General features: G+C 54.2%; 2 protein-coding genes across 5 annotated transcripts; both read right to left on the minus strand.

Moving 5' to 3' along the window:
* Positions 1-12070: 12070 nt before the first annotated feature.
* On the minus strand, positions 12071-44795 carry JUP (junction plakoglobin). Of its 4 annotated transcripts, none has more exons than XM_009190620.3 (15): positions 44234-44795; positions 29871-30086; positions 27630-27889; positions 27185-27423; positions 25587-25788; positions 22316-22460; positions 22106-22209; positions 20372-20710; positions 16457-16612; positions 16170-16289; positions 15414-15564; positions 15198-15319; positions 13638-13677; positions 13192-13357; positions 12071-12893 (listed from the first exon to the last, which is right to left on the minus strand). In XM_009190620.3, the coding sequence occupies exons 2-14, from the start codon at positions 30076-30078 to the stop codon at positions 13206-13208; spliced, it is 2238 nt and encodes a 745-aa protein (XP_009188884.1). In that variant the 5' UTR covers positions 30079-30086; positions 44234-44795; the 3' UTR covers positions 12071-12893; positions 13192-13205. The 4 variants fall into 4 exon arrangements, with proteins under 4 accessions (XP_009188884.1, XP_003913034.1, XP_009188885.1 ...); XM_003912985.5 differs by having other exon boundaries at positions 44214-44795; XM_009190621.3 differs by having other exon boundaries at positions 44150-44795.
* A 15280-nt stretch (positions 44796-60075) lies between these two features.
* P3H4 (prolyl 3-hydroxylase family member 4 (inactive)) lies at positions 60076-68840 on the minus strand. Its single transcript, XM_003913035.4, has 8 exons — positions 68152-68840; positions 67830-67982; positions 67560-67731; positions 66404-66532; positions 64564-64709; positions 63525-63608; positions 61445-61589; positions 60076-61137 (listed from the first exon to the last, which is right to left on the minus strand). Exons 1-8 carry the CDS (start codon positions 68611-68613, stop codon positions 61115-61117), a joined length of 1314 nt encoding a protein of 437 aa, XP_003913084.1. The 5' UTR covers positions 68614-68840; the 3' UTR covers positions 60076-61114.
* Between the last annotated feature and the right edge of the window lie 187 nt (positions 68841-69027).

The following is a 69027-nucleotide window of genomic DNA, read 5'->3' on the forward strand; positions in this document are numbered from 1 at the left end:
TGCAGTGAGCCGAGATTTCGCCATTGCATTCCAGCCTGGGCAACAAGAGCGAAACTCTGTCTCAAAAAAAAAAAAAAAAAATTTGCTGGGCATGGTGGTGCATACCTGTACTACTTAAGGGGCTGAGGTGGGAGGATCACCTGAGCACAGTTCGAGGCTGCACTCCAGCCTGGGTGACAGAGCAAGACCCTGTCAGAAGGAAGGAAGGAAGGGAGGGAGGGAGGGAGTATAGAAAACTGTATTGAAGAAATCTGCAAGAAAGGAGGGCTGGAAGAGGGCACAGGAGCTGAAGGAGGATGTGAACGCTGGGGAGTGTGTTTTGAAGATGGGAGAGAGGACAGTATGTTTACATGCTGATGGAAATGTTCCCTCAGGACCAGATATCCTGAGTATCTATGTTTCTTTCTTTTTCTTTTTTTCTTTTCGAGACGGAGTTTCACTCTTGTTGTCCGGCTGGAGTCCAATGGCACAATCTCACTCAATCCGATCCCTCCACCTCCGGGTTCAGCCATTCTCCTGCCTCAGCTCTTCCCAGTAGCTGGGATTACAGGCATGCACCACCACACCCAGCTAATTTTGTATTTTTAGTAGAGACGGGGTTTCTCCATGTTGGTCAGGCTGGTCTCGAACTCCCGACTTCAGGTGATCCGCCCCACCTTGGTCTCCCAAAGTGCTGGGATTACAGGCGTGAGCCACCGCGCCCAGCCCAAAGTCTGCATGTTTTCTGTGGTTGCTTTGTCAGCAGAAAGCTTGAAGGAGACACAACCCCAGGGTTTGCTGCGACAGTGAGGTTGAAGAACATGAGGAGGTGGCATCAGCACAGCCCAGGCTTCTGTGAGACTGCAGCTCCGTAGGCTCTGCCGAGTGGTCCTCCCACAGCCCAGCTTCCTGGCCTGTCTCTCTGTGCCTTGGACATCTCTGCAGCCCCAACCACCAAGCACAGAACAGGGCATACAGAAGAAGTCTATTACACTCCTGCTGAATCAAATTGTTTCTGATCCATGAGAAAGAAGCCCTGGGAACCCCCTGGAGAGTTTGAGGGGGAAGAAGGCAGTGGGATGGAGAAGACAGAGATGAAATTGGGAGACCCTGAAAGCTCCCCCAGTTGACCACACCCCCTAGGTCAGTGCACTGGCAGCCAGCAACTCTGGCTACGGCCACCAGAGGGCAGTGCCAGCCCGCATACCTCCCCACGTGGCTTCCACACCTACAGGCTCAGTCGCCCCACAGCAGGTGGAGTAGGGATGGTGACTCCATTTTACAGATGGAGAAACCAGGGCTCAGGGCCCCGTCATTCTGGAAGTAAGCATTTTGGCCTAGCTACCCTTTGCACGGCCTAGGGCTGTCCAGGAGACCTGGGGCAGTCTCTGATCCAGGCCTCTCAAGTGGTTTTCCTCTGTCCACTGCCCCCTCCCTTTCCTGCTTCTGGTCTGGGGGAGAAATCAGACACAGCAGAGACCCTCAGCCTCCTGCCCTCCCTCCCAGTGTGCACCCACGGACCCTCCTGGACCCAAAAGAGGATGGGAGGGTGCAGAAGACTTGGCAGGCTGCAAAGCCAGACCACCCACCATCTAATTGGGCACATCCCCCTGAACTTGGGCACATTCACTCCAGTGCCCAGCCCTGGGCAGCATACAGGTGGTTCAGGCCCCTCTTCCTGACCCCTCCCCTGGCCTGACCCTGGAAAAAAAACACCTGGAACAGGGTAGGTCATAGAAAGAGCCCCTAAAGTTCGGTGCCAGGGACCTGGGTGGGGGCAGGCACCAGGGTTACTTTTTGCAGGGGAGCAGGGTGGACAGGCACCCTGAACTAGGGACAGAGGAGACCTCCTCACCCCTGCCGCAGTCCTGCTGTCTCCTACAGGCCTTGTGGGGGCCCTCCCCGATCTCCTGCAGTGGTCTCTGATCCAGGCCTTCCCCTCCAGAACCAGGCAATGGCTGCCATAGCCCTCACCCCCCCGCAGCACCCAGGCACAGTCCCTCCTCACATCAGCAGAGAATGAGGGGCTTGAGGGCCCAAGCCCCTCCACATCCCCAGGGGTTCCCCTTTAACTGTTCTTTTTGTTTTTTTGAGAGGGAGTCTCACTCTGTCGCCCAGGCTGGAGTTCAGTGGCATGATCTCGGCTCACTGCAGCCTCCACCTCCTAGGTTCAAGCGATTCTCCTGCTTCAGCCTCCCAAGTAGCTGGGACTACAGGCGCCCGCCACCACGCCCATCTAATTTTTGTATTTTTAGTAGAGACGTGGTTTCACCATGTTGGCCAGAATGGTCTCAATCTCTTGACCTCATGATCCACCCGCCTTGGCCTCCCAAAGTGCTGGGATTACAGGCGTGAGCCACCGCGCCTGGCCAGTTTTTTTGTATTTTTAGTAGAGACAGGGTTTCACCATTTTGCTCAGGCTGGTCTCAAACTCCTGACCTCAAGTGATCTACCTAGTCTCGGCCTCCCAAAGTGCTGGGATTACAGGTGTGAGCCAGCATGCCTGACTCCCTTTAACTTTTCTCCTCTTCTTAAAGAGCGCAGCCCAATTCCTGGGCCACTGAGCCCCTCTGGCCTGGAACAAAGAGGTAACAAGGTGCTGAGGGCAGCTGGGGCCCTGAGCCCTCTGCCTGCTGTCTTTCATGGCCCCGCTGCTGGCCAGGACCAAAAGGGAGAGAGGCAAGGAGAGAGAGGACAGAGAGCAAGTGCCGGGGGCGAGGGCAAGGGGCTGAGGTGGCTGGGACCTCAGGTGGAGAGTACTGACCCCCACTCCGAAGTTCTTCCCCATCTGGGGGCTCCCATCCTGGAGGAGAGCTCCACCTCCCACACAGGCTCACTCTTGCTCTTGGTTCTGATGTCTGACTCCTCCTCCGAGAAGCCCTCCCTGGTGGGGCTCACCTGTGTTAGGTCCCCTGTGCCAGATGGGGCCTCTCTGTGTCCTCCCCTCCCCTGGCATTCTCTCCAAACTCTGCCCATTCACAGGGTAAGATGATGTCATTGACAAGATGATCTATTTAGTAACAATGAGAGCAGTATCTGGCTCACTTTTGTATTCTCAGGACTCTAATGAGGCATCCAATAAATACTTGTTGAATGAACACATCAGTGGATTCTCTGGGTATGGACAACGGGAGTGGTAATCGCCCTGGGGAAGTGACTTCTGGTCAGGGTGAGATCCTAGGACTCTGGACTCCCAAACCAGGGCTCCACATCCCCTGGCGCAGGTGAGCCCCACCAGGAACCCTCAAGGGGCACCTGTGGGAGAGGGTGGAGCCTGGCCAGGACGTGAGCCACAGATCCTCAGGGAGTGGCCCTCGGCACAGCCAGGTGCCCACTTCTTCCCTAGAGCCCTCAGCCCAGCCCCGCTCCTTTCCCCAGGGACCAGAGCAGGCGGCCTGGGCTGGCCTGATAGGGAGCTGGATCCAGCAGGTCAGCAGTACCCTGAGCTGGGAGGCTCCGCGGGAACCACTGCGGAGGGACCACAGCACCCACTGTGAGGAGGGCAGGGCCATCAGCCGCGCCCAGCCTGCTGGACAGGCAATGCCAGGTGGTGGTGAGCCTAGAAGGATGTTCTCTGGCCCTTTGACCTCCCTGAGCTACCTCCAGGCTCAGGGATAACACCAAGGAGCCCTTCGCTCCCTGACCTCTGTCCCCAGAGTCAACAACTCCCTGTCATCCCTGTGTCCATGTCCAGGCTCTGAGCCCTTCCAGGGACAATTTGTGGGGTTGTGGACAGAGACAGAGGAATAAATACACATTCACTGAGACCTGACTAGGTGCCATATTTTGGATATATTTCATTTTATCATCACTGGAAGGAAAAAAATATTACTATGTTATAGATGAAAAACAGAAGCCCAGAGAGGTCAAGCAACTTATCCAAGGCCACACAGCCAGGAAGTATCGGGGAGGGAAGATCACAAAGGCTTGTCTTACCAGCAGGCCATGTGCTGTCCATGGCCTCCCAGTTCAGAGAAAGAGCTGGGCGACTCTCCCTCTCCCATACCCTGGGGCTGCCTATGGTTACTGGATTTGCTTCCACATAATAGTACTTATGAGCCCACTGTTAGGTCTTATAATTTAGTGTATTAACAAAGACCCTCATGGCCGGGTGCGGTGGTTCACGCCTGTAATCCCAGCACTTTGGGAGGCCAAGGCAGGCAGATCATGAGGTCAGGAGATTGAGACCATCCTGACTAACACAGTGAAACCCCATCTCTACTAAAAATAAAAAAAAAAAAAATTAGCCGGGCGTGGTGGCGGGAACCTGTAGTCCCAGCTACTTGGGAGGCTGAGGCAGGAGAATGGGGTGAACCCAGGAGTCGGAGTTTGCAGTGAGCCAAGATCGTGCCACTGCACTCCAGCCTGGGTGACAGAGCGAGACTCCGTCTCAAAAAAAAAGACCCTCATATATTACTATATCACACATTTTTAATTGCTTTGATAACTACATTTCAATAAATATATTTTCTTTTCAATATTATGTATTTTATGTTAGGTATCTAAAAACACTATTCTGGCTGGGCACGGTGGCTCATGCCTGTAATTCCAGCACTTTGGAAGTCAGAGGCAGGCAGATCACTTGAGGTCGAGCATTCAAGACCAGCCTGGCCAACATGGTGAAACCCTGTCTCTACTAAAAATACAAAAATTAGCCAGGGGTGGTGGCACTAGAACTTGGGAGGCGGAGGTTGCAGTGAGCTGAAATCCTACCACTGCACTCTGGCCCCGGCAATAGAGCAAGACCCTGTCTCAAAAAATAATAATAATAAAATAAAATAAACTTTTAAAAGAAAACTTCTGGCCAGGCGCAGTGGCTCACACCTGTAATCCCAGAACTTTGGGAGGCCGAGGCGGGCGGATCATGAGGTCAGGAATTTGAGACCAGCCTGGCCATGGCAAAACCCCGTCTCTACTAAAAAATACAAAAATTAGCCAGGCAGGCCGGGTGTGGTGGCTCACGCCTGTAATCCCAGCACTTTGGGAGGCCGAGACGGCAGACACAGGTCACTGGAGACCATCCTAAGCAACACAGTGAAACTCCGCTCTACTAAAAATACAAAAATCTCAGCCGTATGCAGGGCGAAGCTTATAGTCCCAGCTACCGGGAGGCTGAGGGGCGTGGGAGAATGGCGTGAACCCGAGGCGGAGCCTTGCAGTGAGCCGAGATTGGGCGCCCCACTGCACTCCAGCCTGGGCGACAGAGCCAGACCTGTCTCTGGGAAAAGGTCGGGCGCCGTGGCTCAAGCCTGTAATCCAGCACTTTGGGAGGCCGGTGACGCTGGATCACGAGGTCAGGGAGATCACCATCCTGGCTGACACACGGTGAAACCCCGCCTCTACTAAAAAATACCTAAAACTTAGTCAAGCGAGGATGGCTTCAGGTCCCAGCTACTCGGGAGGCTGAGGCAGGAGACGATGAACCCCGGGAGTTTGCAGTGAGCTGATCCGTCACTGCACTCCAGCCTGGATGACAGAAACAGACCCGCCTCCCAAAAAAAAAAAAAAAAAAAAAAAAAAAATATTAGCCAGGCAGTGTGGCACGCCTGTAGACTGGAGTGCAGGAGAATCAAGAACCCGGGAGGCAGAGGTTGTGGTGAGCCAAGATCACACCCACACTGCACTCCAGCCTGGCAAGAGAGTGAGTATTCTTGAAATTGAAAAAAAAAAAAAAAAAAAAAAAAAAAAGACTTCTGAGCTTTTGTGAAAGATGTAAGGAAGCACTTGTGGGTAAAGTGATACAATGCCTGGTGTTTGCTTAAAAAACACTCCACAAAATGAGCGTGGTAGATGAAGCAACAACTGCAGAACACAATAACTCTGTAAGTGGAGTGGACAGGCACATTGAAATTCATCGTTCTTTTTTCTTTCTTTTTTTCTTTTTTGAGACAGGTCCTGCTCTGTTGTCTAGGTTAGGAGGCAGTGGCAATTCATCTCAGCTCATTGCAACCTTGACTCCTGGGTTCAGATCGTCCTCCACCTCAGCCTCCTAAGTAGCTGTGGACCACAGGCATGCAGGCCAATCATGCCTAATGAATTTTCTTTTTCTTTCTTTTTTTTCTTTCTTTTTTCTTTTTTTTTTTTTTTTTTTTTTTTTAAATAGAGATGGGTTTTCATGTTGTCTAGACTGGTCTCAAACTCAAGCAATCCACCTGTCAGTAGCTTTCTCCTCCCAGAGTGCTGGATTACAAGTGAGACAATCATGCCCAGCCTATATTCTCTCTACTTTTTGGTTTTTGTTTTTTACTATTTGAGCCTGTTTCGTTTTTATTTTGTTTTGAGACAGAGTTTCTGGCCTACAGGCTAGAGTGCAGGCATGATCTCGCTCACTGCAACCTCCGGCCCCAGGTTCAAGCTATTCTCCTGCCTCAGCCTCCCAAGTAGCTGAGACAGGCATGTATCACCACGCCTGGCTAATTTTGTATTTTTAGTGGAGACGGGTTTCCATGTTGGTCAGGCTGGTCTTGATCTCCTCACCTCAGGTGATCCCACTTCTGCCTTGCCTCCCAAAGTGCTAGGAGGCCTCCCAGCTGAGCCACCGATCCAGTTTTTGTTTGTTTGTTTGTTTGTTTTTGACATGAGTCTGTTTCTGCTTCAGGCTGGAGTGCAGGTGATCTCAGCTCACTGCAACTTCCACCTCTGGGTTTAAGTGATTCTCTTTGTTTTTGTTTTTTTTTTCAGACGAGTCTCGCTTCTGTCGCTTCAGGCTGGGATGCAGTGGCCGGATCTCAGCTCACTACAAGCCTCGGCCCCGGTTCACGCCATTCTCCTGCCTCAGCCTCCCCGAGTAGCTGGGACTACAGGCGCCCACCACCTCACACCCCGCTAGTTTTTGTATTTTATAGTAGAGACGGGTTTCACCGTGTTAGCCAGGATGGTCTCGATCTTCCCTGACTGATCCAATCTGCCTCGGGCCTCCCAAAGTGCTGGGATTACAGGCTTGAGCCACCCGCCCGCCCAGTGATTCTCTCTGCCTCAGCCTCCCGAGTAGCTGATTACAGCGCAGCCACCACCGCTAATTTTGTATTTTAGTGGAGACGGGTTTCTCCATGTTAGTCAGGCTGGTCTCAACTCCCAAACTCAGGTGATCCCTCCCACCGGGCTTCCCAAAGTGCTGGATTGCAGGTGTGAGACACCAAGGCCCGGTCTCTACTTTTATGTATGTTTGAATTTTTCCTAATATGAAAGTTCCTTTAAATGTTTTGAGCATTTGTATGACAAGTAATATTTCTAACATGATAGGCAAACACATTTTTTTTGAGACGGAATTTTGCTCCTGTTGTCCAGGCTGGGGTGCAATGGTAGCGACCCTGCTCTCACTGCAACCTCTGCCTCCTGGGTTCAAGCGATTCTCCTGCCTCAGCCTCCCGAAAGCAGCTGAGGATTACAGGCATGTGCCACCACGCCCGGGCTAATTTGTATTTTTAGTGGAGATGGGGTTTCTCCATGTTGGTCAGGCTGGTCTCAACTCCCACTCAGGTGATCTGCCCGGCTCCCAGCTCCCAAAGTGCTAGGATTACAGGCGTGAGCCACCTCGCCTGACACAGCAAAAACATTCTTTGTGTGTGTGTGAGATGGAGTCTCACTCTGCTCTTCAGACTGGGAGCAAGTGGTGCACCCTCGCTCACTGCAACCTCTGCCCCTCTGGGATTATAGGCACCTGCCACTGCACCCAGCTAATTTTTTTTTTGAGACTTGAGTCTCTTTGCCTTGTCACCCAGGCTGGAGGCTGTGGTCGATCTCAGCTCTCACTGCAAGCTCCTCACCCGGTTCTCGGCCCATTCTCTGCCTCAGCCTCCCGAGTAGCTGGGACTACAGGCGCTCAGCCACCTCGGCTCAAGGTTTTTGGGCCAGTAGAGACGGGAGCCACCAGAAATAGCCAGGATGGTCTCTGATCTCCTGACCTCGTGGGATCCCACTTCCTGCCTTGGCCTCCCAAAGTGCTGGATTACAGGCTTGAGCCACCATGCCTCGCAGCAAAACATTTAAATCACTCCAACTCTGTGGTTACCCAGGGTAACCACCAGTGACTTTATAGTGCAAATGCCAAAATAAACTTTATATTTTTTTCCCATATGTGTCACTGTCTCCATGCTGATAAACAGGGATCGCTATTCTCACCTCCCAGTAAGTATGGAAATAAGAAAATAAATAAACACTAGGAGGCCAGATCTCACTATATGTCCCAGGCCGGTCTCAAATTCTTGGGCTCAAGTGATCCTCTCACCTCAGCCTTCTAAGTAGCTGGAACTATAGGGCTGTGCTGCCACACCTGGATTAACACAATTTTTAAGAGCAGTTTGAGTTTCACAGCTGATAAATTATTTTTAAGACTTGTTTTAATACTTGTCATTCAGTGTGGTACCTGCCTTTTTGATAGTTCTATCTCTGTCTCCACTGGTATTGTAGATTCTGGCATAGAAATGTTGGCCTTAGCAGATGGCAGATAGAGAGCTTTCTCCAGATGGACAGGGCTATGTCTGCTACTCCCTGGGGATGGCTGCTCCACCAAGCCCGCTCACATCACCGAAGCCTGCATTTCCCCTCTGGTCTTGCTGAAACCCAGACACCCAGAGCTCTCCTGCCACCTCCCTGACCAAGCCTACTGAAAAAGAGGCAAAGTTAGTCTGGGGAGACTTGTTCCTAGCTGTGGCAGACCCCTGTGGTGATGTACCCAATGCCTTATCCATCTTTTTCTTTCCTAGTGTCAGAACCCTGAGTTTTATGCCAGGTGCAGTGGCTCACATCTGGAATCCCAGAACCTTAGGAGGCCAAGGTGGAAGGATTGCTGGAGACCACGAGTTCAAGGCCAGACTCCATCTTTACAAATCCTTTACAAAAAAAAAATAGCCAGGCATTGTGGTGTGTACCTGTAGTCTGTAATCCCAATTACACATGAGGTTGAGGCAGGAGGATCACTTGAACCCAGGAGTTCAAGGCTGCAGTGAGCTGTGATCATGCCATTGCACTCCAGCCTGGGCAACAGAGCAAGACCCTGTGTCTTAAAAATAAAACAAACAAATAAAAACCCCTGATTCTTACCGAGGAGGTACTGTGTGCAGCTAAAATAGTCTCCATTTCACTCTCTTTGCAGCAAAGGATGGGCATGTGACATAGCTCAGGCCAAGGTCCAGATAAGTCCCCAGGGTGGATGTCCCTTCCAAACATCAAAAAGGCAAAACCTTTCCCCCCTTCTGCCTACCTGGAATCCCTGTACTTTCTCATTTCATCCTCACAGTAGGTACATGGAGAAGGCATCATCCTCATTTTACAGGTGAGGAAACTGATGTTCAGAGAAGCGAACTGACTTTCTCAAGGTTGCAAGGCTCAGTTAGCTCTTCCATGAAAACTGAAGTGGCCAACTCATTGCATTGAAATTAACTGGCCTGGCCGGGCACAGTGGCTCACGCCTGTAATCCCAGCACTTTGGCAGGCCGATCACCTGGGGTTGGGAGTTTGAGACCAGTCTGATCAACATGGAGAAACCCCGTCTCTACTAAAAATTTATTTATTTATTTATTTATTTATTTTTTTTTTTGAGACGGAGTCTCGCTCTGTCGCCCAGGCTGGAGTGCAGTGGCCGGATCTCAGCTCACTGCAAGCTCTGCCTCCCGGGTTCACGCCATTCTCCGGCCTCAGCCTCCCGAGTAGCTGGGACTACAGGCGCCCGCCACCTCGCCCGGCTAGTTTTTTGTATTTCTTAATAGAGACGGGGTTTCACCGTGTTAGCCAGGATGGTCTCGATCTCCTGACCTCGTGATCCGCCCGTCTCGGCCTCCCAAAGTGCTGGGATTACAGGCTTGAGCCACCGCGCCCGGCCTCTACTAAAAATTTAAAATTAACCAGGCATGGTGGTGCACGCCTGTAATCCTAGCTACTCAGGAGGCTGAAGCAGGAGGATCTCTTGAACCCGGGAGGCAGAGGTCGCAGTGGGCCGAGATCACGCCACTACACTCCAGCCTGGGCAACAAGAGTGAAACTCCGTCAAAAAAAAAAAAAAGGAAGAAAAGGAAGGAAGGAAGGAAGGAGGGAGGGAGAGAGGGAGGAAGGAAGGAAAGAGGGAGGGAGAGAGGGAGGAAGGAAGGAAGGAGGGAGGGAAGGAAGGAAGGGAGGGAGGGAGGGAGGGAGGAAGGAAAGGAATTAACTGGCTTTAAGTTTCCCATTTTGGCTGGGCTGCCAGGAAGCTGAGGGCTTACTGTGAAGCTCAAATCTAGCACTGCCCCTTAGCATGGGGACTTAGCTCTCTCCTTTCCCTTGTCCTCAGCACCTGTCATGAGGCTTGAGAGAGCAGTCCTTTTCTGTGGGGTGCCTCTGGCCCTCTTTTGGAAAGCTGGGTTGGGGAAAATGGTGTCCATGTGGCAGTTATCTGTCTTCATTGGCTTCTCCAGACCTCTCTACTCTGCGCTGGGCGGTGGGAGATGACAGGAATGGACGTGAATGGGCTCTGGTTTCTGCTTGGGCTGGGCCAGTAGGGAGCTCTGGTAGGAGGGAGCCCGCTCACAGCCTCCCCTTGTCAGGAAGCCTCATCCACAGGGTCTTGTCCCAGGGAGCACCCCACTCCTCCCAGTATCAGGCCAGAGGTCATATCACTATAAATAGCCCGGCGCCCTGTCCTATCCCTTGCTTTTTCCCATACATGCCTACACCTTTGTAAACTGTCCCCTTACCACAGTCTCCTCAAATCACCCAACTCGTGTTTCCTGCCAGGGTCCTGAACATGGAGCACATATAAACGGCATTGTTGGCCGGGGATGGTGGCTCACACCTGTAATCACAGTACTTTGGGAGGCTGAGACGGGTGGAGAATCTGAGGTCGGGAGTTCAAGACCAGCCTGGCCAACATGGATAAACCCCATCTCTACTAAAAATACAAAAATTAGCCGGGCGTGGTGATGCGTGCCTGTAGTCCCAGCTATTGGGGAGCCTGAGGCAGGAGAATCACTTGAACCCAAGAGGCGGAGGTTCTAGTGAGCCGCGATTGTGCCATTGCACTCCAGCCTGGGAGATAAGAGTGAAACTCAGTCTCAAAAAAAAAAAAAAAAAAAGCGCGAGGGCATCCTTAAAAGATTTTCGGATCCTCTGCAGTTCTGAAAACTCTGTCCCCTCCCTACTCCCCCGGCTCTAGTCGGCAGAGCTCAGCTGTGTCTCATTCCCTCGTGTCTGGACCTTACAGCCAGCCCCTAATTGGAAGCACCTCCCTGTCTCCAGCCCCAGCCCCATGTCCCACCAATCCTCTGTGAATGAGGCCATGGCCTCCCTCCACTGCCCTGAGCTCCAGGCGGGCATAGAAAGAAGGCATCGGGCCCTGGGCAGGTGCACAGGCGCTGCAGGTTCTCAGGTTTGCCAGGTGCATTGTAACCAGCACCCCCTCAGAAAGGAGAATTTGGGGTTGTGGGTGGGGGAACTGTCACATGAGCTGAAGGACAGACCAACGTGATGGGTGAAATGACAGTTGTGCACGGGGCATCGTGGAGCACAGCAGGAGGGGCACCTGCTCATCCCTGCTGGGGGTGGAGGTCATGGCGCAGGTGTTCCTGGAGTCAGGTCTGAGCCGATCCCAGCAGGTGAACAGTGGAGGCACCCAGACAGCGGGAACAGCATGGACAAAGAACAGGACGGGGCTGCTGGCTGTCCCGGGCATGGCTGAGGGCAGAGTAGGTGGTGGAGGGAAGACCGAGGGGAGGTGGGCAGGAGCTGGGGTGGGCCCACAGTTGACCAACAAGGGGTCTGGACTCCAGGCCATAAGCCTCAGGGAGCGTTAAGCACAGGGACATCTGCCATATTCACTTTAAGGCTGGACGGGAGGAGAGCCAGCCAGGAGCTTGCCTGTTTGAGAGAGAAACAAGGCCTGGCCTCCAGAAGTGAGGGACTCACCCCCATTCACCTCTTCCCCCGTCCTCGCCCTATAAGCACATATCGGGTAAAATCCACTCCGGCTCCTCCAACACTCCTGGCTCCCCAGCTCGCCTCTTCTAGTTCGTCCCACATGCAAGGCGGCCCTGAGAACCCGCAGGACCCAGCCAAGGAGGGCGCCAGGCCGCGAGGGAAGGCCCTCGACTTTCCCACCCCACTCCCCTAAACAGCCTCCAACGCATCTGTGTTATCTTTATTTTCTTTGCTTTGGTCTATACAAAAAAACCAATAACCAAAAACATAAAGCGGTAATAATAAAACACTCTGCTGGGACCTCCCCCAGGCCCCCACACCACGTGCGGGAGATGGGGGGGTCTGAAACAGGAAGGGGAAGAGAAAGCCCCTCACCACACACCAGAGGGGTCAGCCAAGAGCACTTCTCAGGGTCAGCTAGGGCAGCTGTGTGGGTGGGACAGGGGTGTGAGGGAGCTGTCCCCAGAGCTCCCCGGGGAGTGAGGGGTGGGCAAAGCCAACTAAGCATCCTGGAGAGAGAAGTCGGCGTCTCCTGGAGCAGGTGACTCACTCCATATCTCCTCCCCATCTCCCCTGGACGGTCCCTGAACTTTTCAAGAGAAGCTTTGGATTTCGGGGGGTTGGGTCTTGAACCTGGGCCCTGGAGACCCTGGGGGCTTAGGGCAGTTGGTCAGTGGAGTTCAGTGAGAAAATCAGACCCAGAGAAGGAACCAAAGTCCTTCCAGGCCCAGGCAGCTGGAGACAGGGAGGCTGGGGGTTTGGGGGGGTTGCTGGGGGGAAACAGAAAGGGTGCTTGAGTCTGAAGCTTTAGTGGCCAGGGCCACAGGGGCGGGGAGGGGGTGTTAGGCCCTGGACCCATGCCCAGGACAGAAAAGCAGGAGCAGAACACTATCCCAAGAAAGACCCTACGGAGGACCTCTGGAGGCACGGGGTGCAGCAGGAAGTCACGCCCCGGCTTCCCCAGCTCAGGCACTTTTCTGTCTTGCCCCATCGCCTGCACGGAGAGCCTCTCAGATGAGGAACCGCACCTGTTGGGGGAGTGGGGACAGACAAGGGTAAGGGGCTCAGTGGACCTGCATCCACAGAAACTCATGCCACTCCGTGTCACCTGCCCACCACCCCCAGAAGGGGCCAGCAGGAACAGGACTCCCCACCCCTACCAAGGACACAAGAAGGCGGCAGGCCAGGGCACACCGTGCTTGGGGAAGCTCAGCAGCAAAGGGTCCCCCCAAAAAAGAAGCACAGGTTTCAGCAGGGAGATGGGAGGGCCTCCAACAGAAGTAGGTTCTAGAGAGGAGGGAAAAGCCTGCAAAGAGGGGGCCGTACTGGGGCCAGGCCGCCTAGGCCAGCATGTGGTCTGCAGTGGGGTACGGGGGCCTGAGGCCGTCGCTGTAGGTGTCGATGGGGTAGTCTCCGTCCATGTCCATGTGCATCTCCAGCGGGTCAAGGGGCACATCGCTGGAGTACATGGGGCGGTAGGTGGCATCCATGTCTGGGGACGAAAAGTGGGTGTCGGTCCTAGGGTCTGCAAGCCACCCTTCAGGGAGCAGTCTGCACAGCCTTCAGCTGCCTCCTCTACCCATGCCCACCCCTGGTGGGCCTGACCCCCTCCCCAGACCCCACACCAGGGCATCTAGACTGGGGTACATGTGGATGCCACAGAGCAGTTGCCACTGGTCCTCTGGCCCCAGAGACATAATATTGCCCCCTCACACACACCCACACAGCCACCTAGGATCTCCAGGGTCCTGAAGAGCCTGGCACACACTTACCATCTCCGTAGGGCTCATTGATGGGAATCATGCTCTGGGCCTGAAAAAGGAGAGAGAAACATGGAGGAGAGGTTTGAAAATGCAGGCTCCGGCCGGGCGTGGTGGCTCAAGCCTGTAATCCCAGCACTTTGGGAGGCAGAGGCGGACGGATCACGAGGTCAGGAGATCGAGACCATCCTGGCTAACACGGTGAAACCCCGTCTCTACTAAAAAAAATACAAAAAACTAGCCGGGCGAGGTGGCGGGCGCCTGTAGTCCCAGCTACTCAGGAGGCTGAGGCAGGAGAATGGCGTGAACTCGGGAGACGGAGCTTGCAGTGAGCTGAGATCCGGCCACTGCACTCCAGCCTGGGCGGCAGAGCGAGACTCCGTCTCAAAAAAAAAAAAAAGAAAATGCAGGCTCCAAGCTGGATATCAGCTGGGGGGCAGGGAGAGATGCTTCTAAAAGAAGGGGCTGGGCCGGATGTGGTGGCTCACGCCTGTAATCCCAGCAATCTGGGAGGTGGAGGCAGGCGGATCACTTGAGGTCACGAGTTTCGGACCAGCCTGGCCAACGTGGTGAAACCCCGTCTCTACTAAAAATACAAAAAAATAGCTGTGCGTGGTGGTGCACACCTGTAATCCCAGCTACTTGGGAGGCTGAGGCAGGAGAATTGCTTGAATGGGGAGACAGAGGATGCAGTGAGCCGAGACTGCGCCACTGCACTCCAGCCTGGGCCACAGAGCGAGACTCCGTCTCGAAAAAAATAAAAAATAGCCCGGGTACAGTGGCTCACACCTGTAATCCCAGCACTTTGGGAGGCCAAGGTGGGCAGATTACAAGGTCAGGAGATTGAGATCATCCTAGCCAACATGGGGAAACCCCATCTCTACTAAAAATACAAAAATTAGCTGGGTGTGGTAGCATGTGCCTGTAGTTCCAGTTACTCAGGAGGCTAAGGCAGGAGAATTGCTTGAAACCAGGAGGCAGAGGTTGCAGTGAGCCAAGATCACGCCACTGCACTCCAGCCTGGCGACAGACCAAGACTCCGTCTCAAAAAAAATAAAAACAAATAAATAAATAAAAGAGGGGGCCAGAGAAAAGCAAAGAGGCCTTGGAGGAATACAGGATGATGAAATGGGGTCACCCAGTGCCCTGATGTACTCGTGTCCTCAGTACTCCCCAGGGAGAAGGGTTCCCCATTCATGGAGCAGGAACTCCTGCTGGATTAGAGCAGCTCATGGGAGGAGGGTAGGAGGCAGAGGACTCACGAATGGGTGCAGGGCACTGCTCCACCCTGGAAAAGACCACCTGTAGCCTATCCAGCACCTCCACGCAAATTAGGAAAAGCACCCCCTCCTCAAACACCGTATACTCATTTGGGCAAAATAAAAATTGGCATTGTGTGGACATATGGTTCAACCTACTACTTCCATCTGCTAGGAATTGTTATAAATGATCCAATTACAAAATAAAAATCTATAAAGTTGACAGTAATAGGAGACCCCCAAAAGTCAAGTTGCCCTTGGGCAGTGCACAACTTGTGCAACCAACTACTGCGGTCCAGCCTAGGATACTCACAGCCTCCCAGGCAGCCGGGTCATGCTTGAAGAGGGAGTTGGTGAGCTCCACGGACACACGCTTCCGGTAGTCTGGGTTCTTGTCCTCAGAGATGCGGAACAGGACAGCAGCAGCGTAGGTGGCTGAGCAGAGAGGAGAGGAAAAGCCAGGTTAAATGTCTGCCAGCCTCCATCATGGCTGGGGTGAGTGGGACCCAGCTGCCCTCTCCCAGCTCACCAGTGCCCTCGTTGCGGGAGTGCAGCAACTCCATGAGTGGGGCCGAGGCCCCCTCTGCATCAATGGCGTCAGCCGCCTCCTTGTCCTGGGCCAGCTCACACAGCACCCCGGCGGCCACGCGCTGGATGTTCTCCACCGATGAGTACAGGAGCTGGGGAGAGGGGACATGGGAAGCAGGGGAGAGGTGGGAAGGGGTGAGGCAGGCCGGACAACACACCCCACAGCCCTGCCCACCTCCACCCTGTAGCAATTCCATAGTGGAAAACGGGCCATCACTGGGGAGTAAGTGTTACTGCTTTAAACTGGGCTGAGCGTTGTTCATGAATTACCTTGAAATTACCTGTGACTCTGCCTCATCTAACCATTGGAATCTAGTGTTAAAGAAGTCACTGACATGAAAGATGTTAAACTCTTGTCTGTTATGGTACTTGCACATATTCTCCCAGTTTGCTGATTTTTTTTTTTAATGCTTTTTTAAGGTTCTTTCTGAAATAGATGGTTTTCATGTTTATGTGGTTGAATCTCAAGTTTTTTTTTTTGTTTTTTCCAGTTGTGATCTCTTTCCTTGCTTTGAAGCTTAGAAAGCCATGCCTGTGCAGGGGGTTGCTAAGTAGTCAATCTGGTGTGGCCACTTTCCTCCAAACTCCTCCAAAGACCTCCTGATGCCTGGTCCAGGCCCCCAAAATCTGGGACTCCTAACCTTGCCCTCTAAGCAGTGGTGGGGGCACCTCTCCTGCACACCTGCCCCAGACTCACCTGCACAAACAGAGGGATGGTGTTGAGCCGGAAGATCTCCATGCGGTTCATGGGGTCCCGGGCGAGGATGTGCAGGGCTCCGGTGCAGCCCTCCACAATCTCCTCCATCCTCACACCATCCTGCGAGAGAGGAGGCAGGGGGCATGGGACAGGTGCTGTCAGCCGAATGAACTTCACAGGCTCTTGGAATTGGCATCAGTTGCAACTGACCTCTGCATTCACACACACACTCACAGAGGACACCTGCCCCCCAGGAAGGTTGTCACAGGCACCACCAGCTCACATACCGTGTAGGGCTGCTGTGTGCCTGCAGCTACGTGGCGCTGGGCATCCTGGTGGGCCTTGACCAGCAGTTGGACGAGGCGAGGGATGACCGCTGCCTCCTGCAGTGGGGCATGGTTGGCTGGGCACAGGGCCAGATTCCTGATCAAGCCAATGGTTGCCTGGCAGGCAGCGACAGCACTTGACATCTGAAGGATCCTGCTTCAGCTTCAGTATATCCCCCTCCACCTCTTCTGTCCACGAGGCCAGACACAGGCACACTAGAAGATATCCAGAGAAGGAGACCATCCCAGCCATGTCACTTAATCCACAGGATCTGGGGTTGCTCATGGCTAATCCTTTTTCTTTCTTGAGACAGCAGCCACTTACAGTGTAGCTGTCTCACCTTCATTGCAACCTCCACCTCCTGGGTTCAAGCGATTCTCCTGCCTCAGCCTCCTGAGTAGCTGCAATTACAGAAGCCCGCCACCACGCCCAGCTAATTTTTTATATTTTTAGTAGAGACGGGGTTTCGCCATGTTGGTCAGGCTGGTCTCAAACTCCTGACCTCAGGTGATCCGCCTGCCTCGGCCTCCCAAAGTGCCGGGATTACAAGCGTGAGCTACTGCGCCCGGCCGCTCATGGCTAATTCTAACAGCCTTTGCTAAAATGACACCCCATTCCAGAACATCCTGCCAGCCCCATGCCCAGACCCTCACCCTGTCCCCTCTCTCTTAACCACCCCCCCCAGACACCATGGCCTTGCTTGCTTTTCTGATCATTCCCCAAGCCTGAATATCAGGAAGTCTTTGCTCTAGGTGGCCCCGAAGCCTCCTGCTTGGGTGGTGCTCACACTGTCATGAATCCCCAGCAGGGCAGCTCTGGAAGGAGGTGTCCTGAGATTTCCTCCCCAGGGTCCTTGACCCACAGGAGCCACTCTGGCCTCCCAGAGCCTCTCAAGGTGTCATCCATTTCATCCTCAAAACAAGATGCCAGGAGGGCAGGGATGAAAATCACATGAGATGGGGATGTGAGCACACGGCAAATGACTTGCCAAGGTCACTTGCCACTTAGCTGCTGGATTAGGATGCAAAGCCCCACCTCAGGTTTGCAGCAGGGACCAAGCTTCAAGGAGGAGTCACACTGACATTTTTTTTTCTAAACATGGATTTTCTTTTTTTTAATTCAATGTACAGGCCGGGAGCAGTGGCTCACGCCTGTAATCCCAGCACTTTGGAAGGCCGAGGCAGGCAGATCACTTTAGGTCAGGAGTTCGAGACCAGCCTGTCCAACATGGTGAAACTACGTCTCTACTAAAAATACAGAAATTAGCTGGAAATTGCTTGAATCTGGGAGGCGGAGATTGCAGTGAGCTGAGATCGTGCCACTGCACTCCGGCCTGGGCAACACAGCAAGACTCCGTCTCAAAAATAATAATAATAAGTGATAATAATTCAATGTATAGAATCACTTACAGTCATTCTTATCTGCACTGATTTGTTTTTTTGTTTTGTTTTTCTTTTTGAGACGGAGTCTCTCTCTGTCACCCAGGCTGGATGGAGTGCAATGGAGAGATCTCAGCTCACTGCAACTTCTGCCTTCTGGGTTCAAGTAATTCTTCTGCCTTGGCCTTCCGAGTAGCTGAGATTACAGGCACAGGCCACCATGACCAGCTAATTTTTGTATTTTTTGTGGAGGCGGGGACTTACTATGTTGGCCAGGCTGGTCTCAAACTCCTGACATCAGGTAATCCTCCCGCCTCGGCCTCCCAAAGTGCTAGGATTACAGGCGTGAGCCACTGCACCTGGCTTGTCTGTACTATTAAACTGTCTTAAATGTAGCTAGCGGATGTCCCTGCCAGCTGGCTCCTGTGCCTGTTGACAAGACCCTCATCTATGGTAGCTTCCTCACTCTCTGGCACCAGATGCCACCTTGCCTTTGGCTGCCTTCCTTGTCTCTACATATGGATACACACACATACACATGCCTTCCTCCATAACTGTCCCTTGGGCCTGCCCACCCCCTGGCCCACTCTCACTTCCCCTGCCTGACAGGGAAGTGACACACATCTCTCTTCCACCCAGGTAGCCTCAAGAAGAAGACCCCACCCCTTCACACGCCCAACTCCCTATGGGAGAGGCTAAGCATCCCCCAGAATCCTCCCTGCCCTGTGTCTCTGTAGGGGCTCTCCTGATTTTCAGCAGGACACACGGCCATCTGGCTGGTGATCACATTTCCTAACCTCCTTGCACCTTGATGTGGCCGAATGACCAAGTTCTGGGGTGTGAGCAGGAGTGATGCCTGCCACTTTCTGGTGGCCGCTAGCCCTTCCCAGTTCTCAGGGCTAGAACACATCTGTGGGGATGATACAGTCCACTCATTCATGTGAGGACAACTCTCTCGTCTATACCCAGTGGCATAAGAAATGTGCTCCATGGACCAGTAGCAGCGCCTGCGAGCTTGTTAGAAATACAGAATTGGGCCGGGCACGGTGGCTCACGCCTGTAATCCTAGCACTTTGGAAGGCCGAGGTGGGTGGATCACCTGAAGTCAGGAGTTCGAGACCAGCCCGACCAACAGAGAGAAATCCTGTCTCAACTAAAAAATACAAAATTAGCTGGGCATGGTGGCACACGCCTGTAGACCCAGCTACTTGGGAGGCTGATGCAGGAGAATCGCTTGAACCCAGGAGGCGGAGGTTGCGGTGAACCGAGATTGTGCTATTACACTCCAGCCTGGGAAACGAGACCAAAACTCCGTCTCAAAAAAAAAAAAAAAAGAAAAGAAAAGAAATACAGAATTGTCCGGGCCCGGTGTCTTACACCTGTAATCCCCGCACTTTGGGAGGCCGAGGCTGGTGGATTGCTTGAGTTCAGGAGTTTGAGACCATTCTGAGCAACATGGCAAAATCTACTAAAAATACAAAAATTATCCGGACATGGTGGCGTGCACCTATAATCTCAACTACTCAGGAGGCCAAGGCAGGAGAATCGCTTGAACCCGGGAGGTAGAGGTTGCAGTGAGCCAAGATTGTACCACTGCACTCCAGCCTGGGCAATAGACAAAGACATTGTCTCAAAACAATAAAAAAAAAGACATATGGAATCGCAGGCCCTCCGCAGCAGGCCTGCTGAATTAGGACCTGCAGTGTGTGTCCGTGTGTGTGTGTGTGTGTGTGTGTGTGTGTGTGTGTGTGTGTTTGTTTTAGATTGCTTGTTTGTTTTTTTTTGTTTTTCAAATTTTTTGTAAGAGATGGGTGTATCAATATGTTACCCAGGCTGGTCTCAAACTCCTGGCCTCAAGTGATCCTTCCACGTCCGCCTCCACCTCTGCCTCCCAAAGTGCTAGAACTACAGATGTCTGCATCTGCACCCAGCCTCCTGTTTTTCTTTTAAGACATGGGTTCTTGCTCTGTCACCCAGGCTGAAGTGCACTGATGCAGTCATAGCTCACTGTAACCTCCAATTCCTGTGCTCAAGCGATCCTCCCACCTCAGCCTTTCCTCCCCAGTAGCTGGGACTACAAGTGCGCACCACCACACCCGGCTAATTTTTGCTGTTGTTGTCGAGACAAGTCTTGCTATGTTGTCCAGGCTGGTTTCAAATTCCTGGCCTCAAGCAATCCTCCTACCTTGGCCTCCCAAAGTGCTGGAATTACAGGCATGAGCCCGTGGAACCTGCAGTTTAGTGAAACCGCCCAGGGTACTCATGTGCATTTTGAACTCTGAGCTCTGCCCTAGGGGCTGGTAGAGCTAGAAGATAGAAAGAATCTGGAGAGCTGAGCCATTGTTGAGGTCTAAACTATTACACGAGAGAGAAATAAACTTCTGTCTTATTCAAGCCACTGTATTTAGGGCTTCTTTGCTATAGCAGCTTTGCCTATACCAATACAGCACCTAAGCCTGCTGCAGGGAGCTCCTACCCCTCGCCTAACAGCAGTACCTTGACCAGTGGCCACTGGTTGGGCTGGTTGAGCAGCTTCACAATGGCCGGGATGCCATAGTTGAGACGCACAGAGTTCTGGGCCATCTCAGCCTCAGGGTGGCGGCTAGTGAGGTGGCGCAGGGCGCAGACGGCAGGCTCTGTGATGTCGTCCTTGTCACCAGCGCGCAGGATGGCATGGATGAGAGCCTCCACACCGCTGTTCTGTGTCACCAGCGTCTTGTTCTTGCTGTTGTTGCAAGTCAGGTTGGAGAGTGTACCCGTGGCACAGGTGAGGACGTTGACATCATCCACGCTTAGCTGGTTCACCAGAATCTTCAGCACACTCTCCAGGCCCTCCTGGAGGGAAAGGAAGGGATGGGGGAGTCAGGGAGCAGCCAACTCCAGGGAGCCTTCTCGAATATGTCTGAGGGGAGCAGGATGACCTAAAGGGGTCAGCCATGCCTGTGTGTGCCCGGGAACTTTCATCCCCATGACCCGCCACACCCTGTGAGAGGGTGTTATTATCTTGTGGTGCAAATGAGGCAATGAGGCTCAGAGAAGTTGAGGAACTTGCCCACAGACACACAGCCAGTGGCTGGATCTGAACCCAGGCCTGACTCTAAGCCCGTCTCTTCCCTCCAACCCATCAGCCTTTCCCTGGGGGCCTCAGACCCAGGCAGAACCCTCCTCAGGCCAAAGTACGGTGTCCAAGGGAGGCCTTGAGACCAGGAGGCAATTGTTGAGGGGGCCACATGTTTCAGTGGCCCAGCTGAGCCACATCTACTCATGTTTCACCTTTCTGGGCCTTCACTGCTGCCCCACCACCCTGGGGCCCTGAGCCAAATCCACTTCCAGTAAAATCACTAACTCAGACGTCTCACTTCTCCCAGGGAGACACGTAGGCCTTGTGGTGGGACAGAAAAACTCCAGCTTTGGGGACGGACAGTCCTGAGTTCAAATTCCAGTTCTGCCATTTACTACCTCTGACCATGGCCATTACCTCCCCCAGCCTCAGTGTCTTCATCTAACCCACAGGGTCCCACACTCTAACCCCAGGCTAAACGAGCTGATGTCCACAAATGCCACGCAGAGGGCCAGCAGAGGGTGGGCACTTGATAAACAGCATATTGCTGGGGGAGGCCTGAGGAATGGTTGTTGAAAGGAGGCACAGGGCACTTGCCCTGGAGCTGCATTTTTCCTTAAATTGTATTTTTAGTCATGGGGGTCTATCTCTTGGTAAACTATTGCCCCAGCCCAGGGCCCAGGTCAAAACTGTTCTTTTGCTGGACGCGGCGGCTCACGCCTGTAATCCCAGCACTTTGGGAGGCCAAGGCGGGTGGATCACCTGAGGTCAGGAGTTCAAGACCAGCCTGACCAACATGGTGAAACCCTGTCTCTACTAAAAATACAAAAATTAGCCAGACATGGTGGCACACTCCTGTAGTCCCAACTACTCGGGAGGGTGAGGCAGGAGAATCGCTTGAGCCCAGGAGGCAGATCTTGCAGTAAGCGGAGATTGCACCACTGCACTCCAGCCTGGGTGACGAGCGAGACTCTGTCAAAAACCAAAAAAAAAAGAGATGAAGGTCTTCAAGGCATTTCCAGCCGCAGCCACAAGGAAAAGAGATTTAGAGCTCCCAGTATCCAGCCCCCAGAGATTTAGAGACCACAGTACCTAAGGTCAGATGCCCAGACAGGAGGCTGGATGGGGCAGCTGAAGAGGTCAACCCCAAGCCCAGATACCTCCCTCACCTGCTTTGTGGCCACGTCCGAGAGGTTGCGCAGGGTCCACAGGCAGTTCTGCACCAGGCGGGGGCTGTTGCTGGTCAGGTGCTTGCCCAGGGCCTGCATCCCACCTGGGGCAGGGATAGGGGTGCCATCAGCCACGGGCAGCATGGCTGACTGAGCTTGGCAGCTGGGCAGAGCTCCCATCCCAGCCGCCCTCAAGGCCATCATACTCACCAGCCTCCACAATGGCAGGCTTATTGCTGGGACACACAGACAGCACCTTGAGCACACGACTGGTGGTCCAGAGCAGCTTCTCATAACTGTAGTTACGCATGATCTGCACGAGGGCCTGGGGCCCACTATTGGCCAGGATAATCAGCTGCAGGTGAAGAGGGAATGAGTGTGAGAAGGATGGGAAATATGACAGGAACAAGGAGGAGCGGGGCAGGAGACAGAGCTGTCATTACTGAGCTTCAGCTAATGCACAAATAGTTCGTTTTTTCTTTTAATGTATTTTTTTCTTTTTATAAACATGGGGGTCTCGCTGTGCTGCCCAGGCTGGTCTTGAACTCCTGGCCTCAAATGATCCTCACACCTCAGCCTTCCAAAGTGCTGGGATTACAGGTGTGAGCCACCACACTCAGTCAAACACCCTAGTAGTTTTTTGTTTGTTTGTTTTTTTGAGATAGAGTCTCGCTGTGTCACCCAGGCTGGAGAGCAGTGGCACGATCTCAGCTCACTGCAACATTCGCCTCCTGGGTTCAAGCAATTCTCATGCCTCAGCCTCCCAAGTGGCTGGGATTACAGGCGTGTGCCACCACGCCCGGCTAATTTCTGTATTTTTGGTGGGGATGGGGTTTCACTATGTTGGCCAGGCTGGTTTCAAACTCCTGACCTCAGGCAATTCACCTGCCTCGGCCTCCCAAAGTGCTGGGATTACAGGTGTGAACCACCACACTCAGCCCACCCCAATAGTTTCATGACTGTTATGTAAGCCAAAATTTTGAAAAAAAGGATAATACCCAGTGCTGACAAGGATGTGACAAAACTATATGCACACCCATTACCAGTTATGGCACTGGAAATTAGTCCAATCCTTCTGGAAATCAGTCTGGCCATTTGGGTAAAAGCCTAGAAGTGTTAAAAATCGATGAGAATTTTTTCCACTCTTTGACAAAGGCTATATGCCCAAAGACATTCGTTAATTCGTTAGACAGCATTGTTTATAAAGGTGGAATAGAAGCAATCTAAATACCCTCCCTCAGAATAAAGCCTAAGGTCTCCACTTAATGAAATGCTATCTGTAGGCTGGGTATGGTGGCTCATGACTTTAATCCCACTATTTCGGAGGCTGAGACAGGAGGATTCCTTGAGGGTAGCCTGGGCAACAGAGCAAGACCCCATCCCCACAAAAAATTTAAAACTTAGCCCAGGTGCTAATTAGCTCAGTGGTACGTTCCTGTAGTCCTAGTTACCAGGAAGGCTAAGGTGGGAGGAATGCTTGAGCTCAGGATTTTGAGGTTGCAGTGAGCTAGGATCATGCCACTGCACTCTAGCCTGGGTAACACAGTGAGACCCTATCTCAAAAAAGAAAGAAAAGGAAGAAATGGGAAGGAAGGAAGAGGAAGAGAGGAAAAGGGAAAGGAAAAGGAAAAAGAAAGGGGAAAGGGGAAAGGAAAGGCACCCACATTAGAGGCTTTTTTAGACGGAGTCTCGCTTCAGGCTGAGTGCAGTACGATCTCAAAGCCACTGCAAAGTCTCACCCGGTTCTATTCTCCGCCTCAGCCTGAGAGTTGGGACACAGGCTCACACCCCTACTGGCGGTATTTCTAGAGACGGGTTTCACCTGTTAGCCAGGGATGGTCATCCTTCCCAAAGTGCTGGGATTACAGGCTTGAGCCACCACCGCCTATTAGGAGGGTGGTTTTGAGTGACAACAGAGCAAAAAAACAAATTTTTTAAAGATCATGCAGGCAAGGCCGGGCTGCTGTGGCTCAAGCCCAGGTAATCCCAGCACTTTGGGAGGCCGAGCGTGGTGGATCACGCAGGTCAGGAGATCGAGACCATCCTGGCTACCATGGCAGAAGTCCCTGCCTCTACTGGCTAAAATAATACACAAAAAGTAGCCGGGCGAGGTGTATGGCTTCTGTAGTCCCAGCTACCGGGAGGCAGGCTGAGGCAGGAGAAGCCCATGGGAACCCAGGAGGCGGAGCTTGCAGGAGCCGAGATCAAGCGCCACTGCACTCCAGCTCTACACAGCGAGACTCCGCCTCCAAAAAAATAAATAAAAAACATCATGCAGCCAGACACAGTGGTTCACACCTGTAATCCTGACACTTGAGAGAGAGAGGAGCCAAGGCAGACAGATCATTTCTGGAACCCAGGAGTTTGAGACCAGCCTGGGCAACATGGAGAACACCCCACCTTCACAAAAAATTAGTCAGGGGCCCAGTGCGGTGGCTCACGCCTGTAATCCCAGCACTTTGGGAGGCCAAGGCAGATGGATCACCTGAGGTCAGGAGTTTGAGACCAGCCTGGCCAACCTGGTGAAACTTTGTCTCTACTAAAAATACAAAAATTAGCTGAGCATAGTGGTGGCACCTGTACCAGCTGGGAGGGCTGAGGCAGAGAATCACGAACCGGAGAGGAAGTTGTCAGCTGAGATCTACCATCGCACTCCAGCCTAGGGCTTAATGAGAGTGAGACTCCATCTCAAAAAAAAAAAAAAAAAAAAAGAAGAGTAAAAAAGAACTAGTCGGGCACGGTGGCACATGCCTGAAGTCCCAGCTACTCTGGAGGCCAAGGTGGGAGGATCATCTGAGCCCAGGAAGCCAAGCTGCAGTGAGCCCTGATTACCGCACCCAGCCTGGTGACAGAGTGAGACCCTGTCTCAAAAAAAAAAAAAAAAAAAAAAGGCCGGGCGGGTGGCTCAAGCCTGTAATCTCAGCACTTGGGAGGCCTCCCAGGACAGGTGATCACCAGGAGATCAAGAATCATCCTGGTTAACACGGGCAAAACCCCGCCTCTACTAAAAATACAAAACCAGCCGGGCGAGGTGGCAGGCTGCCTGTAGTCCCAGCTACCGGGAGGCTGAGGCAGGAGGAGACGAAACCCCGCAGGCGAGCTTGCAGTGAGCTGAGACTGCCACTGTGCACTCCAGCCCAGACAGAATCCAGACTACCAAAAAAGCAGGCAGAAAAAATGGTGAGCGCAATGTTGCAGATTGTTATGATGACAAGAATGTGCACACATCTGTAGTCTGCCCACAGAACAGCTCTTAACGGAGCATATCGAAATGACAATAGTGGCTGTAAGAGGATGAGTGATTTTTTTTCCTTATACTCAGAATAATAATTCTGACCAATTCAGTCGCATGATGATAAGCATGCACATCTGCCCCTATATCTCATCTAAAAGGAGTAAGGGGCAGCAGCCCGAAGCTGTGGAGGATAGAGGGTGACGCAAGGGTGGGCTTCAGGCCTCAGGAGGGTTGGGGAGGGCCCACCTTGCTCTCCTGGTTGCCGTAGGCCAGGAGCTGCAGGCAGTCGGTGGTGATGGCCAGGAACTTGGGATTGTTCTTGTTGAGCAGGGGCACCATCTTTTGCAGCCCGTCAGCCAGGCGCACGGCCATCTTGGCGCCCTCCTGGTACAGGAGCAGGTTATGCAGCGTGGTGATGGCGTAGAACAGGACCGACTCCACAGGGGAGCTGGGGGGGTGGGCAGGGGTTAGTATGCCGAGGTCCCAGGGGCCTGGCATACATGTGAGCCTGGTATGGGTTCCCACCTCCCCCAGGAAGCCTACCCGCTACTGACACCCCTCTGGAAATATCTCTTTGCTAAAATCTCATCACTCCTTGAGCCTGCCTGGCTCTTAAGCATGAAGCAAACAGCACCTGTCTTCTCCCAACTGAGACAATGACTCCTCCTGCTTCTGAGCCCCCAGCCCTGTGCTGAGCACACAGTAGGTCCCTAGACACTGATCCCTACTAAGTAACTACCATGTGGAAGGCCACATATTAGAGAGGCCTTCCAAGGCGTTCAGAGGGGAATGAAATCAGTGTCTCCCCTTCATGGAGCTCCCAGCCTGGTATAGGGATGAGAAATGAGGCCAGGCGCGGTGGCTCACGTCTGTAATCTCAGCACTTTGGGAGGCCGAGGCGGGGGATCACCTGAGGTTAGGAGTTCGAGACCAGCCTGGCCAACGTGGCGAAACTCCGTCTCTACTAAAAATACAAAATTGAGCTCAACATGGTGGCAGATGCCTGTAATCCCAGCACTTTGGGAGGCCAAGGCAGGCAGATCACCTGAGGTCAGGAGTTCAAGACTAGCCTGGCCAACATGGTGAAACCCCATCTTTACTAAAAATACAAAAATTAGGCAGGCGTGGTGGTGGGCACCTGTAATCCCTGCTACTTGGGAGGCTAAGGCAGGAGAATCGCTTGAACCCAGGAGGCGGAGGTTGCAGTGAGCTGAGACTGCGCCATTGCACTCCAGCCTGGGCAACAAGAGGAAAACTCTGTCTCAAAAAAAAAAAAAAAAAAAAAAAAAAAATTAGCTGGGCATGGTGGCAGACACTTGTAATCCCAGCTACTCAGGAGACTGAGGCAGAAGGAATATTCAAACCTAGGAGGTGGAGGCTGCAGTGAGCTGAGATCATGCCACTGCAGTACAGCTTGGGCGACAGCAAGACCTCATCTCAAAAAAAACGAGAAATGAGACCAATCAACGTTTTGTAGGGGGCCCAGAAACAGAAAGTTTGTAAGGAACTTTGCATTTGCTGTTCCCTCTGCCTGGGACACTCTTCCGTTCTTCCACACTAGCCAAACTCCACTCATCTGTTAATCCCCTGCCATTAAGCGATTCCACCTCTGAGCAATCTCAATGCTCTTCTGCCACAGCCTGTGTCATATCCTGATCATTAACCTGCTGTTTACATGCCTGTGTTCCCTGCTGGGCTGTGAGCCACTGAGCACCAGGATGGGGTGTGCCTCTGCCTGGCACATGATAGTTGCTCGCTGGGTATTTATGGAAGCCCAGGGAAGGGAGGGGAGAGGCCCAAGTGAGACGGGGTCCTGGACTCCTGCACTGAGCAGGGGTGGGTACCTGAGCATGCGGACCAGAGCAGGGATGCCGCCCGACTTGAAGATGGCGAGCAGCCCCTCCCGGTGGTGGGAGAGGTTGTGCAGGATGCTGGTGGTACAGCGGGCCGTGTCCAGGTCACTGGTATTCTGCATGGTGCGCACGACAGCAGCCACCAGCTGGGGTGAGCCCATCAGGGCCCGCCGCGACGCCTCCTTCTTTGATAGCTGGTTCACAATCATGGCCGCCTTAGTCACCACCACCTGGAGGGCAAAGGCAGGTATCGGGACGTGAGCACTAAGGAGGGGCCGGGACACCCTTCCACAGAGCTGAGGAGGGCCCCAGACTCGTCACATACAGGGGAGTCCGGGTCATAACCTTCCTCCTCCCCTACAATGTCCCTCCCCTGAGGACATCTGCTCTCTCCCCTCCCTGCTCAGCCCCCACCCTAGCCGGGACCCTCACAGACCGGGTCCTCGTCGTTGAGCAGCTTGGTGAGCTCGGGCAGGGCTCGAGTGGCCAGCTCGGCGTCGTCCTGGTAGTTGATGAGATGCACGATGGCCGACTTGAGCAGCTGGGATGGCTCGGCCAGTCGCTGCAGGTTGGTGGCCTGCCCCTCCACCTGGGTGGCCAGCAGCAGCGAGCTGTCCTCGCCTGACACGCCAGGGCACATGGCCTCCCGCACCCGTTTGGCTCTGGCTGTTGTGGACATCTGGTACTCCAGGTCACCTGGGGGCCATGGGGACAGGGACTGAGTGCGGGCAGTGGGCTGGGCAGACACTGGGGAGCAGGGCAGGCTGCACACAGCCCCACCTCGGCCCTCTGGGCTACCTTTCACCCTGCCCAAAGCCCCAGCACATGACTGGCCGTTCTACCTCTCCCCAGGGACCTTGGGGAAGTCACCATCACCTCAGTAACCTCATCTGTAAAATGGGCCCCACATGTTATGTCCATCATGGGAATTTTTTTTTTTTTTTTTGCACACTTATTATGTGCCTGGCAGTGAATTCAGTGCCCTGCTATTTTCTCATATAATCTGACAATGAACCTGCAAGGTAAGTACTATCATTGGCTCCTCTTTACAGATGGGAAAACTGGGCACAGAGGGGTTATAAGGCAGCCTGACTCAGGGGCCCAAACCCCTACTCCATTCTCCTCCCTTACCCATCAGGTCTCCTTTCAACCCTGAAATCTCAGGAGTCTAATTACACCCTCATCATCCCCAACAGCGGCAATCCTCCCACTATGCAGGCAGGCAAACAGAGGCCCAGAGAGCCACCAACATCACATCTCACAGCAGATCAGAGGGAAAGTCAGGGCTGTGGGTTCAGGGAGCCAGGAGCTGGGTCCTCAGCTGAGACGTCAGGTTCCTCTCTAACTTCCTTCCTCCCCCTGGGTGGGTCTGGGAGTCCCACAGGTAGATGCCCAAGCAGCCACACCCTGGCAACTGTCCTGATGCCCCCAGGGAGAGGGACGCAGAGGTTCCACCCTCTAATTAGTTGGGAAGGAGGAGACAGCTGCATGGCTTTCCCACCTGGATGCTGTACTTTTTGCTACCAACACAGTGCCTGGCCCTGCCCAGCCAAGAGGCCCCATACTCCCCCTACCAGCTGTCAGGGAGGAGACTGGCGTGCAGGGGCTGACTCCGCAGAGCCCCACCAGCCGCAGTCCACCCTCACTACTCTCAGAGCCCACAGCCCACCTCATGGCATGTTCAGGGCCCTGGAGGCACCTGTGGTCAACAGTTCTAGGGCCTGGCTACTCCTCTCCCCTAGAGGGGCAGGGGAGGCTTGGGCTGGCGGGGCACCGCCAGCCAGGACTAAGCCCCAGAGGTGAGTCAGTCACTCGTCCCACAGCCTCGGCCTATCTGCATGTCAGCAGCAGAGGCCTGGTCTCCCTCCCAACGAGGGGCCCTCAGGCTTGAGATCTACACCTCCTCTACCCAAAGGAGAATCCCTGGGGGGTTTCTGGGGGCTAGGTCCCTGGCTCTCCCATCAAACGTGAGGCTCCTAGAGCCAAAGGGCTGTGTCCTCCCTGCCATCCATGGGCTTCCTGAGAGCCATAGTGATGCCTCCTCATCAGATTCTTATTTTTTTATTATTATCATTATTTGAGACACAGTTTCACTCTGTCACCCAGGCTGGAGTATAGTGGCACAATCTCAGCTCACTCCAACCTCCGCCTCCTGGGTTCAAACAATTCTCCTGCCTCAGCCTCCCTAGTAGCTGGGACTACAGGTGCACGCCACCACACCCGGCTAATTTTTTATTTTTAGTAGAGACGGGGTTTCATCATGTTGGCCAGGCTGGTCTCGAACTCATGACCTCAGGTGATCCACCCACCTCAGTCTCCCAAAGTGCTGGGATTACAGGCGTAAGCCACCGCACCCAACGTCCTCATCAGATTCTTACATTCACAGAAGACAACGACTGTGCCTCTTCCTTCAGACTGGAGGCACCCTGAGGGCAGGGACCATGCCTTCCCTCCCTACCTTCCCTCTTCACAGAAGAGGATTCTGTGACCCTCCCAGATGCAGCACCCTGAAGTAGTTGCACCTCCTCCTTCAGACTGGGTGGGCCCCCTGTTAGTATGAGCTGTGCCTCCTCCCTCAGACCAGGGACCCCCTAGAATCCGCCTCCTTTCACTCTGACCTCTCTCCAGGACCCAGGCAGGTTTTCTACCCCATGGAATAGTTCCAAGGGGTCCTGACCTTGGCTGGGGGGCACCCCCTGGGTGTAGGTGGTGGTCTTCTTGAGCGTGTACTGGCGCCCGCAGGCCTCATCCTCCTCCATGATGCCCTTGCTGCTGACGGAGGGCACGCAGGTGTTGGCGCCCGAATGGATACCCGAGTCGTAGGTGTACGTCTGCTGCCACTCAGTCACCTTGATAGGCTGCTCCATCAGGTTCATCACCTCCATTGTGGCTACTGGGGGCACAAAGGAGGAAGTCAGGAAGCAGGAAGTCACCTGGCCCAGCCCCCAGCTTCAGCCCATCCCCAAGTCCTGCCTGTCTTGCCATGTAATCACCATGGCCCCAGGGGTTTCAATGAGGATGCAGGCTGGGGATGAGTGGGTGCCCAGAAGGGTAACAGGCCCAGGGAGGCGCTGCCCATGAGATACCCTGGGAGCAGTGAGCCCCAGGGGTGCAGCTGTGTGTGTGTCCTGGGCTTGCATCTCTGACCTCTTAGGGGGATGAGCCCCAGGGGGCAGGGCAGTAAAGGGCCAGCTGCCGCCAGAAGCCCCTGTTCACTCACCTTGCTGCCCTGACCCAACTGTCTCAGGGGCAAGAGAAGGCACCCAGGACCTCTAGCAGCTTCTGAGGTCCCCTGGGCCCACCCTCAACCACTGGGGCTCCCTGGGAAAGGCTGCAGGGAGGAGGCACCCCAGTCATTGGGCAGGAAACTGGGTGGGGCAGGGAAGCGGTCTGACAGGTTTCTCTGGAACGCCCCAGGCTCCCTCAGAGACTCCAGGATCTGGCTTTCCTACAGATTGGGCAGGATCACTCGTGGCCCTGAGGCCGAGGCCCCAAGGCCCCTTCTCTCCCAGCCCTCCCAGCACCTAGAAGCCTCTCTGAGTCCCACAGAGCGGTTCAAATCTCAGCTACTCACTACTGGGGCAGTTCACCTCCCCGCAGAACCTCAGCGTCCTCATCTATAAAGCGGGGTCACACGACCTCCCTCAGAGGTGGTTGCGAGGACCTGGTGCATAGCCGGTGTTCAGAGGCCACGGCCATTACCATCAGCACCGCCTCTCCTCCGGAAGTGCTTCCTCACCTCCTGGTCTCCTCGAGCCCAGGCTAGGGATCTGAGGTGGGGCAGGCCTGTGGGTGGTCACTGCCGTCAGGAACCCCTCTCTCTCTCTGCAGAGGTTTAGGTGCACGTGAAGGTTAATGAGTAGCAGGGCCGTACTTTGTACCAGGGAGGTGAACTTCCCGCTTGGTCTATGTTTGGCTCCACTGTCCTGGGAACTGACCTGCAGAGGTCAGCGGCTGCGGGGAGAATGGATGCCGTGATCCCATGAGGGCCTACTATGAGCCAGACCTCTCACAGACACCGTCATGCTCATGGGCGGGTTTCAAAGCGCATGCGCTGTTCCCCCGCATACAGATGCAGGAACTGAGGTTAGAAATGGCAGAGCTGGGACTGGTACCAAGTACAGGTGTGAGGGCACCGAGGTCTGTGGTCTTTGCACATCCCAGCGCAGCCTCAGTGAGTAAGCAGAACTCAGGCTGGTCCACCCATGAAGCCAGACAGCACCCAGGTTGTCTCACTGTGATGGGGACCAGGGGAGGGTGGAGTGGCTGGGGCAACCTGGCCCCACCCCAGGAACAAAGATCACCAAGGATAAGTCTTCCCTGTGACAGCCCCAATGCCACCCTCCAGGAGGATGACGAATGGTCCTGCAGGTCTCACAGCCTTTTATGGCAGGCAGCCGTGAGCACACCTGGAACAGGCAGAGGCAGGGGCCAGGCTGGCTCCCAGCTGCCTCCTTCCTCTCCTCCCGCCATCCCTAGTGACTCAGAGTTTCAGGCTGATTAAACAGAAGCAGTCCGGCAACCCCAGACGGCAGACCCCAGAGAGCAGGCTCAGGCCACCAGATGTGCACAGCTGCTTCCCAGGCATTTGAAAGTATAGCTATTTCAGGAGGAGCCCCCCCAACCAGCCCCCTTTCCACACGCACCCCTTCCCCACACCCCTTCCCCAGCAGCAGAGGGGAATGGCCACCGGCAGGAAATGGGGGGGCAGCGGTGGGTGGCGGGGGTCAGAGCGCTCGGAGAAGGCAGACATGGGAAAATCCTGCTAAAATCCTGAGCTCCAATCCCAGCACTTTGGGAGGCCGAGACGGGCAGATCACGAGGTCAGGAGATCCAGACCATCCTGGCTAACACGGTGAAACCCCATCTCTACTACAAAATACAAAAACCAGCCAGGCTGCAGGTGGTGGGCTGTAGTCCCAGCTACTCGGGAGGCTGAGGCAGGAGAATGGCGAGAACCCGGAGTAGTAGAGCTTGCAGTGAGCCGCAGATCCGCCACTGCACTCCAGCCTGGGCGACAGAGCTTGTGACTCCGCCCTCAAAAAAAAAATCCTGAGCTCCTCGTGCTGTGCCACCTTCCCCAACCATTTCCCTGCCCCAAGGGGGAGTCCCAAGAAAGAGCAGCAGAGAGCTTGGAAGAGAAGCTGCCCCCGGGAGGGAAGGAAGGTGTAAGTGTACCAGTAAACACGGTGGCAATAACCTGCTGAATGCCGCTCTGCTGGGCTCAAGGCTGAGCGACATCTGGACACTGCTGGACATCTGCAGCTCTGGTCCACAAACACACTGCATCCCAGCCAGAGGACCCTCCTCCATAGACAGTGCCTAACCCTGGGGCTTCTCAGCTAAAGGAGAGGGAAGCGGGCCTCACTCCAAATAAGGGTCACCCCTTGCCAGCCTCACGTCTAAAGGGACCACCACAGTCAAGCCGAGGAACTTCCTCAGCAGGCCCCTCACCACCCCCACCAGCCCAGGTGGACCGTCAGGAGACTGCTGAGGGCTGGACAGCTACCCAGGGAGAGACAGAGGCCACAGGATGCCATGGGGGTGGGGGGCAAGGGTTCCCATTGGCCTTTATTATTATATGAATCTTGTTCTTCCCTCAAAGCAACCTGGCAGATGTTTTATTATTTCCAATTTCTTTCTTTTTTTCTTTTTTGAGACAGAATCTCTCTCTGTCGCCCAAGCTAGAGAGCAGTGGCACGACCTTGGCTCGCTGCAACCTCCACCTCCCGGGTTCCAGCGATTCTCCTGCCCCAACCACCCAAGTAGCTGGGACTACAGGCGTGCACCACGCCTGGCTAATTTTTGTATTTTTAGTAGAGACCAGGTTTCACCACATTGGCCAGGCTGGTCTTGAACTCCTGACCTCAGATGATCTGCCCACTTTGGCCTCCCAGAGTGCTGGGATTATAGGCATGGGCCACTGCACCTGGCTTTATTCCCAATTTCTAGGTGAAGAAGCTGTGCCTGCACACTGAGAAAATGGCAGCCCTCATGGTAGGAACAGCATCCAGTCCACTAGACGAGCCTGAGTGGAGCTGAGCCCTCTTGCCAAGGGGAGGAGGGGACCAAGGTGCTTGCAGATGGAAGCAGAGCACCCGGCTGCAAATCAAGAGTACCAGGTTCAGGCTGGGTGCATTGGCTCACGCCTGTAATCCCAGCACTCTGGGAGGCTGAAGCGGGCAGATCACGAGGTCGGGAGTTCAAGACCATCCTGGTCAACATGGTGAAATTCTATCTCTACTAAAAAGTACAAAAATTAGCCGGGCATGGTGGTGCACACCTGTAATCCCAGCTACTTGGGACGCTGGGGCAGGAGAATTGTTTGAACCAGGGAGGTGGAGGTTGCAGCGAGCCAAGACCACGCCACTGCACTCCAAGCCTGGGTGACAACAGAGCAAGACCCTGTCTCAGAAAAAAAAAAAAAAAAAAAAAAAGAGTCCCAGGTTCTAGTCCCAGCTCTGCTACAAACTTGTTGGGTGTCCTTGTGTCCCTGGATCTCAAAGGAATGTTATGTCTAAGATTCTAGGAATAAAAAACCAGGATTCCCACGACAGACAGAAGGCTGGGGGTGGGCAATGTCAGAGTTGGGAACCAGTTCTGGGAGAGGACACACTCCGGAACTCCTCCTGAGGAAGGAGTCAAGGGAGCTATTCCTGCAACAGGAAGGCTGGAAGTCAGACCTCAGGCAGGACTGTCAACCAGCCCCACCCTTCTCCTTACCTACTGCCCAGGAGAACAAGGGAACTTCTCCTACAAGAAACAAAGTGCTGGTTTTACAGTTCCCAGGGTGGAGGGGGCCGCACCCAGTTCAGTCTTGTCCCTCTCCACCCTGGACATGGAGTCAGACCTTCCACAATGCCCCTGGACAGAGCCAGGGTGGAAGCGAGAGAGACAGACGTGGGCCCTGCCCACTCACCCCAGCCAGAGACGGACAGGGACAGAGACAGGGCGGGTTTCTGAGTTGAATGGGGGGCCTTTGTTTAGAGCCTGCTCTATTGTTAGCAGCCTGGGAGGAAGAAGCCAGATCAGAGACTGTAGGGACAGCCCAAGGACAGGAAGAAGGAAGACGGGCCCTGGAGAGGGGGTGCAGAGGACCCTTCCCCACGGGGCCCACATCAGGTAAGTGTGAGCAAGTAATACAGCTAGACTGGGTGCACCCCTACCCTTCATTCCTGCCTCCTCCTCTGCACAGCCAACCTAGAGGGCTGGCACCAGGCACCCTAAATCCAAGACTGACCTGGCAGAGTGTGGCCCAGCCCTGACATTAAAAATAGCCCAACCAGAGTTACACCAGGCTCCTTCCCCAGCCAGCACCTGCCAAGGACAGTCAGCAACAGGCACATCTAGGCTGGGTTGCAGGGTACCAAAGTGCCAAGACACCTGGAAATAAGGACAGGAATGGGTTACCCTAGAGGCCATGCTGGAAGCAGGCTCAGAAACACTGCATCTGGGGACAGAGGAGCAGGGCGGAGCAGGGCAGGGCTGGGTGCCCCTGAGGTTCCTTAGGCTAGAGGCCAGCACGCTTTGCAGACACAGGTCCCCAGGCTCAGACAGCGACAGGGTGAGCACAGGGTTCTGAGTGAGGAGAGGGGCTCGATTTCCTTAAGCCTCATTTTCTTATCTGTAAAATGGAGATGATCAAGTGACTTCTTTCATAGCTGTGACTCTGGAAGCCCTCTGTCCACAGGAAAGGCATGCATTCACATACTAGAAGAACAAAGAGATGGCAGAGGAGGCGGAAGCCAGCTGGAACAGTAGTTCATGCCTATAATCCCAGCACTTTGGAAGGCGGAGGTGGGAGGGTCGTTTGAGCCCTGGAGTTCAAGACCAGCCTGGGCAACATAGTAAGACCCTGTCTCTACAAAAAATAAAAATAAATTAGCCGGGCATGGTGGCACGCACCTGCAGTCCCAGCTACTCTGGAAGCTGAAGCGTCACTTGAGCCCAGGTAACTGAGGCTGCAGTGAGCCAAGATCACTCCACTCCAGCCTAGGCAACAGAGCGAGACCGTATCTCAAAAAAGAAAGGTGAGGGGTCTGGGCGTGGTGGCTCACGCCTGTAGTCCCAGCATATTGGGAGGCCGAGGCGGGTGGATCACAAGGTCAGGAGTTTGAGACCATCCTGGCCAAATAGTGAAACCCCATCTCTACTAAAAATACAAAAAATTAGTGAGGCGTGATGGTGGACGCCTGTAATCCCAGCTACTCAGAAGGCTGAGGCAGGTGAATCACTTGAACCTGGGAGGCGGAGGTTGCAGTGAGCCGAGATCGCGCCAATTGCACTCCAGCCGGGGTTACAGTGTGAGACTTGTCTCAAAAAAAAAGAAAAAAAGAAAAAGAAAAAAAGGTGACGGCCGGCACAGAGACCTGCTGGGCAAGGTGGCTGGCAGTCTGCTTGGGGGGACCCTGGCTGCTTTCTCTGACCCCTGAGATGGGGACTAGGTAGGGAGCTGCCTCCCAGGCCCTGGGGAGGTGAAGGAAACATGGCTGAGGAGAAGGGAAGTGGAGCTTCGCTCAGGCCAGGTGGTGACACTGGCTGCCCCAAGGCCGGTCCATGCTGCTTCCTGCAGCCAGGGGCAGCTGCACAGCCAGGCGTGAGCATTCCCCACATAGCAGTCCCAGGGGGAAGCTGGGCTCAGCGGGGTCTCCAGCCCCCACCTTCCCCACTCTGTCCCTGGCTCCCGCTGAGGTCTGGCCCGCAGTTCCAAGCACAGACACAAACAGACTCTAGAAAGTGCATGATGGCTTCCCTTGAGGGCCTGTCTCCCTCTCAGACTGGGGCTGCCCAAGGAGGCCTCTCCCCTCTGGCTGGCAGCTCCAGGAGGGAACCTCCTGCAGACTAGAGGTTCTCTGGCAGACACTGTGGTCTCCATCAGCAAGCTGGTCCATTCCAAGAGGGCAGAACTGAAGCAGGAGCTGTGTCAGAGAAGCTGGTCTTCGGCTTCCGGAGGAAAACCCTCACTTCCAGTCTGGAGGGCAGCCCGGGCTGTGGCCTGAGGATGAGTTGGGGCCTGGGGGAGGCTCAGGCCTGCCGACCCAGCTGCTGTTTATTTTCCTCCTTCTGGGCTCCTTCCCAAAGTAAACAAACCCGGGTGGGAAAATGAAGGGGATTTGTAGGAGAGGGAAATGCCATGGCCAAGTGGCTCGACCCGGGGACCTCTATGCTCCCCTGGAGAGGACTCCAGCTGGAGCTCCATTCCCTGCTGGTGACCCCCGTGGGCAGATTCCCAAACCAGCAGACGACCCCAGACCGAGACTCCTGGGAATGGAAAAACACTTCACCCCACACCAGGAAACAACAACAAAAGGTTGACGTGTGTTGGTGACGCAAAATACACAAGTACTTTCATTGCACTGCCTCCAACCACCACCAGTGGGGCTTGGGCAGCCTGGGGTCCAGGGGCAGCCCACTCCTCAATAACAGCAGGTCGGACCCCAGCTGACTGAGGCCCACTCCCTCGGGTGTGATTCTACAGGGTGTGATTCTGCAAGGATCCCTACATATAACCCTCTCCTGGGAAGATCCATCTGTTTATTGTACAACACAGGCTGGAAAACCAGGATTGGAATAAAAGTTTGGCTAAAATCTGTTACTGTAGGAAGGGTGCAGTGGCTCATCCCTGTAATCCCAGCACTTTAGGAGGTCAAGGCAGGTGAATCCCTTGAGCCCAGGAGTTCCAGAACAGTGTGGGCAACATAGCGAAACTCCATCTCTACAAAAAAATGCAGAAATTAGCCGGGCGTGGTGGCATGTGCCTGTAGTCCCAGCTACTTGGGAGGCTGAGGTAGGAGGATCGCTTGAGCCTGGGAGGAGGAGGTTGCAGTGAGCCGAGATCTGCACTCCAGCCTGGGCAAGAGTGAGACTCCATCTCAAAAAAAAAAAAAAAGTTACTATATACAAAGGATGAGCTCATCAAGATCAAGGCTAAAGAACAAAAGGATGCTAAGAAAAGAGGAAGAGACTTGGCTGGGCGCGGTAGCTCATGCCTATAATCCCAGCACTTTGGGAGGCCAAGGCGGGTGGGTCACAAGGCCTGGAGTTCCAGCCCAGCCTGGCCAACATGGTGAAACCCTGTCTCTGCTAAAAATACAAAAAACTAGCCAGGTGTGGTGGCAGGTGCCTTTAATCCCAGCTACTCAGGAGGCTGAGGCAAGAGAATTGCTTGAAACCAGAAGGCAGAGGTTGCAGTGAGCTGAGATTGTGCCACTGTACTCCAGCCTGGGCAACAAGAGCAAGACTCCATCTCAAAAAAAAATAAAGAAAAAAAGAAAAGAAAAGAGGAAGAGACCTTAATGAAACTTAATGAAAGTTGCCGTTTTGGATTATGGGCAATTTTTTTCTTTTCTCTTAAACTTTTCTAAACTTCCCAATTTTTTTTTACAATGATCAGATGTTACTTTTTTTATTTTCTTTTTCTTTTTTGAGACAAGGTCTCACTCTGTTGCCCACGCTGGAGTACAGTGGCACAACCATGGCTCACTGCAGCCTTCAACTGCTGGGCTCAAGCAATCCTTCCACCTCAGCCTCCCAAGTAGCTAGGACCACAGGCACATACCACCATGCTCTAATTTTTTTTTTTTTTAAGAGATGGGGTCTTGCTGTATTGCACAGGCTGGCAGGCTGGTCTCAAAGTCCTGGCCTCAAGCAATCCTCCTGCCTCAACCTTCAGAGTGGTTGGGATTACAGGGGTAAGCCACTGCCCCAGCCAGATGTTACTTTCTCAATCAAGGGAGAGGAGGAGTCTCCCCTAAATAAGCAGCTTATTGATTGCCAAGCCCCTGTCCCAACTCTGCTCTGGTCCCTGCCACTGTCTTCATAGTAGAGAAAGACACAGAAAGCTGAGCTTCAGCTGGGCATGGTGGCTCATGCCCATAATCCCAGCACTTTGGGAGGCTGAGGTGGAACAAATGCTTGAGCTCAGGAGTCCAAGACCAGCCTGGGCAACATAGCAAGACCCTGTCTCTACACAAAACTTTAAAAATTAGCTGGGCATGGTGGTGCACACTTGTGGACCCAGCTACTTGGGAGGCTGGGCAGGAGGATTGCTTGAGCCCAGAGTTCAAGGATGCAGTGAGCTGTGATCACGTCACTGCACTCTAGCCTAAGGGACAGAGTGAGTCCCTACCTCAAAAAAAGGAAAGAAGGCCGGGCCCAGTGGCTCACGCCTGTAATCCCAGCACTTTGGGAGGCTGAGGTGGGTGGATCACTTGAGCAGGAATTCAAGACCAGCCTGGCCAACATGGTGAAACCCCCGTCTCTACTAAAAATACAAAACTTAACTGGGCATGGTGGTGTGTGCCTGTAGTCCCAGCTACTCAGGAGGATGAGGCAGTAGAATTGTTTGAACCTGGGAGGCAGAGGTTGCAGTGAGCTGAGACTGCATCACTGCACTCCAGCCTGGGAGACAGAACAAGACTCCATCTCAAAAACCAAACCAAAAAAAAGGAAAGAAAAGAGGAGAGGAGAAGAGAGGAGGAAAGAAAGCTGAGTGCTAATAGCGGTGACTCACGCCTGTAATCCCAGCACTTTGGGAGGCTGAGGTGAGTGGATCACCTGAGGTCAGGAGTTCAAGACCAGCCTGACCAATATGGTTGAAACCCTGTCTCTACTACAAATACAAAAATTAGCTGGGCATAGTGGCAGGCGCTTGTAGTCTCAGCTACGCGGGAGGCTGAGACAGGAGAATCACCTGAACCCGGGAGGTGGAGGTTGCAGTGAGCCAAGATTGCGCCACTACACTCCAGTTGGGTGACAGAGTGAGAGACTCGTCTCAAAAAAAAAGAATGAACGAAAGAATGAAAGAAAGAACAAAAGAAAGCAAGAAAGCAAGAAGGCTGAGCTTCCTGCCCTACTGGCCCCAAAGGCCAAGATGCCAGGAGGCTGAGCAAAGGGGAGTGGTCCATGAGCTTTCCCTTCAGGCCTGGCAGAGGAAGTTGCTTCACAATGAGGTATTCCATGTCCCCAGACTCAACCATGTCCCAGGAGAGGCCGCTCAGTGTCACTTTCAGGAACACAAGCCCTGGTGGCCTGCCCAGCCACACTGCTTTTCCTCTTCACAGGGGTCACAGGGCCAGCTCACAGATGGCTTTCCCTCTCACTGTCAGCTCGCTCTTCTCCCAAAAGATACAAAATGAAGAGTCTCCCCAAAGGGCAGCGATTCCTGCCTGGCCTCCCTGCCGGACAGGATGGCCCTCATCAGAGAAGAGTCAATGCTGAGCCTCCACCTCTCTCTCTTACTTCTCAACTCAAGATCTCATCTTTAGCAGGCAGAAAGCCCTTCCTCCTGTCTAGACTGCGTCCCTTCAAGTCCCTTCAGTAAGTGCAGCATGCAGGAGCTCTCATGTCCTCGGGGGAGATGGGAAACTGCAACCTCATCCCCTCTTTGTTGTAGTCAGTGGGATGGGGTTCATTGTTTTCTTCTCTGTCTCAAGTCCCATTAGCCTTCTCCACAATCAATAATCCCCCTGCCTGGGGTCCCCGCCTGCCCTCAGGGGATCCAGAAGCGTGGTAGTGACAGGCTCAGTACTCCGTGGTAGTGACAGGCTCAGTACTCCGACTGCACCATCACATAAAGAGAACCCATTTCCCAGACCCCAAATCCAGGCCCATTCTGGTGTTCGATGTCCAGCTGGCAGAGACGCCAGAACCAGGCAGGTCTGGAGGACAATCTGACACCAGCTCCTCTCTAGAGGGCCAAGGCTCTGGCTGACAGGCAGCACACATGACCCCCACCTCCATCACCAGAAAGGCCCTCTCAGCAGCTGCCTATCTCAGGTCTCTTGGGCTTCAGAGCTGAGGACAGCCAGTTCCCCATCAAGAGCAGCCTGGCAGCACTGCCTGGTCCGCTCCAGCAGGACATCAGCCCAGGCCTAAACTGGACTCTCGTTTCTCGCCACTCCCCACAGGGCAGCACCTTTTATCTTGGCATAGCCCCAGCCCCCAGCAAAGCAGGCAACTCCCACTTCCTACACATGAACAAGCCCAAAACAGCCATGGTTCTACCTAACTCAAGCTAGGAGGCAGCACAGCTTTGACCCCTGCCTCCTCTTTCCCTCTCAACCTTTCCCCAACACTCACCACGCAGCCCTGGCTTGGGGAGAAGCCTCCTCTACCGGAAACTAAAAATCAAGCCACTGGGGAGATTTCAGAGGGCTGGTGGCCAGGACAGGTATCACCCTCACCTACCAAACCTGCCCTGCATTCACCACTCACGCATGTCTTTATGGGCCCGTCTGAATTATCCTCTCCCCCAATCAGGCAAAGGCTCTCGAAAGGGGGTGCAGAAAAATCCTTTCCACTCACACCTGTAATCCCAGCGCTTTGGGAGGCTGAGGCGGGCGGATCTCCTGAGGTCAGGAGTTCGAGACCATCCTGGCCAACATGGTGAAACCCCATCTCCACTAAAAATACAAAAATTAGCCCGGTGTGGTGGTACATACCTGTAATCCCAGCTACTCGGGAGGCTGAAAGAGAAGGATCGCTTGAACCCAGGAGGTGGAGGTTGCAGTGAGCAGAGATCATGCCACTGCACTCCAGCCTGGGTGGCAGAGCGAGACTCCATCTCAAAAAAAAAATCGTTTCCAGAGCTGTATGGGGCAATACAGCAGGATGGGTTCTGGGCTTGGAATCAGAGGACCAAAACGCCAGTCTTGGTGCTGCTTGGGTCTCGCTGTACAACCTTGGGGAAATTACTTAAATTCCTTGAGTTTCAATTTCCTCATCTGTAGAATGGGGAAAATGATACCCGTTTTTTTTTTTTTTTTTTTTTTGAGTCAGGGACTCACTCTGTTGCCCAGGCTGGAATACAGTGACACAGCTCACTGCAGCCTTGTCCTCCCTGGGCTCAGGTAATCCTCCCACTTCAACCCTTCCAGTAGCTGGGACCATAGGCATGCACCACCATGCCCGGCTAATTTTTCTATTTTTTGTAGAGACAGGGTTTCACCATGTTGCCCAGACTGGTCTGGAATTCCTGGGCTCAATCAAGCAATCCGCCCTTGTGGGCCTCCTAATGTGCTGGGATTACAGGTTTGAGCCATCCAGCCTGTTCAGCCATAAGGATTAAGTAAGAATAGTTAATGAAAGTGCTTGGTTTGGGCCAGGTGAGGTGGCTTACGCCTGTAATCCCAGCACTTTGGGAGGCCGAGGCAGGCGAATCACAAGGTCAGTAGATCAAGACCAGCCTGCGCAACATGGTGAAACCCCATCTCTACTAAAAATACAAAAATTAGCCGGGCGTGGTGGCACGCGCCTGTAATCCCAGCTACTCAGGAGGCTGAGGCAGGAGAATCGCTTGAACCTGGGAGGCGGAGGCTGCAGTGAGCCTAGGTGACAGAGCGAGACTCCACCTCAAAAAAAAACAAAAAAAAAAGAAAGTGCTTGGTTTCTGTAAAGTCTGACCTTGATCTTGAGTTACCATTTGTCAAGTACTTACCGGGTAGATAGGTGTTGTATTCCCATTTTGCCAAAGAAGTCACTGAGACTCAGGCAATGTAATGAGAGACAGAGCTGGTTCTCAAACCCAGCTCAGTTCAAGCCCAAAGCCCTGTGCTCAGAACTGCCCCACTGTCCCATCTCTCCAAATAAACAGTCCTTCTGTAGACTAGTCAATTGACCGATCTCATTCTAAGGTGGCTCCAGGAAGGGAAGAAGGTTGGCAGCCCTAGCCCGACCTTTTTCGTTCCTATACACTGCATTCTGAAAGCCTCAGCCCGGGGAGCCCAAAGGTTCCAGAGGGAATGGAGTGGAGCCAGGGTGCAAGGGAGGGGTGGAGTGGGGGTGGGAGGGCTCAAGTCACCCAAGCTGGGGCTTGATCTAGCAAGAAATGACTAATTGGGTCCTACCTTCTCCTCCTCCGCGTCCCCCAGTCCAGTCAGTGGCCAGTTTTCACCAGGCACCTCCTAGTAGTACTTCCTCAGTATTATCTTTTCATCACAGCCACAAACCAGATTAGCTAAACTAATCATTTAGCCAACATAATTACAATGCCTTCCCCTCCTCCACCTTGGCAGGGAGAAGAGGGAAAGCAGGTTATTTTTGCCCAAACTCCGTGCTCCTGTTGCTCCCCAGAGGTGCACCGCCCCCTCCTCCAGCAGAAAAGGATCTGAGTTCCCACACTGACTTCCCCCTAGCCCCGGGCTGAGCGTGATCCCCACCCAGGATAAAGGGGCTGAGTCTGGGCCCCCAGCCTCACTCCCCCATCTACAACAAAGAAAGAAGTGGTAGACTCTTCCCCTCCAAGCACTCTCCATCCCCGCTCCCCGCAATCTTTCTCCCACCCCCGGGACTGAGAGAGAACCCAACTGTGGTATTCTCTCTCTGTTCCCCAAGGAGGCTGGGCTCCAAATCCTGCAAAAAGACCACACTTCAGATTGTTTTTTAAACCGGGGTAGAAAGCCTGGTCAAGATTCCCAATTCCGGAGGGTAGTGGGGGGTCTCAGGAAATTGGGAGCAGGGAAGGCAGGGGCCCGATGCAGCTCTGCCTGAGGGAGTCTAGCACTGAAGAAACCTTCCCCCAAAAAGCCTTCCTCCGGTCTCACTTTCCCTGTCAAATTCTTTCAGGAAAGGGGGTGGGAAAGGTCTGTGCAGGCCTCCAGAAAGCATGCACCTTCATAACTCAGAAATCAAATGGAAGGCAAGTCCCACAGCCTCATGCTCTTTTGCCTCAATTACCAGCCAGCTAAGTAATGTGGGGGATGGGGTAGAGAAAAAAAAAAGACAAGAACAACCACTCCCCCAACCTTCCTCAGTTTGGCCCAGCCCTGCCCCACCCCCATTCCTGGGGAGGGGGCAGAGCTTGAGAGAGAGAGCCACTTACGCAGGCCTCGTCTGAGGGGGTGTGGTGGTCCCCGGAGGCAGGAAGAGAAGGAAGAAGCTGCTTCCCCTCTCAGCACTTTCCACCCCCCACCCCGGCCCCCACCTCGGGCCCCTGGGGCCCAGCGAAGAGGATGAAGGTGGGGGCAGGGAAGACAGGGTCGGAGCGCAGGCACCCGCCCAGGTTCAGCCAGGGGCCGGCTAGGGGAAGGGGCTTTGCACCAAGAAGGACCCCCTAAGCCTAAAGGAAGTTTTGGGCAAGGAGACAGGAAAACCCCCAGATCAAGCTGCTGTGAATACTTCCTCCTGCAAAGTTTGTTTTGGGTGATTTTTCCAACAATAAGAGGTTAGAGAAGAAGACGGGTCCTGTTCCCCTACCAACACTCTAGCAGCCACAGCTCCTGGAAACTGGGCCAGGTGACCCTGAATTCTTCATCCGTGCACAGACCCCACCCCCCAGACCCCAGGGCGAGCCACGGATGCCAGACACACCAGCTGGACACTGGGTCGAGCCCTGCACCCACCACTGTCACTCCATTCCACCTCCGCTGAAGAAGCCAGAGCCCGGCTCCCATCGGAGTGGAGGGAGGCGCCGCAGGTAGTATGGACGAGGCTCTGGGAGTTGGAGGGCAGGGCCTCTGGACTCCGTGCGCTCACCTGCTCGGCAGGTGGGGCCAGCGTCGCTAGGAAAATGTGTGCTCGGCCCCCACAGTTGGGCAAGCTGGGCGCAGACAATAGGGCCCCACCCAGGCCTGGGGGAGTAGGGAGGGAGGGAAAGCGAGGATGACGCGTGGGGTGGGGTGAGAGTGGCCCCAGAGACCAGCGGCAGCAAGTTTCCCAAACGGTAAATTCCTGACTGCAGCGTGAGCCCTGGGACGCAGTCAAAGCAGGGCAAAGTCTCCCCCACCAGCTCACGGCGAGAGTCAGGGACGCGGCGTCCGGCGAGGGGCGCGGGCCCCGGGGGAGGCACGACTCCGGAGGCACCTGTCCGGATCCCTCCCGCCCTGCTCAGATCTCTGGCTCGCGGAGCTCCCAGGCGCGCTCTGCCCAAACCGCGCGACCCCCAGGTCGCCGCGCCCAGGACCCCAGCGCGCCCCCTGCCGCCGGTGCAGGGTGGCGCTCCATGGCACCCGCCCTCACCTGCCCAGAGACGGCAGGGACCGGCCTCGCGGGCGCTCGCCACCCCTTCTCTCCCCAGCGATACCTGCTCCCGATCGCCCGCACCTTAGTATGGGGCCTGGCCGGGCCGGGTCGGGGTCGGGCCGGGGTGGGAGCCGGCGCAGGCAGCGAACTGAGCTCGGCGTGGTCGGGCGGCGGCTGCTCCGGACTCTGGCCAAGGCAGCAACTCAGTAACCGAACAAAAGGCAAAGAGACCTGACAGCCAAGCCACGCCCCTCGCCACCTCGAAGCTCCGCCCCTGGGGGAGACGCCCACCCTCTGGTGCGAGCTCACTGGCTGTCTCGCCTGACTGTCCCGTCGAGGGGCGGAGCCTCACCTCCAGTCCTCTTCCACGGCCGCCTCTGTTTATCCGCTTGCCATTGGCCCCAGGGACTGCCAGTCGGCTCTAGGGATGGACTCTAACTTGAGGTCTCATCCTAACACTGCACCTATTGGCAGATAGAAAGTTACTTCCTCCTGATTGGACAAGGGGCTGTCAGTAAGACTAAGGAAAAAACCAATGGAAGGGATGGGGTGTGTCTTGCCCCACCCTTGCTCTGAGCAGGTGAGACTCATTACTCTCCCCTTCCCCCTACCTGTCCAACAGGTAAGTCAGGGGATACTAAGGGAAGGGACAGACGCCTTCACCGGCCAGCCAACTCAGCGTCAAGCATGATGCTTCTTTGGGCTTATTCATCCTTGCCCCAAAGTAGTAATCACATATTTGTATAGCATTTCATAGGCTTTGTGCTGGGTTGGGATTTTTTCCCCCCAAAGATGGAGTACTCCTGGGATTTAGAATTAGAAGGCCAGGGTTTGTGTTCTCCCACTTAGTATGATCTTAGACAAGTTACTTCACCCTGTTTCTCCTCATCTGTAAACTGGATACATTAGCCGTATCTACCTCACTGGAGTATGTGGGGATTAAATGAAGTCAGGTTTGTGAAAGCACTCAGAAACTGCTAAAGGTTAGAATTTAAATTAATGGTATTTTTGTTTTAATTATTGTGACAGCTCTGAAAAATAGTTAAGATGAGAAAACGACCCTCATTGTAAAGATGAAGAAACCGAGGTTCAGATAAGTCACAAAACTACAAAGTGGCACACCCCAAGCTAGAACCTCCTTCTTCTCATTTGAAGGACCATCAAACCAGCTGTTCCCTTCACGGAAGAGGAGCATAGACATAAAATGTCAAGGCAAAAGGGGAAGGGGCAGAGAAAAGGCACAAACACTGGGAGGAGAGACAGAACAATTAATTGGCACAAAAATACAGTATTGGTGTCAGGAGGCTTTGATGGGCTTGGAAACATCAAGCAGCAGATCTGAAAGAAACCCAGGCATGAAAGAAACGGGGCAGGCCAAGGTGGGTGGATCACCTGAGGTCGGGAGATCAACACCAGCCTGGCCAATATGGTGAAACTCCATATCTACTAAAAATACAAAAAATTAGCTCGGCGTGGTGGCGGGCAACTATAATCCCAGCTGCTTGGGAGACCGAGGCAGGAGAATTGCTTGAACCCGGGAGGCGGAGGCTGCAGTGAGCTGAGATCATGTCACTGCACTCCGGCCTCAGCGTGACAGAGTGAGACTCCATCTCAAACAAAAAGAAAAAGAAAAAAAGAAACTGGGTAGCACATCCCTCCACGATAGGAGAGCCTGGGGTAGAGATCAGAAAGAACTTCTCGGCCAGGTGTGGTGGCTTATGCCTGTAATCCCAGCACTTTGGGAGGCCAAGGTGGGCAGATCACTTGAGGTCAGGAGTTCAAGACCAGTCTGGCCAACATGGTGAAACCTCGTCTCTACTAAAAATACAAAAATTAGCCAGGCATGGTGGTGGGCGCCTGTAATCCCAACACTTTGAGAGGCTGAGGCAGGTGGATCACCTGAGGTTGGGAGTTCAAGACCGGACTGGCCAACATGGTGAAACCCCGTCTCTACTAAAACTACAAAAAATAGCCGGCATGGCAGCGGGCACCTGTAATCCCAGCTACTCAGGAGGCTGAGGCAGAAGAATCACTTGAACCTGGGAGGCGGAGGTTGCAGTGAGCTGAGATCATGCCATTGCACTCCAGCCTGGGCGACGGAGTGAGACTCTGTCTCAAAAACATAAAAAGAACTTTTCACAGGCAGCTTAAGAAGACAAGGGCACTTCCTTTCTGTGGTTGATGACATGAATGCTGGTCGTGGTTGTATGGTGTGCCAAGGGCCCTACAAACATTCCTTCATTCAGCACTTGAGTATTCAGTGTCAACTCTATGTTAGGCACTGGTGAACACAGAAAATAAAATCTGGTGACACAGAATATAAAAATGATCCCAACCTTCAAAGAGATCATAGAAGGATAAGCAGAAGCAGCCTGTGTGGGGGGGGTGTTGGGGGAGTGGTGGTTTAGAAAAAGGTCCCCCGGCAACAAAGCTCTACAGCTCCAAAGCTAGCACACAGGACGGGCTGGATGAAGGTACCTTAGCAGCGTCCTTGACCACTTTCCCCACCAGAGAAAGGAATGGTAGCTGAACATTCTCCCTTCTGAAGTTGCACCATCCAAAAACAGGGCCAGGGAGATACGGACACCCCTGAACTATTGGCCATCCCATAACCAGGGCCACTGCCCTTTGCCTGTTTCCCCAACTCCCGATCCTCCAGCTTACCTCCCTGTCTTATTCCCTGCCTTATCCCTGCCCCATCCACTTGCTTGTCACCCTGGCACACAGAGCTGTAGCCAGGCCACAGCTGGGGGGGGGATGGGCTCACAATCCTGGACTGCTGCAGCTGCCAGGGTTTCATTTCTTCCCCCTCCTGCCCACCTTCCACCTCCACACATGCACACACGCACATACTTAGCCCCACACCGGGCCTAACTCCTTCTTATTTCTCCTGACCTCAGCAAACAGGCAGGGTAGGGCTGGTTGACTGCAGAGAGGGGTGGAGGAGCCCATGTGGGTGGAGGAGCAGAAATAAGGCTTCAGAATAAACCGTGTGTGTGTGTGTGTGTGTGTGTGTGTGTGTGTCTTGTCAGAATGACCCCTGCGTGTCTTAGCATGGAACATGTTGCAACACACCAGCCCCAGAGCTAAACACACAGGCTGGGACTGGTGGAGGCACCACCGCAACAGCGGCAAAGACTGGGATTAGAGCTGAGTCTGTCCTCCCAGATCAAGGCATTCTCTTTATTAAGCACCTACTATGTGCCTGGCAGGCATTGAGGATTCATCTGTATCTGAGAATACAGAAGAGAATCAGAAATGATGTTTCCTAGACTCAGCTATCTGCATAGGCAATTTGGGAAATTTCTTGGGAAAAGGAGGTATGTAGGGATAGGATTGGGGGTTGCTGTGACCACAGTCTCCCTTGTAGCTTGAACTTGAAGAAAAGGCCGCAAGGTCATCTTATCCAGTCCCCTGCCTGTAAACCTTTAAAGGCAAGAATTCTCTGACAAATGTCCAGGAAAGAAGATCCTGCAGCCTCCCTTATGGTGAATGCCCCTGTCTCCTTGTTCTAATGTCCAATCTTGATTCCTATTCCTGCAGTTTCAACTCCTTCCTCTTGCCCAGATCTCAGTGGAAGCCGCGTCCGTGGGCTGCCAAAACCACATATGGTTAACTCAACCTTGCAGCTTGCTAGTGCTTCAGAGTAGAGAATATAAGGGCACCACATGGCCCATGTCAAGCTGCTGCAGAGACAGAAGTAACTGGCGCAGAGGGGTTCAGTGAGGGGCTGGTGGGAGGGAGGCTCTTTTCTAGGGGAGGGTGCACACCATCAGCCAGTGTCCAGGACCACCAGGCCACCATCCTCTCCTTATCTCACAACCCCCCTCATCTTCCACAAGGCCTCTGGGCCATACAAGGAGATGGAAGAGTTTCTGTTCTCCATTCAAACATAGTCCTTAGGGCTGGGCACAGTGGCTCATGCCTGTAATCCCAGCACTTTGGAAGGCCAAGGTGGGCAGATCACCTGAGGTCAGAAGGTCGAGACCAGCCTGACCAACATGGAGAAACCGCATCTGTACTATAAATACAAAAAATTAGCTGGGTGTGGTGGCACACGCCTGTAATCCCAGCTACTCAGGAGGCTGAGGCAGAGAATCGCTTGAACCCGGGAGGTAGAGGTTGCAGTGAGCAGAGATCGTGCCATTGCACTCCAGCCTGGGCAACAAGCGTGAAACTCTGGCTCAAAAAAAAAAAAAGGCCGGGCGCGGTGGCTCATGCCTGTAATCCCAGCACTTTGGGAGGCCGAGGCGGGCGGATCACGAGGTCAGGAGATCAAGACCATCCTGGCTAACATGATGAAACCCCGTCTCTACTAAAAAATAGAAAAAATTAGCTGGACGCGGTGGCAGGCACCTGTAGTCCCAGCTACTCGGGAGGCTGAGGCAGGAGAATGGCGTGAACCCGGGAGGCAGAGCTTGCAGTGAGTCAAGTTCATGCCACTGCACTCCAGCCTGGGTGACAGGGCGAGACTCCGTCTCAAAAAAAAAAAGAAAGAAAAGAAAAAAAAAACATAGTCCTTATTCTATGGGGGCCCTTTCCCCAGAGACAGGCAGAGATTTAGATCTACACAAGCCACACACACACACACACACAAACTTCTATGCTCACACCTCAGGGATATACACTTACGGGTACAGATTCAGATACACAAACAACAGCTTTCTCTCTCCAATACACACACACACACCCTTCTTCCTGCCTCTTCAGCCTCAGGTAGCCTAAGACATAACCACTTCTATAAAGGGGAGCCCAGGGTGAGTAGCTGGGTTGCCAAACTTCAGGCCGATGATGGTACCTTTTCATCACCCAGTAGCCTCTTCCCCGGGCTTTGCAGCAGCAGAAAAGGAAATCACACAACGGGATTCCTCCCGGATGGCAGACTTGAAAGAAAGGCAATGCGGAAAGCTAGAGGCACCTTGGGCATGAGCCATCTCTCAGCCCAGGGACAAAGCCATCCTTTTTTTAATTTTTTTTTCTTAGAGACAGGGTCTCACTCTGCTGCCAAAACTGGAGTGCAGTGGCAACATCACAGCTCACTGCAGCCTTGACCTCCTGGGCTCAAGGGATCCCCCCACCTCAGCCTCCTGAGTAGCTGACCACAGGCACCACCACACCCAGCTAATATTTTTTCTTTTTTTTGGTAGAGATGAGGTCTTGCCATGTTGCCCAGGTTGGTCTGGAACTCCTGGCTTCAAGTGATCCTTCCACCTTGGCCTCCCAAAGTGTGGGAATTACAGGTGTGAGCCACCACACCTGGCCAGAGCCATCCTTACACCCAGTTTCTCTCCAGGTCCTGGCCTTTTTTTTTTTTTTTGGAGTCTCGCTCTGTCACCCAGGCTGGAGTGCAGTGGTGCTACCTTGGCTCACTGCAACCTCCGCCTCCCGGGTTCAAGTAATTCTTCTACCTCAGCCTCCTGAGTTTCTGGGACTACAGACACGTGCCACCACGCCTGGCTAATTTTCTTTTTTTTTTTTTTTTTTTTTTTAGTAGAGATGGGGTTTCACCGTGGTAACCAGGATGGTCTTGATCTCCTGACCTCGTGATCCACCCGCCTCGGCCTCCAAAAGTGCTGGAATTACAGGCGTGAGCCACTGTGCCCGGCTGGTCCTGGCCTTTAAAAGGCCTCCACTCTGGCCCTCCTGGGGTCGCCCCTTCCACACAGGGGCAAAGGGACAGAGGAGCCTACATGGACTTCACATCCTTTCTAGACCACACTCCAGGGACCAGCACCAGAAACTCTGGAATTCCTGCCCAGCACTGACTCTACTTTCTAGGCCTACAGGTCCCTGACTGTGGTCCTTCTCCCCAGGAGCAGTGGCACCAGCGCTACTGTGCATGGACACACGGGCCAAACTAGGAACATGACAAGGGGCAGTGATGACTGGGGTGGGGATATAGAGGCAGCATGGACACGCGGGCTAGGGAATCTCTGTGCACAGGCTGGAGGCCCCTGTGGCACAGGCAGAGCCAGAGGTGCTAAGGAAAGGGAAATGGCCCAGGCCCTGGCTGGTGGCCAGGGAGGAGCCATTCTCCATGGGGCTGCCATACGCTGACAGAGTGAGAACTTGGGCTTCCATCATGGACTTTCAGATCATCGAGGCGGTACGCCTGTGAAGGTATATCTGACCTAGCAGTTTGGGAGCATGCTCCTCTTTTTTTTTTTTTTTTTTTTTTTTTTTTTGAGACAGAGTCTTGCTCTGTCGCCCAGGCTAGAGTGCAGTGGTGTGATCTTGGCTCACTGCAACCTCCGCCTCCCAGGTTCAAGTGATTCTCACGCCTCAGCCTCCCAAGTAGCTGGGATTACAGGCATGCGCCACCATGTCTGGCCAATTTTTGTATTTTTGGTAGAGACGGGGTTTCACCACATTGGCCACGCTGGTCTTGAACTCCTAGCCCCAAGTGATCTGCCCGCCTCGGCCTCCCGAAGTGCTACGATTACAGGCGTGAGCCACCACGACTGGCCTGGGAGTGCGCTCTATAACTTACCTAGATCTATGGCATGTGGGCCTCATTTGTGCTCCTGCCCCTGCCCACTGGTTTTGGGGGTGAGGGCTTACTCAGGAGGCCCCCTTTGTGGCTGGGGGAGGACACAGCTGCAGAAGAGCCTGCAGGCTCCCAAACTCTGCTGGCTGGAGTGGGCCCAAGCATGGCCAGAAGCTGGGAAGTGAGCAGGAGGGTGCAGGGCCCTGGAGGGAGGCTGTAGGGAGATGGACTCCTGCCGTTTTTCCTGCCTTGTGTCCAGTGGAGGGGCCTTGAGGCCAGAGGCTGCCCACAGCCTGGTCCTGTGGGCGTATATCTTTTAATTACAGATGTAGCTCCAGCGACACTTCACTGCAAGGCGTGTGGGTGGGGATGGAATGTCAGAAGGAAAACAGGAGGCAAGAAAACAGAGATAGGAAGGGCCAGAAATAGTACAGGCCAGGGTGAGATAGCAGGGGCCAGTGGTGGTGGAGGGAGAGGCTGGAGAAGGGTCTGTCGAAAACTCTCCAGAGAATGCCCGTCCCAGGCTGCCCCTCCTAACTCACCCCAAGCCCCCCAAGTTGCAACTCCAGGACTGCTGGCATCTAGATTGTGCTCTGGAGCTGGTTCACCAACTCTCTAAGCAGCACACTCCTCCTGAGTGGGGAGGGGTGATGGAGTCCTTGCCACCTGAGTCACCCGCTTCCTGCTCCTGGTCTGGGCGACTCCACGCACAGGCTGACACAGCTGGGGCCCCACCCGCCCTGCCAGCCTGCCCGCTCCTCCCTCTTTCCACAAGCCAGGAGAGATGCCTGCCCTGACAAGGCATGCTTCCCACGGAGAGGCCATCCCTCTCACTCGCACACAGGGCTGGAGGCAGCCATTTCTCCCCCACCTGTGGAGAGCCTTGGGAAGAGGAAGAAGGCATAGTCTAAGCAGAGCCCCCTTTTCCCTGCATCTATGAAGAAACTGAGGCTGGAACCAGGATAGGGACTTCCCTAAGATCACACAAGAAAATTCCTGGCAGGGCTGGGACTTGAACCTTGGTCTTCTGCCAGCTAGTTCACCTCGCCCACCAACGTAGGTCTCTTTCCACCCCAAGGAAGGCGAAGACGGGCTGCAGTCAGAGAGGAGATGAGAACCGATTTTGCCGGCTTGATTTTGTCAGCCCGAGGTGTGACTCCAGGAAAACCTTGGAGTTAGAGAGCCAGGGATGGAGGAGGGTTGGGTGGCTCTGGGTGGTCGGAGACCCAGGCCTTACTTCCCCTAAGTCAACCAGTGGATGGCACCACCCAGAGCCTCTAGCCATCAGTTATGCAAAGAGACCCTTCTCCACTCCCGCCTCTCGCCCTCCTGCCTTCTCTGCTTCCCTGGTCTCTGAGCGCTGGACTCCACCTGGCTGAGAACTGGGACAGGACTCGGCGGCCCCTGGCCTTGTATTTTCATCCCGTCTTTCCCAGCCCCGTCCCACGGCCCCCGAGGAATTTGAGAGTTGAGATCCTTCAATATTTCATCAGCACTTCAGCCTCCAGTGGAAGCAGCAGCCAACTTACAGCTCCTGCAGCATTTATGGCCCCAACAGAGAACCTGGAAGTAGCCAGGGGGAGGGGCGGGCGTGTGGGGGAGGGTGAAGCTTGGGCCAGGCTGCCAGTAAGGGCTGATGGAGAAGAGGGCTGCCAGGTCCAAAGTGTGTGTGAGCTGGGGGAAAGCGGCTCCAAAGCCGGGGACATTTTCATGTTTGAGGACACAGATGTATTTTAAAATAAATAAACAAAATGGCGTTATCAAAACAATTATGCTCAAGGTTAAAGTCATATGACAGGATTTTCTGACTTCAGTCCTGCCCCTGTCTCTGTGACTGGGTTTATAACTTCATCCGGAGATAATGTAAAACATTTTAATGGGAGGTTTTTTTTTTTTAGGGCTGTGAGGCTCTCAAATGATCCCCTACCGCCTGGGGCCAGGGAGGAAAGGCCAAATTCTCCAGTTAACATTGGCTGAACCTTGCCCCTTCCCAGCTCCCTCCTCCAGGAAGGCCAGGAGGATTTAACCCAGTAGTCAAGGGAAAATAAAGGAATTTGGCTTGGCTACCCCTTATTTCACCCCAGCAACACAATATCACACTTTTCTTCTGAAAAGAAAGGTGAAAAAGGTGACCCCAAATGGAAAATGTCAAGTTCTCTTGGCCGCTTCTTTGCACATGACCTCACTTAGTAAGTTCTTCTGGAAAGGGAAAGGATCAAGGCTGGGCGCGGTGGCTCACGCCTGTAATCCCAGCGCTTTGGGAGGCCGAGGTGGGCAGATCACCTGAGGTCGAGACCAGCCTGACGAACATGGAGAAACCCTGTCTCTACTACAAATACAAAATTAGCCGGCCATGGTGGCAGGCACCTGTAATCCCAGCTACTCAGGAGGCTGAGGCAGGAGAATCGCTTGAACCCGGGAGGTGGAGGTTGCGGTGAGTCGAGATTGCGCCACCGCACTCCAGCCTGGGCAACAAGAGTGAAACCCGGTCTCAAAAAAAAAAAAAAAGGCCGGGAGCGGTGGCTCAAGCCTGTAATCCCAGCACTTTGGGAGGCCAAGACAGGAGGATCACGAGGTCAGGAGATAGAGACCATCCTGGCTAACCCGGTGAAACCCCATCTCTACTAAAAAATACAAAAAACTAGCCGGGCGAGGTGGCGGGCGCCTGTAGTCCCAGCTACTCGGGAGGCTGAGGCAGGAGAATGGCGTAAACCTGGGAGGCGGAGCTTGCAGTGAGCTGAGATCCGGCCACTGCACTCCAGCCTGGGCAAAAAAAAAAGAAAGAAAGAAAGAAAGGATCAAGTGGTGCAGATGCTCCTCAGTTTCAGAGGGGTTATGTCCTCATAGACATTGTAAGTTGAAATGCAATACAGGGAGACCCCATCTGTACAAAACATTAAAAAATGAGCTGAGCATGGTGGCGCATGCATGCCTGCAGTCTCAGCTGCTCAGAAGGTTCACTTGAGCCTGGAAGGTGGGGGTTGCAGTAACCTGAGATCGTGCCACTGCACTCTAGCCTGGGCGACAGTTCAAGACCCTGTCTCCAAAAAAATAAAAAAAGAAGATTGTGAGAGGAGACAAGGGGAAAAAATTAAAATTAAAAATTTTAAAAAAAGAAGAAAATGCACTTAATACACCTAACCTACATCATGGCTTAGTTTAGCCTACCTCAGATGGGCTTAGAACACTTCAGCCTACAGTGGGGCAAAATCGCCTCACACGAAGCTTATTTTATGAGATCTTGTTGAATATCTTGGTCGGGCGCGGTGGCTCATGCCTATAATCCCAGCACTTTGGGAGGCCAAGGCGGGCGGATCACTGGAGGTCAGGAATTCAAGACCAGCCTGGACAACATGGTGAAACTCCGTCTCTACTAAAAATACAAAAAATTAGCCTGGCATTGTGGCACACACCTGTAATCCCATCTACTCGGGAGGCTGAGGCAGGAGAATTGCTTGAACCCAGGAGGCAGAGGTTGCAGTGAGCCGAGATTACGCCACTGCACTCCAGCCTGGGTGACAACAGTGAGACTCTGTCTCAAAAAGTAAAAAGAACTTGTTGACTATCTCATGTAATGTATTGAATACTATACTGAAAGTGAAAAAAGAGCATGGTTGTTTGGGTGCTTGAAGTACAGTTGCTACTGAATGCTTTTCACTTTTATACCATCCTAAAGTCGAAAAACCCTAAGTTGAATCATTGTAAATTGGGGACTTTCTGTACAGTATATGCATGTGGAGGGAAGGCTCCCAGTTATCTCAGTTACCCCACCTGAGTCAGGGGCATGAGGTATTCCTATCCCAAGGGCTGTTTGGGGGACAGAAGAGATGCTATCCAGGCACCCTGGCGCCAGATGGGACCCAGGCAGGCAGTGATTATGCAGTGATGTGTCCATAGGTCAGACCTGGGGTTTGCGATGGGGCTGGTACCCGGGGGCTGTCCCCAGCCCTCAGCACACTCCCATCTAATTTCCAAGTCATCTTGGAACTTGTGAAGGGAGCTGGGCAGGGCTGCGCCAGCCTAGTTAGAGTGAGCCTCAGCCCTGGGGGCCCAACCCAGACTCTCTGGGCCTCAGTTTCCCCATCCACAAAATGGAAGCCATCTATCTGCCAGGGCTGTCCTTAGAGACAAGATACAAAAGAAGGCCTGGAGCAAGGCCTCAGAATGGGGAAACTGTCTGAGTTGAGCCCTGTGGCTGCCAGGACCTCCCCAGTCATCTTGAGCTATTGGCTCCAGCGACAACTGGCCACAGCTTTCTGACAAGGGGAAGGGGCCTCTCTTTGTTCCCAAGGGAGAGTCTATTCTCCCAGAGACAGAGAACCAGGTTGAGACTTCAAGAACTACTTTTCTCTTTTTCTTTCCTTTTTTTTTTTTTTTTTTTTTTGAGATGGAGTCTCGCTCTGTCATCCAGGCTGGAGTGCAGTGGCGCAATCTCGGCTCACTGCAAACTCCACCTCCCAGGTTCAGGCCATTCTCTTGCCTCAGCCTCCTGAGTAGCTGGGACTACAGGCATCCACCACCACACACAGCTAATTTTTTGTATTTTTAGTAGAGACAGGGTTTCACCGCGTTAGCCAGGATGGTCTGGATCTCCTGACCTCGTGATCCGCCCGCCTTGGCCTCCCAAAGTGCTAGGATTACAGGCATGAGCCACTGCACCTGGCCTTTTTTTTTTTTTTTTTTGAGAGGGAGTCTCACTCTGTCACCCAGGTTGGAGCGCAGTGGTGAGATGCTGGCTCACTGCAACCTTCACTTCCCAGGTTCAAGTGATTCTCCTGCCTCAGCCTCCTCCCAGTAGCTGGGATTACAGGAGCCCACCACTACACCCAGTTAATTTTTTGTATTTTCAGTAGAGACAGGGTTTCACCATGTTGACCAGGCTGGTCTCAAACTCCTGATCTCAGGTGATCCACCTGCCTCAGCCTCCCAAAGTGCTGGGATTACAGACATGAGCTGCACCTGGCAAGAACTACTTTTCAAATCTAAGAGTGGAATTTCTTCTGCTGGCATTTACTGAATTTGCGGGGAGCCCAAGGGACTCCCTCCCACCTCCCTGATCATGACTCTCAGAATTCAGGAAGTTGTTAGACTAAGTGACCCCAGCAACTCTGTCCCCAGGCCCCCTGCCTCCCTTAATTCATTTCTTCCTCCTTCTGTCCTCCCTCCCTTCATTTCTTCCTTCTTTGCTCCCTTCCTTCTTTCTTCCTTTCATTGTTTTCTTTCCCCCTCCCTTCTCACTCCTTGCCTCCTTCAGCGAGACCTGAGGTGTGGCATTGCAGGGGATTTTTTTTTTTTTTTTAGACTCACTCTGTCATCCAGGCTCCAGGCTGAAGTGCAGTGGCCTGATCTTGGCTGACTGCAACCTTCCCCTCCCAAGCTCAAGTGATCCTCCTACCTCAGCCTCCTGAGTAGCTGGGATTACAGTCGCATTCCACCACACCCAGCTAATTTTCTTTCTTTTTTTTTTTTTCTTTTGAGACAGAGTTTTGTTCTCCTTGCCCAGGCTGGAGTGCAATGGTGCGATCTTGGCTCACTGCAACTTCCACCTCCCAGGTTCAAGAGATTTTCCTGCCTCAACCTCCCAAGTAGCTGGGATTACAGGCATGCGCCATCACACCGGCTAATTTTGTATTTTTAATAGAGACGGGGTTTCACCATGTTGGCCAGGCTGGTCTCATACTCCTAATCTCAGGTGATTTGCCCGCTTCGGCCTCCCAAAGTGCTGGGATTACAGGCGTGAGCCACTGTGCCTGGCCTAATTTTCGTACTTTTTGGTACAGACAGGGTTTCACCATGTTGACCAGGGCTCAAGTGATCCAACCGCCTTGTTTGGCCTCCTAAAGTGCTGGGATTACAGGTGTGAGCCACAGCGCAGGGCCCTGTAGGGGATTTATCTCCACATCCTGCAGCTCACCTTCTCCTCTCCCTGGCCCCGGCTGACAGCCTAACAAAACCAGGCCGGCCGGGCGGGTGGCTCACGCCTGTAATACCAGCACTTTGGGAAGCTGAGGCAGGTGGATCACGAGGTCAGGAAATCAAGACCATCCTGGCCAACATGGTGTGTCTCTACTAAAAATAAATTAGCCGAGCATAGTGGCGCGTGCCTCTAATCCCAGCTACTCAGGAGGCCGGGGCAGAAGAATCGCTTGAACCAGGGAGTTGGAGGTTACAGTGAGCCGAGATCACGCCACTGCACTCCAGCCTGGGCTGGAGTGAGACTACGTCTCAGAAACGAACAAACACACACCAGGCCAGCCCCTGCGACCAGGGTACTGTCTCCCTACTCTGAGCAGCACCGATTTAGTGAGAAAAGATCCAAACCCAGCTCAGTCACCAACCACCTCAAGGAACCCTAGACAAATTGCTTGTCATTCCTCAGCCCCACCTGCATCTCAGGACTGTTTTGAGGGTTATGAATAATTTGTCAAGAGGCCTGGTGTTGGCTCATGTCTGTAATGCCAGCACTTTGGGAGGCCAAGGCAGGAGGATCACTTGAGCCCAGGAGTTTGACACCAGCCTAGGCAACAGAGCAAGACCCTGTCTCTACCAAAAATAAAAAAAAAATAGCTGGGTGTGCTGGCACATGTCTGTGGTCAGTGCTACTCGGGAGGCTGAGGTAAATAAGCTCCCAAGTGCCTGGCACACAGTAGGCACTTAGTACATCGTAGTAGCTCTGATTTCCTTAGGATGGGGTCTTCCCATGACATCTGAGTCTGGTCCTGCTGCATGAGGCCAGCCTCCCTAGAGCCCTTTTGGTCATCCCTAACCTCCAACCCATTATTCCAAGATTCTAGGACTGGTGAGGTGCTGGGTGGGGTGTGGGGGCGGGTGGGGAGGTGGCTGCCTGAGACGGAGGTGTGGAGGAGGTGAAACTGTCTGGATGGGTGGAGTCAGGAGAATGAGCTGGAGGGCCCCAGAGGGCCCACACTGGGACTGGCTGGGAGTAGGTTTCACCGGTTTGGGGAGCTGGCTGGGCTCTGGGGAGATGCTGGCATCAGGGGAGGCTGGAGGGGCTGGCAGTTCCCTGGGAAAGGGGAGCTGAGTAAGGCAAGGCTGGGCCAATGGCCTGGGCTAAAGTGCTGCACAGGAGTGGTGCCTAGAGAGGGCGGGCCTGCTCCCTAATACACACACTGCTTCACCACACACTCGGAGACGCCATGCTCAGATGCACACTTGGACAGCTACCATCACACCTCAACTGCAAACTGCAAAAGGATCAGCTCTCAGATCCTTTTCCCACCTCCATATCTGCCATACCTATCTAATTCACACATTCTGACATTTATTGTTTTCTGCCCGCCTCCCTGCTAGAATGTAAGCCCACGTGGGCCCGGCGTTTGGCCTGCTCTGTTCACTCTTCTACGCCCAGAGCCTCAGCGTGCCTGGCACATAGTAGGTGCTCAATAAGTATGTGCTGATTGAGTGAATGAATTCCTCTAAACACACATTCATTCCCAGCACTTGGGGAAGCCAAGGTGGGAAGGATCACCTGAGGTCAGGAGTTTGAGACCTGTCTGGCCAACATGGTGAAACCCTGTCTCTACTAAAAATACAAAAATTAGCTGGGCAGGGTGGCTCACGCCTGTAATCTCAGTACTTTGGGAGGCCGAGGTGGGCAGATTGCCTGAGGTCAGGAGTTCAAGACCAGCTTGGTCAACATGGCGAAACCCCATCTCTACTAAAAATACAAATATTAGCCAGGCACAGTGGCGCACACCTGTAATCCCAGCTATTTGGGAGGCTGAGGCAGAAGAATTGCTTGAATCTGGGAGGCGGAGGTTGCAGTGAGCCAAGATATGCCACTGCACTCCAGCCTGGGCAACAGAGTGAGACCCTGTCTCAAAACAAAAAACAAAAACAAAAAGAAAAAATCCCACAAAGATTAGCTGGGTTATTACAGGCAGGTGCCTGTAATCCCAGTTACTTGGGAGGCTGAGGCAGAAAACTGCTTGAACCCAGGAGGCAGAGGTTGTAGTGAGCTGAGGCCACGCCACTGCATTCCAGCCTGGGAGACAGCGTGAGACTCTGTCTCAAAAAAAAAAAAAAAAAAAAAAAGGGAAAAAAAAACCCCACATTCATGCATGCACGCAGGCACACTGCACGCAGGCACACATTCACACCCTGACCCGCACATCCATGCAACACACAAGCACACAAGCACACAGGCACTTTCAGACCCACACCCAGCCGTCCAGATTCCAAAGCTCATGCTCATGGCGGGTTCACATCTGCGCAGACACGCCGCAGCACATCCCGCTCCCCACCCTCTGAAGGGCCAGCCCCTCCCAGAAACAGGGGCTGGGCCTTGGTGGACCTGATAATACAGCAGCTTGGAAGAGGTGGGGTGGGGCGGGGCCACCCTGCACCTGGAGGCGGTCAGGAAACGCTACCACTGCAGATGTGTTTCCCTGGAAGACCCACCTATGGGAGGAAAGAGTGAGGTCACTGAGCCCCCAGCCTTGACCTGGCCTTTTTTCCAGACTCAGACTCTGCCCTTCCAGCTCTCATCCCGATCAAAGGCCTAGGGGAGGGGTTTGGGGTGGAACAGGGAGTCCTCCTGGGAACAGTGGCCGACAGGGCCCAGGCCAGATCACTTGGCACATCTGGAGAGAAGGTAGCGGTGGGGCAGTGAGAACTTGGCTTCCCAGCCTTGACTCCACCTTCGGGTAGGAAGACAACTCTGCCACCCTGCCCCCAGGAGGCTGGAAATACAGGGCAGAACTGTCACCCGGCTGGCCTTGGCCCTGGGTTCCTCCCAGACAGACCCCTTTTGCCCCCCTCTCCCTGCTGTGGAATAGGGGTGGGGGTTTGGAGGTGTGTCCCAGGCTATGAGGTAGCCACCAGGCACCATCGTTGCCAGCACACCTTGCACACCGGGACCCACTACCCCCGGGAGCCCATGTAAAATCGGTCAAGAGGGATCTGGCTGTCCCACTGCACCCCAAGAAGCCCAAAGTAATCAAACCACATCCCTGGGGCTCCTCTGGCTGCTCAGTTGGGGCCCCAACCCGGCTCTGGAACGGGGGAATAGAGGGCAGCGGCAGGGCCAGCTCCCTCTAACTCTAAGGAATCTGGGTCAGTAAATGCCCAGAAAGTAAACACCAGGAGCAAATGTCCTTGGCCCCCTCCCACACTTGCCACATTCCCCGAGGGAAGTGATCCTGAACTAGGAAAATACAGGACTTCCCATCTTAGAAATCTGAAACCACTGTCTTCCCAAGCCTGGGGAGGACTGTGTTCTCACGCCCCCTGGCGGCGGGTCTGCACACTGCGTCCTCTCTCGTAGAACCTTCAGCCCCAGGTGCAGAGGACCAGCCAGGGCCCAGATGGTGCCCCTCCGCCCCACATTTTACAGATGAGGGGACACAGGTGCGGAGAGAGGGAGGGAAGGGCCTGTACCCTCACAACTGAGCTCCAGGGAGACGACCACAGGTGCTATGACTCATTCAACAACAACATTTATTGAGCACCTACTGGTCAGGGCCCTGGAACTACTAGACTCCTAGTCCAGTGCTCTTCAGTACCCTGGAGGACCCTCTGCAATTTGGCCTGAGACTCCAGCCAGCAGCTGGAAACTTCTTGTCCAGGAGACTGTCCAGGTGAGGGGCTGAGCAGTGAGGAGGGCAGATCCTGTCAGCCCACTTGCCAACCTGCAATGCCACCACCATCCTGTGGTCCAGAGACACAGAAGTGGCAGGATGGGTCTGGGTCGCAGCACTCACGGGTGGGGCAGGACAAGGGCCCAGTCAGCTATGTCCATCTTAAGTTTTTTTTTTTGTTTTTTTTTTTTGAGATGGAGTCTCACTCTGTCACCCAGGCTGAAGTGCAGTGGCACAATCTCAGCTCACTGTAAGCTCTGCCTCCTGGGTTCAGGTGATTCTCCTGGCTCAGCCTCCCGGGTAGCTACGATTACAGGTGTGCGCCACCATGCCTGGCTAATTTTTGTATTTTTTAGTAGAGATGGCATTTCACTATGTTGGCCAGGCTGGTCTTGAACTCCTGACCTCAAGTGATCAGCCTCCCAAAGGGCTGGGATTACAGGCATGAGTCACCACGCCCGGCCCATCTTAAATTTGCTTTTTTTTTTTAAGATGGAGTCTTGCTTTGTCGCCCAGGCTGGAGTGCAGTGGCACGATCTCAGTTCACTGCAACCTTTGCCTCCCAGGTTCAAGTGATTCTCCTGCCTCAGCCTCCCAAGTAGCTGGGATTACAGGTGCCCGCCACCACACCCGGCTAATTTATGTATTTTAGTAGAGACGGGGGTTTCACCATGTTGGCCAGGCTGGTTTTGAACTCCTGGCCTCAAGTGACCCACCCGCCTTGGCCTCCCAAAGTGCTGGGATTACAGGCGTGAGCCACCGCGCCTGGCCCATCTTAAGTTTTTAATAAATAGTTCTTGCTGCTGCCCAGGTTGGTGAGGGTAGGGCCATCGGGACCAGGCTTCCCAAGCTTGAGGGGTGTGGGGTGTCCCCTTCTCATGCCAGTTCAGGCTCTGGCTCTGAAAAGGAAAGAAGAAAGCATTGGGGTTGGCCCCCCACCCACTCCCAGTGGGTGTCCAGGTGCTGTCCTGATGGGAGGTGGGGTGAGGCTCCCCAGGACAGGTCTCAGCTGGTCCCAGCTCCAGGGGAGATGCTGCGCCTCCACCCCCAAGCAGGACAGGGGTCGCCAACAGGCTGGAGGCCCCTGGAGGATGGGTCCCGGCACCCAAACACACCCTGGGCTCTGGAGTCCAGCAAGTGAATCCATCTGTCCCCAACCTCCATCCCAGGCTGCATCCCCATCCCCCAAGGACTTGTGTCACTGACCAGCCTCAGCCTCATCGCCCTTGGCATCCGGCTCCTGCCACCAGTCAGCATACATGCCCTCCTCGTAGTCACCCTCCCCTTCAAACTCGGCGTCAGATAGGGCATCCTCAGGCTCCAGGGGCGGTTCTGTCTCCTCCAGCTCCATCTAGAGTAGCGCCACGGTTGTGGAAGAAACAGGGTCACAGTAGGCCCAAACCCATATGGGCTCCCTTCCTGGCCAATGGGACCTCCCATCCCATCTCTCAGTCCCCAAAGCCCCTTCCCTTCCCAGTCTCAAGATCTAATGAGACCGTTCTGAGGATTTTCCCCAAACTGCCCCTCCCTGAGTGGCTGCATAGGGCACCACCAGTAGAATTTGGTGTCAGCATAAACATCGCCCCTGCACAGCCCCACCTTTTAAGCATAAAGACTCTGGTGAGAATATTGCCAGTCCATGCATAATGTTTTTGCTCATACTGTTTCCCTGCCAGGAACTACTGCCGTCCCCTGTGCCTGCGTAACTCGCACTAATCCCTCCAGAGCCAGGCGTCAGTTCCAGGCTGAGCCCTTGCTGGTGATTCTGGCTGGGCTGGAGACCTCCCCCAGTGCCGTATGCTGCCCTCTCCAGCAGCTGTTTGTGCTTCCCCCACTAGACTGTGAGCTGCATGTGAAACGGATCATGACTTCCACTAACTTACTCCAGCCCCTAGTCTGGTGTCTGGCAAACCACAGGGAACAAGAGACAGCCGTCAAAACGGCTGCCATATGCTGGGCGCAGTGACTCACACCTGTAACCCCAGCACTTTGGGAGGCTGAGGTGGGTGGATCACTTGAGGTCAGGAGTTCAAGACCAGCCTGGCCAACATGGTGAAACCCCATGTCTCTACTGAAAATACAAAAATTTTTTGTATTTTTGGGTGTGGTATTGTATTCTGGGTGTGGTGGCGCACACCTGTAATCCCAGCTACTCGGGAGGCTGAGGCAGGAGAATCGCTTGAACCTGGGAGGTGGAGGTTGCAGTGAGCTGAGACTGCACCACTGCACTCCAGCCTGGGTGACAGAGCGAGACTGGGCTGCCATTCACTGTGCATCTACCGGCTGCTGGCTCTTTGTCAAGTGCTTTACATACTCGATCTCAGCCAGGCAAGGTGGCTCATGCCTGTAATCCCAGCACTTTGGGAGGCCAAGGCAGTCAGATCACTTGAGGTCAGGAGTTTGAGACCAGCCTGGCCAACGTGGTAAAACCCTGTCTCTACTACAAATACAAAATAAAATTGGCTGGACATGGTGGCGCAGGCCTGTAACCCCAGGTACTCGGAGGCTGAGACAGGAGGATCCCTTGAACCCAAGAAGTGGAGATTGCAGTGAGTGGAGATCATGCCACTGCACACTCCAGCCTAGGTGACAGAGCGAGATTCTGTTACCAAGAAAAAAAAAAAAAGAAAAATACATACTTGATCTCGCTTAATTTTTTTTTTTTTTCCGAGACAGAGTCTCAATCTGTCACCCAGGCTGGAGTGCAGTGGCGTGATCTCGGCTCTGCCTCTGGGTTCAGCGATTCTCCTGCCTCAGCCTCCCAAGTAGCTGAGATTACAGGTGCTCACCACCACACCTGAGTAATTTTTGTATTTTTAGTAGAGACAGGGTTTCACTATGTTGGCCAGGCTGGTCTTGAACTCCTGACCTCAGGTGATCCCTCTGCCTCGGCCTCCTAGATTGCTGGGATTACAGGATTACAGATTGCACCAGGGCTGCAATCACCCAGGTCCAGGCCACAGGTGGCCAGGGAGGCACACAGGGTCAGAGCGGGCACTGCTAACCCAGAACAAAGAGCCAGGGCATGTGGCAAGGGCTTCCTGGAGGAGGCACCATGTGAGCTGGGCCTGGGAGGAGCAGGACTGGGACATGTACAGAAAGGGGACATGAGAATACTGAGGCTGGGGAAGGAAGGGACAGTCTAGACAAGGAATAGACAAACCTCTCTGCTTCATGACAGTTGACCACCAGGGGCTGGGGCTGAATTCTGGCACACTGGGGGCCCCAGAAAAAGGTCCAAGGTGTCCCCATCACAGCCTAGTTCTGGAAAGCAGGAGGCACTCACCTCATCATCTGACTGCAGGTACATGTGGGTGAACTCCAGCAGCTCCCGCAGCTCGGCCGTCTGGTTGTGGTAAAGCATGGCCTCCTGGAAGGAGGAAAGGACGGGGTGGAGGTGAGCCATACCCTGCTGCTGCCAGATGGCAAGAAGCCAGGGCTCCTAGGATTTGGGCCCACTGACCCTCTCCCAGCTCAAGTATCAAGTATCAGCTCACAAACTAATCAGATCATTGTGGCTGCTTGGAACACTGGGTTAAGGATTCTGAGAGTTTGCTGAGTTCCTCAATCCATTAGCAATGTCTGAGACTGACAAGGAAGGCAGAACTGGCAACATGTATCCCGTATTTGCCAGCCTGGCCCTCAATTCCAACGGGTTTCCTCCATTGGTTACCTGGGGAAGATGGACAAAGGTCAGCAGTGAGGGTAATGAAGGTAGGGAGTGGAGCAGGCAGGAGTGGATGTGTACCTTCATACATCCCTCGTCGGACACTGCTGGTGAGGTGGGCAATACCACCACCATTTTGCAGGTAAGGCAATAGATTCAGAAAGGGCCATGGTCTTCCTAGGACCACACAGCAGTGGGGCTGAGCTCTGAATCCAGAACTCTAACCTCAACTCATATTCTTTCTTTCCATTTCCCATCCTGCCTTCCACGGAAGCCAGAAGTTTATTTTTTATTTTCTATTTTATTTTATTATTATTATTTGAGACAGTCTCACTCTGTCACCCAGACTGGAGCGCAGTGGCGCGATCTCGGCTCACTGCAAGCTCTGCCTCCCAGGTTCACACCATTCTCCTGCCTCAGTCTCCCAAGTAGCTAGGACTACAGGCGCCCGCCACCACACCTGGCTAATTTTTTGTCTTTTTAGTAGAGACAGGGTTTCACCATGTCAGCCAGGATGGTCTCGATCTCCTGACCTCGTGATCCGCTCGCCTCGGCCTCCCAAAGTGTTGGGATTACAGGCGTGAGCCACCGCGCCCGGCTGCCAGTTTATATTTTACAAAGTGCATGTCCAGCAAGTGCCCCAGAAAGCAGTGCCCACCTCCCGGGGCTGGAAGTCCTCCTCTTCCAGGCCCCAGCGAGCCCGGTGGAAGCGGTAATACACCAGGTTCTGCTGCATGATGCTGTCGTTGGGGTCGAAGAGCATGTAGCTGGCGGCGCTGCGGGCAGCCTGGCGCACATCATTCACTGCAGCAGGACAGGGGTGAGGAATTGCTCCGGCGCTTCCCCTTCAGAGTCAACCCCATCTCCCAGTTCAGTCCAGCACCCCTGCTACCCAGCCACCTCCCAGAATACCTAATGGACTCCTTACCCCACCCAAGCATAATGCCAGCTAGCATGTAGTAGGCACTCACCCTATGCCAGGCCCTGACTAACTCACCTAAGCCTCACTGTTATTGTCTTTTTATTGTTTTTGAGACAGGGTCTCACTCTATCACCCTGGCTGGAGTGCAGTGGTGCAATTATGGTCACCTCAGCCTTGATCTCCCAGGCTTAGGTGATCCTCTCACCTCAGCCTCCTGAGTAGCTGGGACTACAGGCAGGCACCACCACACCCATCTAATTTTTTGTATGTTTTTGTTTGTTTTGAGACAGGGTCTTGTTCTGTCACTCAGGCTGCAGTGCAGTGGTACGATCTCAGCTCAGTACAGCCTCCGCCTCCAGGGCTCAAGCAATCCTCCCACCTCAGTCTCCCCAGTAGCTGGGACTACAGGCACTCGCCACCATGCCTGGCTAACTTTTTGTATTTTTTGTAGACACGGAGTCTTGCCATATTGCCCAGGTTGGTCTTGAAGGCCTGGGCTCAAGCCACCTGCCTGCCTGGGCTTCCCAAAGTGCTGGGATTACAGGCGTGAACCACCATGCCCAGCCATGCCTATTACTGTCATCCCCATGACAGTAAATCTGAGTCACAGAGAGGTTAGATAAATTGCTCAAGCTCACATGGCTGGAGAACGATGGCTCTAGGGAATTAGAGGCCCTCAGCCTCTCTGCTATCTGTACCCAGGAAGGGTCTCCTGGCCCCTTGGTTCTTAGCCCCCGCTCTGCTCGGATTCCCAACTCTGTCTGAATCTTGGCATCTCCAAGTAGCAAGAACACTGGAGGCTGTCCATTCCAGCCCCAGTGGATGCCAGGATCTCTCCAGTGAGGAGAGCCACAAGTCCTGGTGCCACATTTTATTAGTCATGACACTAACAGTCCCTTGCCCTATAAGCCTCAGTTTCCCCATCTGAAAAATTGGTCCAGTAATGCCAGCTGCATGGTGTTGGTGAAAGGACCACATAAGATAAACTGCCTTATAAACTCTCAAGTGTTGGCTGGGCACAGTGGCTCATACCTATAATCCTAGCACTTTGGGAGGCTAAGGCAGTGGATCACCTGAGGTCAGCAGTTCAAGACCAGCCTGGCCAACATGGTGAAACCCCGTCTCTACTAAAAATACAAAAATCAGCTGGGCATGGTGGTGTGCACCTGTAATCCCAGCTACTCAGGAGGCTGAGGCAGGAGAATCACTTGAACCCTGGAGGCAGAGGTTGCAGTGAGCCGAGATCGTGCCACTGCACTCCAGCCTGGGTAACAGAGTGAAACTCCGTTTAAAAAATAAAAATAAACCGTCAAGTGCTCTGCAGTTGTTGGTTGCCTAGTCATTTGCCCAAGAGACCCTCTACTTCTCCCTGAGGCTGCTGTCTGTTCCCACTCAGCCTCTCACCTGCCCCAGACTCCCAGGGTGCCTTCCCCATATCCCCACCGCCCCTAGCCTTTCCTCCTATCACCCAGGGTCCTCAATTCTGAAGGAAAGCTCCCCACAACTCTGGGAGGCTCCCATGCAGTCCTCTCCCTTATCACCTCTTCCCCTGCCCAAGTCCACCCAGGGGGCTCACACTTGTAGTAGGCAAACTGCAGGTAGTGGTACATGGTGGCCACGAACTTGTCCACGAAGTAGCCGCCCACATTGGGGGTCAAATTGGCCTCACAGTCCACCTTGCACTGCAGGGATTCTGCAAAGAGATCTGGGGGTGGGAGGCGGCAGTGAGAGGCTGGCGTTGCAATGAACAGCTCTGTCCCCCCAGGTGGAGGAGACTCCAAATCCAAGCTCTGCCTACTGAACCAGGCTGCTTGTCCAGAAAACGTGTTGCTGTTGCAATCACAGGAGAGAATGTGTGTAAAGTGCTTGGCATACTATATGACAAATGATGATGAGGAAGATGACTGTGGGCTGGGCTGACTCATCACCCCCACCACTCAACCACCACCCCAAGCCAGAGGGAGCCAGGGCATTCTGGGAGAACAGCAGATGAGGTCCAGAAGTGGGGCAGAAGTCCAAACAGAGAAGCTAAAGGTCTTTTTTTTTTTTTTTTTTTTTTTTTTTTGAGACGGAGTCTCCCTCTGTTGACCAGGCTGGAGTGCAGTGGCACGATCTTGGCTCAGTGCAACCTCCACCTCCCAGGTTCAAGCAATTCTGCCTCAGCCTCCCAAGTAGCTGGGATTACAGGCAACCACCACCACAACCAGCTAATTTTTGTCTTTTTAGTAGAGACAGGGTTTCACCATGTTGGTCAGGCTGGTCTTGAACTCCTGACCTCGTGATCTGCCCGCCTCGGCCTCCCAAAATGCTGAGATTATAGGTGTGAGTCACCACACCTGGCCAAGGACAGTCCTTTCTGCTCCTGCTCGAGGGACCCCGGGGTTAGAGATCCCTAGACTAGGTGTGATTTCTGGTTACCAATTGCTTTTTGCACACACCTGCTGGGCTACTTCTCACTGCTGCACCTTTGCATCTGCACTGCCCTCTGCCTGGAAGGCCTGTGAACCCAAGCTTCCCAAACTCTTTAGGGATGTCACTGCCTCTCTGCACTGATCCAGCCCCTTGGACACTTCCAGCTGGGGCTCCTACACCCAACGTCTTTCTCAGCAGACAAGGCCTTCCTCCCGGCTGGCTCCTCCACATTCGCAGTGCTCCACGTGCAGGGAGGGGACATCTGCCTTACCGAGCCTGTGGGTGAGAGGACTGCCCGCCGTGGTCTGGGTGGCGGATACCTGCTATGGCCGGGTAGAAGTCCTTGAAGTCCACCTGCTCATGGGCCCCTTCACAGCCGGCCAGGCACCGGGCAAAGACCGCCAGGTACTCTGCCAAGGCCCGCTCCATGTCCTCCGTGCTGCTGCGGAAATCCCCGCTGTTGTAGAGCTTCACAGCCCGGAGGAACACGGCCTGGAAGGGGCGTGGCAGGGGAAGTCAGGGCGCCCCCAACATCTCCCCTCCTCTACAAGTCCTATCGGCGGGACCCTCCTCCTGCCCCTCCACCCCACCTCGTAGGGCTGGGCCTCTAGGTCCGTGAGGGACTCGTCGGCGACGTCCAGCATCCCCCGGTAGTAGTTGAGGTACTTGGCGGTCAGCTCGTGCTTCGGGTTCCTCTGGAGAAAGGTGTAGGCCGCCGCCACCGCCTTCTCCAGCCGGTTAGCCTGGTCGGGGGGTAGGGGTTCGGGGAGCGGGTCAGTAAGAACGGAGCTCACGGTCCCGAGCGCACGGCTGGCTTCGTGCCGCGGGTGAAGGCAACGCTCCTCCGACCGATCGGTGGAGTGACACGACGCCCAGCCCGAGGCAGGTCCCCGGGTGGGGGCGGGCTCCCACCTTGAACAGCGCGTAGTGCAGGTACTGGTAGGGCAAGCGGCTCTGGAAGTCGCGCAGCAGCTGCCGCGGCGGGTAGGGCACCTGGAAGGCGGGCAGCGTCCGCTTGCAGCGCCGCAGGCAGGCGGCGCGCTCCAGGACGCGACCGAAGAGCCGCAGCTCGCGGGCCCACTCGTCGGCGCGGCCGTCGTCTGGGTCGGGCTTGGGCGCGGGAGCGGGGCCGCTGCAGTTGGCGTGGCAGAAGGCCTCGCTGTCGCGCAGCAGCCGGTGCAGCCGCAGCGCCGCCTCCAGGTAGCGCGCGCTCTCGCGCCAGCTCTCGCCCTCATACTGCTCCAGCGCGTGCCCGTAGGCCGCGGCCAGCGGCATCAGGTCCTCTGGCGGGAAGCCCCGGAAGCTGTACTTCTCGTACTGCGCCCTGGCGCTGCCCAGCAGCAGCCACAGCAGCCCCCACGCCACCCGAGCCATGCCCGCCGCGCCGCCGGCTCTCCAGAGCTGAGCTGGCGGCCCCGCGGACGGAAGGGGACAGGGACAGGCCCGGGGCGGGCCGCGCGCCCGCTGGGTCTTAGCGCCGGGCACGAGGGCGGCAAGGCGGGGCGGGGCCTAGGTCACTACGTCTCCCCTCTTTTCCCGGAGGGTCCGATAGTGTCCTAAGTCCTCTCCGTCGGCCCGGGCTCCTGCCGTGGGGGTGTCCCCTAGGCAGAGAATGAGTCGGGGAGCGCTTCCCGCCAGAGATGGGGAGCCCAGGAAGCCCCTCCCCACGCAAACAGTGCCCCCGCCTGAGATCAGGACACTAAGTGAAACGAGGGGGAAGCCCTGGAGCCGGGCCTTCAGTCGCTGCGCCCTCCTGCACCCTCCTGCACCCTCCGAGTGTCTCCCCCG

The sequence above is a fragment of the Papio anubis genome, chromosome 17, assembly GCF_008728515.1.
Source record: "Papio anubis isolate 15944 chromosome 17, Panubis1.0, whole genome shotgun sequence".
Classification (NCBI taxonomy): Eukaryota; Metazoa; Chordata; class Mammalia; order Primates; family Cercopithecidae; genus Papio; species Papio anubis.

What these genes read in the sequence shown, in the direction of transcription:
- P3H4 (XM_003913035.4), bottom strand. Translation starts at nt 68,613, where the DNA reads ATGGCTCGGGTGGCGTGGGGGCTGCTGTGGCTGCTGCTGGGCAGCGCC. An exon ending in CTTCTACCCGGCCATAGCAG is followed by an intron (nt 66,533 to 67,559) that starts GTATCCGCCACC and finishes TCCCACCCCCAG; the next exon opens with ATCTCTTTGCAGAATCCCTG. An exon ending in ACCTGCAGTCAGATGATGAG is followed by an intron (nt 61,590 to 63,524) that starts GTGAGTGCCTCC and finishes GCGCTACTCTAG; the next exon opens with ATGGAGCTGGAGGAGACAGA.
- JUP (XM_009190620.3), bottom strand. Translation starts at nt 30,078, where the DNA reads ATGGAGGTGATGAACCTGATGGAGCAGCCTATCAAGGTGACTGAGTGG. An exon ending in GCCTGCCATTGTGGAGGCTG is followed by an intron (nt 22,210 to 22,315) that starts GTGAGTATGATG and finishes TCCCTGCCCCAG; the next exon opens with GTGGGATGCAGGCCCTGGGC. An exon ending in CCATCCCTCTGTTTGTGCAG is followed by an intron (nt 15,565 to 16,169) that starts GTGAGTCTGGGG and finishes CCCTCTCCCCAG; the next exon opens with CTCCTGTACTCATCGGTGGA.